The sequence below is a fragment of the Podarcis gaigeae genome (assembly GCF_964106915.1).
Source record: "Podarcis gaigeae genome assembly, chromosome: Z".
In the NCBI taxonomy this organism is placed as follows: Eukaryota; Metazoa; Chordata; class Lepidosauria; order Squamata; family Lacertidae; genus Podarcis; species Podarcis gaigeae.
Window position 1 is genome coordinate 33,147,329 of NC_139691.1, and position 68,682 is coordinate 33,216,010.

The 68,682-nt window shown below is 42.2% G+C and overlaps 4 protein-coding genes across 12 annotated transcripts in view; 3 read left to right on the forward strand and 1 right to left on the reverse strand.

Annotated features, from left to right (window-relative positions):
• The first annotated feature begins 423 nt into the window (after positions 1–423).
• Positions 424–5,094, forward strand: RBMX2 (RNA binding motif protein X-linked 2). Of its 2 annotated transcripts, none has more exons than XM_083721062.1 (6): positions 424–522; positions 1,078–1,193; positions 1,308–1,359; positions 3,294–3,423; positions 3,763–3,957; positions 4,536–5,094. In XM_083721062.1, the coding sequence occupies exons 1-6, from the start codon at positions 518–520 to the stop codon at positions 4,872–4,874; spliced, it is 837 nt and encodes a 278-aa protein (XP_083577188.1). In that variant the 5' UTR covers positions 424–517; the 3' UTR covers positions 4,875–5,094. The 2 variants fall into 2 exon arrangements, with proteins under 2 accessions (XP_083577188.1, XP_083577187.1); XM_083721061.1 differs by having other exon boundaries at positions 425–522; positions 3,763–3,940; positions 4,516–5,094.
• A 15,137-nt stretch (positions 5,095–20,231) lies between these two features.
• On the forward strand, positions 20,232–32,673 carry SLC25A14 (solute carrier family 25 member 14). 2 transcript variants are annotated; one of them, XM_083721070.1, is made up of 9 exons: positions 20,232–20,494; positions 22,815–22,962; positions 23,174–23,268; positions 25,270–25,355; positions 26,735–26,830; positions 28,720–28,844; positions 29,739–29,874; positions 30,656–30,736; positions 32,229–32,673. In XM_083721070.1, the coding sequence occupies exons 1-9, from the start codon at positions 20,431–20,433 to the stop codon at positions 32,268–32,270; spliced, it is 873 nt and encodes a 290-aa protein (XP_083577196.1). In that variant the 5' UTR covers positions 20,232–20,430; the 3' UTR covers positions 32,271–32,673. The 2 variants fall into 2 exon arrangements, with proteins under 2 accessions (XP_083577196.1, XP_083577197.1); XM_083721071.1 differs by lacking the exon at positions 20,232–20,494 and adding an exon at positions 21,055–21,897.
• A 6,470-nt stretch (positions 32,674–39,143) lies between these two features.
• Positions 39,144–44,110, reverse strand: GPR119 (G protein-coupled receptor 119). Of its 2 annotated transcripts, XM_083721051.1 has the most exons (3): positions 44,088–44,110; positions 42,346–43,931; positions 39,144–39,559 (listed from the first exon to the last, which is right to left on the reverse strand). In XM_083721051.1, exon 2 carries the CDS (start codon positions 43,336–43,338, stop codon positions 42,349–42,351), a length of 990 nt encoding a protein of 329 aa, XP_083577177.1. In that variant the 5' UTR covers positions 43,339–43,931; positions 44,088–44,110; the 3' UTR covers positions 39,144–39,559; positions 42,346–42,348. The 2 variants fall into 2 exon arrangements, with proteins under 2 accessions (XP_083577177.1, XP_083577176.1); XM_083721050.1 differs by lacking the exon at positions 39,144–39,559 and having other exon boundaries at positions 42,194–43,931.
• Positions 44,111–46,408: 2,298 nt separating this feature from the next.
• ENOX2 (ecto-NOX disulfide-thiol exchanger 2) overlaps positions 46,409–68,682 on the forward strand; it is a 39,720-nt gene continuing 17,446 nt past the window's right edge. For 2 of the 6 annotated variants that reach the window (XM_083721064.1, XM_083721066.1), the window contains exons 1-7: positions 46,433–46,508; positions 59,192–59,308; positions 62,967–63,098; positions 64,083–64,220; positions 65,519–65,725; positions 67,152–67,385; positions 68,449–68,661. In XM_083721064.1, the coding sequence (XP_083577190.1) occupies positions 46,466–46,508; positions 59,192–59,308; positions 62,967–63,098; positions 64,083–64,220; positions 65,519–65,725; positions 67,152–67,385; positions 68,449–68,661 (1,084 nt within the window). In that variant the 5' untranslated portion in view covers positions 46,433–46,465. Of the gene's footprint in view, positions 46,509–46,591; positions 46,690–51,452; positions 53,615–59,191; positions 59,309–62,966; positions 63,099–64,082; positions 64,221–65,518; positions 65,726–67,151; positions 67,386–68,448; positions 68,662–68,682 lie in introns of those variants that run through there. The other 4 variants (XM_083721063.1, XM_083721068.1, XM_083721065.1 and 1 more) reach the window with 4 other exon arrangements.

The window sequence follows — 68,682 nt, forward strand, 5'->3', positions numbered from 1 at the left end:
AACCTTCTGCATCTTAAAAAGGGTTTATGAAATTTAAAAGCATTAAAACATGTTTATTGCATTGACATTTAGTTTGGATATATGCATATTATTTATTAATCAAAACGCAGACAATTGGAATCGAAGCCCCGCGCTCCAGAGTAATCCGATCCCCCCAGTGGAACCTCCCATTACGAAGGACAGAAGAATTTTCACCACAGGGATGTGAAAGGCTAGAGCGACATCGCTTGGCATCACTAACGCCAATAGGCGGGTTTTCAAATTTCTGAACGGCGATGTCAAGAATGCGTTCTACACTGTTTCTGTCTCTATGGTTCCATTGCGTTATAGAGCCCCTAGAAGGCGGGTTGGGACAGCATGGCCGAGAGAGACGGAGCATTGGGATTGGTCATCTTGTCAGGAGGCGCGACCTATCAGGGACAGCAGGAGGCGGGACTACGCGTGCGCGGCCGGCCGAGCTTGTGCAAGGTGTTTTTTTTTTTTTTCTTGTTGCGCGCAAGAGACGAGAAGAACCCCCATGAAGTAAGTGAGCCGGCAGGGTAGGGAGGTTTTGGTTTGGTATGGCGTGTGGAGGTTTGGGAGAGCGAGGGGGCTTCTCTTGAATCAGCGCTCGGCCTAATAGATCGTCTTTCCGAGAGCCGAGATCCAGCCTGAAACGTGTGACGCCCTGACACGGAAGAATAGCACGTCTGAATTTGCGCAAGATCGCCACGCATTCCTCTCGGGTCCTTAAATAATAGCTGTCAACGTTCCCTTTTTAAAAGGGAAATTCCCTTATTCCGAATAGGATTCCTCGCAAGAAAAGGAAAAAGTTGACAGCTATGCCTTAAATATGCCTCAGTATAGTGTGGGGCTAGGACGAGATCGGCGACATGCAAGTCTCTTTATTCTGCCATGAGCCTCGCCGGGTGATATTTGGCTAATTACCTCTCTCTTCCTCACGGGGACGGTGTTTTTTAAGTTGCGGAAGGACCATGTACGCTGGCGCGAATTGCTGGGACACCCTGCAGGGTGGTGAGAATGCAGGTGAAGTCTGTCCTGAACTCACACGGCTTTTGTTTCTCTCTCTTTCTCTAGTCCACTAACCAAAGTGAAGCTTATCAACGAGCTGAATGAGCGCGAGGCACAGCTTGGTGTACAAGAGAAGGTCTCCTGGCATGCTGAGTACAGCGACAGTGCCTGGGTGTTTGTGGGTGGGTGTCAAGCGCAGAAGCAGCCTCCGAGGCACAATCCCTGAAAGTATAGCAGTTTGTGCGACTTTTGCTGGGAACTGTACTTATTTCCTCCTCCCCTTTTTTTGCTTCTAGGTGGTCTTCCCTATGAGCTAACAGAAGGCGACATTATTTGTGTGTTTTCGCAGTAAGTGAAAAATTGAGATCTAGTTTGTATTTTACATAAAAAACATAAATGAATTAAATACATAAACATATAATCCTTTTTTGTATTTAATTTTTTATTAGTTATCCAAATTTTAACAAATCAATCCAAATTGTTTAAACATTTAAAAAAAAAATTAGGTTTCCTGCTCCTGTGCAAACATATGTCCAATTCCTCCAGTTGTTGCCTTTTTCATTCTTCTTATTTAATCATCTTCTCACCCTTCTATTCATTTTAATTCATTTACATAGCTACCCGCTCTTGTTGCCTTACAGTCAGCTCCTCTGTTATTTCCCAAACACATAAATGTCCGTGAGCAGCCTTTCAGGCACTCTTCTCAGGTCTGGTGTGAAGAGAGATTAACTGCCATCATTTATTGTCCATTCAACATTCCATTTTTTTGAGAACTCCTTTGAAGGCATCCCTTTTGACTTCCCTCCCCCACATTGTGGATCTTAATGACATGATTTTCCCCACTCTGTATCTCTATCACAACTATTTTTATAAATCCTTTGTCAATCCATAGTTCAAATTTTTACTACAGATTTTCTGTCAATCCTACCAATGTATGTAATTGTTCACAATAGCTTTTCAAATAAATTATAAACTTTCCCCATTCTTTATTAAAGACTTCTTCCTGGTTTCTATTTTTTTCTGTAAGTTTTGACATCTCAGCATAGTTCATCAGTTTTGTCTGCCACTCTTCTTTGGTCGGTGTTGTACCATCTTTCCATTTCTGGGCTAAGAGAGTGTGCACAGCCATGGTTGCATACATAGTTTTGTCTGGCCCATTGGGATCTCTGGTCCTATAATACCTAAAAGAAAAGCTTCTGGTTTCTTAGGAAAAGTTATTTTCAACATTTTTTCCAGTTCATTATATATCATTTCCCAGAGGTCTTTTAAAACATTTATGGTGCAGTCTATTCAGAAGTAAACCCCATCAAATTCAATATGACTTATCCACACTTCCTTTTGTTCTGCTGCTTTCCCCTGGGGAAAGCCATTCTTTATAGTGCTTGATGATCACAATTCAGGTTTTCTTCAGATTGATGTTCGCTCCAATTTAGAATTAAAAGAGAGTGTTTACCCTGGGAAAGGAGCAGGGCAAGGGGAAAGCCGCTCGGACCCATCCATAAAAAGCACAGGGCAAGCAGAAAACCCGTGCTTTCTAGATATGGGACATGAAATTAATGGACAAGGCTGAGTTAGGTCCATTAATTAATAGTGTTACAACCCACCCCAGTTTCCATGAGTGGTGTGAGACTCCCAGGTGTGCTTTCCAGGGTCTGTGAGCCTGTTGAAGACAATGAGACACAGCAGAATCTGTGGTGTCATTATGATATGTGTTTTATTTACACATATATAGAACTTGTGTCTAGATGGAGGGACTGCAGAGTGCTTGCATCACAAGATGGTCCTATTCCTCCCATTGCTGCAGCCTCAGATTCCAAGAGACGGCAAACATCATGTCTGACCCTCTCTGCAGCATTGTGCTTTGCCTCCCCACACACCCACACTCCAGCTTGAAAAGGGACACCTTTGTCCTGTTTGCTTATCTCATCCATCACTGCAATTCTGCCCCTCCCTCCTGAAATTCTGGCTTCTTGTCTCTGCTAACTATCTCTCACTTCAGGGAGAGGCTTTCCCCCATTGTAAGTGGGGAAATAGCCTGGCTGGCTATTTATGCATTGCAAACAGAAAGCCATACTATATGGATCTTGATGTGACCCAGTGTGGCAGTTACATTCATGGATACAATTTTTGAAGCAGGGTTATACTCTTCTCACCTCTCTGCCTTGAGAAATTAAACCCTACCTCAGCATTTGTGTTTTCTTAATATTTCTTGGCTTGACTTGTATCCTTCCATGTTTTCAGTGTGAAGCCTAAGTTCTGTTGATCTCTGTTTTTCTTTTCAGGTATGGGGAAATTGTGAACATAAATCTAGTACGTGATAAAAAGACAGGGAAATCCAAAGGTTTCTGTTTCATTTGCTATGAAGATCAGCGAAGCACCATTCTTGCGGTTGATAATTTTAATGGAATAAAGGTTGGTTTGGCAATTGGATACATAAAGTGTCTAGAATTCCTCTCTGTTGTACTTAACTACTAGAGTCAGGCTGTGATAAGTCCTCACTCTGGAATATGCATTGAGTCACCAGACTCTTCTAGGAAAGGTTTGCAGAAATTGAGCATTTTCAATAGCCCTCAAAAGGACTAGTCATAGTATTCTGTCAGGCATCTTAACATTCTATGAGTTTAGTTCTTATTTTGCTCCAGGCTTATGTTTTGTGGTGCCACTTCTAGCTAAATCAAAAGAAGAGGAGAATAACAAGGTTGCCAGTTTAGATGTGTCTGTTCCATAATTGTAATGATTCTCTGTTCACAGATTAAAGGAAGGACAATTCGTGTGGACCATGTGGCTAACTATCGCCCACCGAAAGATTCTGAGGATATTGATGATGTAACAAAAGCTCTCCGAGAAAAAGGATGTGGTGCTAAAACACCTCCAAGTTCACCAGAGTCTTCAAAAGATAGTGAGGTGGTAGTAAAGAAACACAAAAAAGGTAACATCTACATGTGTGTCTGAAAATTGTAAGTCTGTTTGAAACTCCTAAGTCTAGAAATATGAGCCAGCTTTTGATTCCTAGAAATGACTAGTGCGCAAGTGACAAAGCATGGTGGAAAGTCCAAAGTTATGTCATCTTCCCTGCCTTTCTTGAGTTATAGTATGCATTTTACCTGACTAGTTGTGAAATATCTGCTAGGATTGTCTAGCCTTTGTTTAACGGGTGGTTTGAGGAGGTGAGGGTGAAGGAACTGAAACAGATGGCTAGTCTTTATGTGTATTTCTCTTAAACTGTTGCCCTTGATCCTTACAATGTATAATGCAAGGTCAGCAGTAGGGCAGAACTGATACCAAGAATAAAAAGAGCAAACTGAATTTGGGAAAGATGGGTTTAAAAATGTTTCATGTCTGATTGTCTTGGGATTGTTAGGGCATATGACACAGTAGGAAGAAGAGTTTCCTGGAGAGATGAAATATTTGGGAATGGTTAGATGGAAGAGCAGAAATAATGAGGACCTTTAATAGGGATGTGGCAAACCTTTTTGACCTCTGTGTCTTGCTGTTCGTCTAAAGAGAAAAGCAAGAAGAAGAAGAAAGAGAAGAGAGAGCACCGAAAATGCGCGAAAGAGGAACAGCTTGCAGACTCGCCTCCTTCTAAAACCAGGATCAAAGTGGAGAAGGAAGACCCAGGGTATGAATGGCATGCCTGTGCAAGTCAGCAGACCTGGAGTAGCACATCTGGGCACAAACATGCAAGCAGGGCACAACATGAACAGGAGTCTAAGTATGAGCATGTGAGAGTGAGGTCTCGAGACAGAGCCACAGACAGGGACAGGCAAGAACAGAGAACAATCCGCAGTGAGAAGCACAAGAAGGTAGATACTTCCAAAGAAAGGCCCCGAGCAATAGAAAGCAGAAGATCCCGGGAGTGATGGGAGAGAAGAACAGCCCTGCAAGGAGGAGTCTTCAAGCCACCACAGACCCACCTGACCCTGTGACATGCAGGGAGCCCTGAATCCTTGGTGGAGTGAATGTTGTGTGCTGTTGGCCTCTGTTTGTTTTTAAGTAACTTTTTATTGTTTTGGAAATAGAAATAATGAATTTTGCAAATAAATAGACCATGTCTTCACATGTCATTTGTATATATCACAATCTTGTACCTATTATTTCTCCACTAATCCCAATATCACATCACCCAGATTTTTATCAGCAAGGGAGAGTTAAACAATTTGAACACTGGGAATTCACATTGCAAGATTTCTATACCAATAATCAACCTATATTTGGTAACCAAATAAAATTCGTCAAATCTAAAACACAAACTGGATTTATTTTAATCATATTCGTAGTTTTATTGTAAAAGAACATTGTAAAAGAACATGTAAAAACACAAGCTCTGAGACCCTTAACACAATCTGAAAATTTATTAAGCATAAACGATTAGTGTCTAAATTGTACTCTATATAACTTAGTGTAGGATCGACTCGTAGATCACCTGACTGATTTCTGTCGATCGCAGCCCAGCTCCTCTCCAAGGCAGCCTGAGAGAGCACAGCATGCTCATCACTAAAGACGCACCTGCACAACAAAGGCAGAAGGAGAAGGAGAAGCAAGGAGGCAGGAGGAGGCATATGCAAACAGAGAGGCATGCCATGAGAGAGAGAGAGAGAGAGAGAGAGAGAGAGAGAGAGAGAGAGAGAAGCTGGGTGCAGAAAGGATTCCTTTAGGTTCACACTGTGATAGGAATTTTATGGTCTTAGATATACAGTATGGTAATGTTCATAAGTGTACCAACCAAGCACGTACATAGATCAGCACAGGAAGACCAACCTGGAACCATTTTGATTCCTAAACTGATCAAATGTTTTCTCTGCAAGGTCAAAGTGGAAAACCCTCCCCATTCTCTTTTCCTTCACAAATCCTCTCTTAAGGGTATATCTGTGTTTGAATAGGGTGTGAGCCTGTGACCTGGCCCAGGAACTAAGTATTTATCACTACAAAAGAATGGCCAGGCTCCCCAGGCAATCCAATCAAGTAACCTGCCAGACAGGAGATCAACAACAACAGGAGAAAACAATATTCAAATTTATGTTTTATACTGCCTTTTCTGTGATGTAGGTGTGATGTATCTGAGGGATGGTCTTAGGTTACACCCCTTCTGTGATGTATGTATGATGTTTCTGGGGGTGGTCTTGATCTACAAAGTGGCAATTTCAAAAGTCTTTATAAGGCCTTGCACAGCATTTTTCTGGGTCCTCCTCCTTTCCTGCATTTGAGGGGAGCACCCTGTTGCAACAGATCAATATAGATCAAGCTTACTAGCTGCTTTGCTTCTCAATATTCTCTGGTTGGCCTCTGTTATTCTCTCCTACCAATAGGGAACCTATGTAAGGACTCTATATGGGCTCTTGGATACCCCATAAGGGAAAAAGGGCAGAATGTTGTTTACAACAACACACACACACACACAAGCCCAGCACACTCTGACTGGCTTTTCAGAGAACTTTTGCCTCCCTTTCTCCCCCCCCTTAAACTCCCCCTTCTCATGTTAAGTTAGCCACCTCCTTCCACACACGCACCCCATGCACACTCCTTGTCCCTCCAGTTTGAGTGTTTTTCCTCCCCCCACCCCACTTAAACTCCCCCCTCCCATGTCAAGTTAGGCACCTCCTTCCACACACGCATGCACCCCGTGGTTACTTGAAACATGGGCACTTTTCACATTCAGACCACTATTAAGTCATCAGCTGGAAATTAGAAGCTAAGGTTGCGTTTACAAGCTGACTTCCTTGTTCGAAAGCAAAAGCCATCCAAATCCAAAGGGGCAGGCGAAAGCGCCATCCATGCTGCTGTTAAAAGACCTGAAGGGAAGTGTTGATCTCGTTCCAGGGTTCTGAGTGTTAATATGCTCTTGAAAAACTCTTTATTAATTGGTTTCCTTTGAAACACTTGTAAACACCATGTAATGCAAAAAGTCACATTTCACATAACGACATGTGGCTGTGCTTTTGTCGTCTTCGGTGACTGCCTACCTTGATGTAGTCCACTTTTCTTCAGCTGGTGGGTGTTCTGAAACCCAGATTTAGGGCACATTTCAAGCACACCAGCAAGAGCCATGGCAGCGCCAGAGGGAGGAAATTGCTCTCCTCCCCACCCCAGGATACAGCCCTCCCCACTTGCCTCCTCAATTGCTGGACTCCTGTCCTTAATACATACTATTTGTCTCAAATTAGACCTTAATATAAATGAGATTTCCTGATGAAAGCAAGCTCACACTTCTCTTTGAATTTGTATAGATACTTAAGGTGCATATGTAAGACGTTTGTTTATAATTATATTTTGAGAATGATTCATGTTCTTATGTAGCTGCATTGTTTAATATTTTCTGATTCCCCATGATCATATTATGAAGTAGCTGTGTTCTATGTTACAAATCAAGCACTGCTAGGAATTGTCCCCCCCCCCCCCAATGTACGGTATTTCTTATCGCTAAAAAATTCAGTGTGGACTAGATTTTAATTTTTTTTAGAACCACCGTGTTAAAGAGTCAAGCATCGTGTTTAGTTCTGTTAGTGGATTTTCCATTGGAAGCATTAGTTCTTTCCAAGTATTTTACAATAAGCTTTACAGCTACACACACAGACACACACATATACACACAAAATAAATGCATTTGCAAAACTTACAAATTTGGTTGCATATGAACATATAATGATACAAGATTTAAATAAAACAGTCAAAATATTTAACTTGTACACTGAGTTACGAGTACCATATTTTTCACTCCATAAGCCACAATTTTTTACTCCTAAAAAGTAAGGGGAAATGTCTGTGCGTCTTATGGAGCAAATGTGTGGTCCATGGAGCTGAATTGCCCAGGGGCAAAAAGCAGATCATGCTTTTTTTTTAAGAAAGCAGGAAGAGGGTGTTGAAACAGAGCCACTGAGCAGCTAATCAGCAAGCGATCAGGAGGGGAGATAAGGGACTCTAGCGATAAAGGAGGCTGCCTGGGAGGGGGGGTAAAGACAGCAAACTTGCAAGGAGAGGAGACAGGAAGATTAAAGCAATAAGGAGAGTAATTAGAAGAAAAGAAGGAGCAAAATACTGCTCCAGCTAAGTAAAAGACACTAAGAGGGAAGGGGGTGTTGAAACAAAGCCGCTGAGCAGCTGATTGGCAAGGGATCGGGAGGGACATAAGGGACTCTAGAGATAAAGGAGGCTGCCTGGGAGCAGGGAGGTGAAAGCACATGGATCCTCAGGATTTTTGCATTGGGTCACCCCGAATTCACCATCAGATCACATAGCATGTCCATGCTACAGCCTGCACCGAAAAAATCACGCATCCACTGTTTTATGGGGCCACAGTGGCCCAAAAACGTGGTTACAAAGCACGGATTCACATGGATCCTCCAAATTTTTGCACTGGGTCACCCCAAATTCACCATCAGATCACATAGCATGTCCATGGCTACAGCCTGCACAAAAAAACCCATGCATCCACTGTTTCGTGGGGCCACAATGGTGCAAATACGTGGTTACAAAGCACGGATCCACATGGATCGTCACGATTTTTGCATTGGGTCACTCCAAACTCACTGTCAAATCACATATAATGTCTGTGGCCACAGCATGAATCGCAAAAATCATACATCCACTGTTTCGTTCAGAATATTTTTTTTCTTGTTTTCCTCCTCTAAAAACTAGGTGCGTCTTATGGTCAGGTGCGCCTTATGGAGCGAAAAATACGGTAATTCCAATTAAATCAGGTATAATAATGTATGATGTTTAGATTGTGAACATAGGCAAATAATAGTTTATACCTGTAACAATTCAAAATTATATGTTTTAATATCCATTCTTTTTGCCATTGGTTACATATATCATAATTAGAGAAAGACAGTGGTTTCTCGCTTTTCGAACGTCTCCGTTGACAAACATTTCTGTTTTCAAATGCTGTAAACCCGGAAGTAAATGCCTTGGTTTTCGAACATGCCTCGGAAGTCAAACATGTCATGCGGTTTCCATATTGAGGCTTCCGTATTGAGTTTTTGGTTTTTGAATGTTTTGGAACTCGAACTGTCTTCCAGAATGGATTACGTTCGAAAACCGAGGTACCATTGTAATAGGGAGTGAAGGAAGAGGGAAAACATATGTTCACCAGACTGTATTATAGATGTACTTTCCTACCATATGCTTCTTTGTGAAATTGAAATAAAATCATACCAAACTGCATAAAAGTTGCCATGTTTCTTTTGTCCTGTCACTTTTAATTTTTGTATGAGTGTTTCTAGCAGTGCTGTCTGCCAGATGATGGTCTATATTTCATAACTGTAAGGATTTCCATGATCTGGCAGTAGCTGTTCTTGCAGCGGTTAACAAATGTGTTATAAGTTCTTATTTCTAATGCATAACATGTCTTGGTTGTATAATTTGAGCCAGCTCTGGGTCATGGGAATTGTTTGTGCTCTGATCAGAGATCTTTATGAAAAAACAGCTTTCCAAAAATTTTCATATTTGTGGCAGTCCTACCACATATGCTGGCGTGTCCCTATGGTAGCACATCCTCCCCAAGACATGGGAGAGCTGTTTGGTTTTATATATGCATCTGGGAGTTAGGTGCCATCCATGTACTTTCTTGAGAATTCTTTCCCTTGTCATTGCTGATAGGGATTTGGTCCTAAGTTAATTTAACCTTTTCTTCTATGTCTAAATACCAATTTAAAAAAGATAAAGGTAAAGGACCCCTGACAGTTAAGTCCAGTCGCAGACAACTCTGGGGTTGCGGCACTCGTCTCGCTTTACTGGCAGAGGGAGCCGATGTTTGTCCGCAGACAGTTTTTCTGGGTCGTGTTGCCAGCATGACAAGCCTCTTCTGACGAAACCAGAGCAGCGCACGGAAGCGCCGTTTACCTTCCCACCGGAGCGGTACCTATTTATCTACTTGCACTTTTTGGTGTGCTTTCAAACTCCTAGGTTGGCAGGAAAATACAAGCTTAGTTCTCACCAATTTCCTAACTTTGCTGAGGGCAAAATTGTACCTCTATAATAGTTATATACATGGATGAAGTTGGACCTTTCATCACCATGTTTTCTCCAACTATTATTTTCTCATATGCTGTTAATTATCCAGTAGCATCTTTTTTAGCTTGAGTGCATATTAAAAGGATTGTAACTGATAATCCAGTAGCTATAGAATTGGAACATATCCCAATTGATTTTGTTTTTCAGTTGCATACACACAAACCGTGCCCTGCGATAGGACCTTCACCCCTTAAAAGTTGTGAGTGTAAACAGGTTTATGAGCCGGTGTAAGGAACAGAACTTGTTTTTCATAAATGCTATTGCACTTATAGACACATCATCTGCTTTCTGATATTGTCCATTGGACTCCTGTTTGAGTTGACACTAAATCTGTCATATTGCTTAAGTGACTTGCTTCATAATAACTAAGTTTGGGAGTCCCTATCCACCTATGGTGGGATGAAGGGAAAGCATTAAAAAAGTATGATCTATCTGATTGGAATTTGAATTCATTAATCCTCCTTTGCCATTATGCAATATGGGCTGATAGGTCCTAGACTGGCCATATTTCCAATACAAAAAGTAATTCTGGCACCAGCATTACTTTAGATACAGCCTGTAAACCAGTAATAGACAGATTCATTTTGTTCCAGTGCCATGTTTGAATTTATTGTTTTCCAAACTTTGTTATAATTTACCTGGTGTAAAGTTATAGGTGACTGCTATTCCTAAATATCTGAAAGTTTTCCTGGCTATTGGTATCTGTAATGTTTTAGAAAATATTTTTGGAGCCTGTAGTGTATGGAAAAACACTCCTGTTTTTTTGAAATTTTACTTTAAGTCCAGAAACAGTGGAAAAAGCCTCAAATTCCTCACTTAACACCCTATCAACACTAATGGGATCTGATGTACATGATGTACATAAAATAATACCATCTGCATAAAATCCCAGGATGTATTCCTTTCTGTTAATGGTTACCCCCTTTCCAGCTAAAATTGAGTGTAGACTTCTTGCTAAGTGTTCTAAGATTAATGCAAATAACAGAGGTGATGGCCGACAGACTTTTGTTTTGTGGCCAAGAAGACATTTAGGTAAATCTATATTATTTATTCTAATAGTGGCAGACGACATAGCAGAAATTTCCCCTAATGGTAGGGTAAATTTAGGGCCAGGATTGTAAAAAAATTATAATCCAAATTAAGAAAAGAAATTGAATGGTAAGATTCTAACTTTGAGGAGTATGGTTTGGAGATTCCTACGTGAAAACAATTGAGAATAGTAGTAATGGGTCCTTTTTGCAAAGATATTTTGCCAACAACGTCTGTTTAAAGTATGTACAGTGGTACATCGGGTTCTTAACCTGAAACTGTTCTTAACCTGAAGCACCACTTTAGCTAATGGGGCCTCCTGCTGCCGCTGCGCCACCGGAGCACAATTTCTGTTCTCATCCTGAAGCAAAGTTCTTAACCTGAAGCACTATTTCTGGATTAGCGGAGTCTGTAACCTGAAGCGTATGTAACCCGAGGTACCACTGTATTTACATTTATACCTGTAGTCGTTTTTTGTAAGTAATTATTAATTTTCTCTACCAATTCACACCTTCTATGTTTACTGTTCTTGTTCTGTTAATTAATTGGAACTCCAGCAAGTTTACCTAAGTTCCAGCTCTGGAACCTTCTTAAAACTATTAAAATATTAGGGAAATATAGCTTGAAGCATACTCTATTTGTACAGCAGAGAGTAATGCAGCACCTCTGTGGGTACAGAGTACTGTATACCACAAGCATAAAAAGCAAATATATTTCAAACATTTTAAAGAAATAAATGTGGGAGTATATTGAAATCAACCTTGGTTTTCAAACAACATATGCCTGTCCCCAGGTGCCTTCTTTAAGAATGCATGTCCAATGCATAACCCGTTCCAGTCCAGATGCTTTTGTTTTCTGTGGAGAAGTTTTTTTAAAGTGTCAAAAGGTAAATGCTGAAAGATCTTAACTGGGTTGTTGTCTTAGGTTGGATATTCCTCCCAACTTTCTTAAGAGCTTTCCAAATCTCACATTTTTTCTTGAAACAATGAAAACACATAATAATGTCCCTTTAATAAACTGGACCTGGGACCGGAACCTTTTGCACATTTTGTCGAAATCCAGAAAGTTGTAAGTGTGAATGGATTTGTAAGTCAATGTAAAGAGCAGAGATGTATTTAAAAACAAACAAAAACAGAACATTGCTTTTATAAGGACACCATATATTTCCAAGTTCTTTAAGGTGCCCGACTTCCGGAGGCGGCGCGAAACAGCAATGGCGGTCCTCTTTGTGCTGTGAAGAGGGGCTCCGCGAAAAAGGGTCGTCCGCTGCGGCAAAGCGGAGACCCATCAAGAAAAACCGCAGGCAGAGTGAGCCTGCGGCCGTGGGACTCGGCGGGCGCCTGGAGCCCCCCCAGAAGCGAGGAAGGAGCCTCGTAAGAGGCTCCGGAACGTGAAAGGGGGAGCGGCGCTGTGAGTTCATCGCTCTTTTCGTGGAAGCAAAGCCGCGCTGCTGCTGCTGATGAGCGCTGACCTTTCTTCTTGAAATTATCGGAATTGGAGCAACATACCCGTGAGTAAGGGTCCTAAATTTTTCAACTAAACTGAAGAAATTCGGCCGAAAGCGGGAGGCGAGTAACAGGAAGTCCGCCTCCCGACTCTGCTAATTAGATCAAAGCAAGGGCTCGGAAACGAGCTGAAGTATTTAAAAAGGGATTGTAAAAGTGGAAGAAAGGGTGCATTGAGAGACTCTGTATTTTGAAGATAAAAAGGAAAGAACTGCGGGTTGTATAGACCTTTATTCTTTAGAACTATCCTCCAATTTCTGGCTAAACGGGGCTGAAAGAGATAACCCCGTCACCGGGCTGCCAGTGCATAGAAAAAGAACTGTCAAACTGCTGTCAAACTGACGACATTGTTGCAGAGATCGAAATTGTTGCATAGACTGAGATACTAACATTAAACATTGTTGCATGGACTTGTATCGATACTTAATGGCTGGATTTTAAGAGATTAGAAGTTCTGGAAACCTTCCTTTTGTGTTTGGGAATTACAAAACTCAATATGGGGAATTGAGGAACTTCAATGGCGGAAAATAGTTCCTTTCTTTTTTGAAGCTTTGAAATACTCCCCCTATAGGACTGTGGAAATATAGTAGCATGGGAACTGAGCTTTATTGAAACTTTTTGTGGTTCTTTTTATTTATATTTGGGACTTGTTTTTCCCATGGGACAAAAGACCATTTGACCTTGAACAGAGGCAGGTGTGGAATGAGCGGCACAGGGAGAACAAGAGCAGCTAAAGCTAAAGATAAAGAAAAAGAGAAAAAATCTGGGCAACTTTTGCAAACAACTTTAACTCATCACCGCAGATCATCTGTCCCAACTGTGCTGACAGCACAGGAGGTGGAACTAGTGCAGCCTGCTGCAGAAGACATGGCAACTGGAGGATCCGAAACAGTTTTAAAACAAATTTTGGAACAATTGGCAGTCTTAAACCAAAAAGTGGACAATCAAACATCAAAGATTGACCAAGCTACATCCTCTATTGGCAAATTAACTGAACAGGTTTCGCAGCACACTCAGGCAATTGAGAAATTGCAAGGAGCTACGGCAGAAAACTTTAAATTAGCTGTGGAAGCCAACCAAAAAGCAGAACAGGCGAATTTAAAGGTGGATGAAATTAAAGGAGAGGTAAGACCTTTGAGAAGGCAGGTAGGGGAACAACAAGCCTACCTGGCATTGGTTGAATTGAAAAGTAAAGATAGTAATCTCAGGATAAGGGCTATCCCGGAATTGGAACAAAATAATCTAGAGGGATTTTTGACACTTTTGTTCTCCAAATTCTGGGGAATTGAGGAAGAAAAGGACTTTAAAATTGTGACAGCCTTTAGACTGGGAAAATCAGTAAAGAAAGATAAGCCCAGAGACTGTTTGGTTGCTCTGAGATCAAGAGAAGAAAGGGATAAGATACTAGGCCTACATTTTAAGAAATCTTTGGAGGTAGAAGGTAAAAGGGTCGAAATTTACAGAGATATACCCAAATATCTCTTGGAACTTAGGACTACCTATATAGATTTGACCAAATTGTTGAGACACAACGGAATTCCTTACAGGTGGGAGTTTCCACAAGGACTTTCATTTACTTACAAAGGAAGGAAAATAAAGATTAAATCACCTGAAGACCAGCAGAAGTTCCTACACGACCACGAGGAGGACCTGCAAAAAGGAGCTGCAGCTTCTTGGCCTCCACCACCACCGGGACCATCTCCAAGAGTTATACCACCAGGACCAGGACCAGCATTACCTCCCCCGGGATCGGGAGGAAGCTTAGATACCCCATTGTAGAACCCGTCAATTGATTCAGGATGTCTCTACAGCTTCTTAGTTGGAACATAAATGGCGGAAACTCCCCGGAAAAAAGAAGGAAAGTCTTTCACATTTTGAAAAAGGAACAACTGGACGTTATCTGCCTACAGGAAACACATGTGACAAGGCTCCATAGAAAAGTGTTAATTAACAAAAGACTAGGCCAAGAATTTATTTCTTCAGACAAAGTTAAGAAGAGAGGAGTGGTGATTTACGCAAAGGAGAGCCTGTCACCGAAATTTTTATTCAAAGATGAATATGGCCGAATTTTGGCGATTGAAATACAGACGCAAGGAGAAAAAATTTTGATATTAGGAATATATGCTCCAAATGAGGGAAAGTCGGAATTCTTCAGGAAGCTGCATAAGACTATGCTGGATTATTTGGACTATAGTAACATCATTATGCTGGGTGATATGAATGGGGTGGTGTCTGTAAATATGGATAAGTCACAAAGTGCCAACATATCGAAAGACGGCAGACTACCCAAAACTTTTTTTGAAATGACAGACAATATGGACTTAGTAGACATTTGGAGGGTTAAGAACCCTCTAGGGAAAGAAGGGACTTTCTTTTCTGAAGCTCATCTGACATGGACACGAATCGACCAAATCTGGACAACTAGAGGACTGGCACCTAAGACTAGAAAAGTGGAAATCTGCCCAAAAACCTGCTCCGACCATAATGCTTTGAAAGTGGAATTGAGACTAAATACAACCGGATCCTTTAGATGGAAAATGAATGACACTATTCTAAGAGATCAGGAGATTGTTAAGAAGGCCCAAAAAACTCTAAAGGACTATTTTGAGATAAATTTGAATACTACTGTGGAAAAAAGAACAATCTGGGACGCAAGTAAGGCAGTCATGAGAGGGTTTCTAATACAACAAAACACGATTAAGAAAAGGCTCTGGAATGAAAAGAAGGAGAAGATATTGGAGAGAATAAGAGAAGGTGAGAAAAAATTAAGATCTAGGCCTAAGTCGAAGGACGTGTTAAGAGAAGTGAAATTCTTCCAGGCGCAATATTCAAAACTCATAAACCAAGAGGTGGAATGGAAAATTAAACAAATGAGACAAAGATCCTTCGAATCGGCGAATAAGTGTGGGAAACTGCTAGCTTGGCAGTTGAAAAAGAGACAAAAGCTTAATACGGTTACAAATCTAGAGATCGAAGGGAGAATGGTTCAGAAACCCGAGGAAATCAGAAAGTGCTTCCAGAGGTACTTCAAAGAACTTTATACACAAGGGCCGCAAAAAGCCTCAGAGGTGGATCAATTTCTAAAAATTAATGGATTACAAAAAATACCCCTGGAAATGAGAACAAACCTGAACTGTAATATTACACAGCAAGAAATTGAAAGTGCCATTCAAAATCTTCAACTTGGCAAGTCCCCAGGCCCGGACGGCTTAACCTCCAAATATTATAAAGTGTTAAAGGACTATTTGATACAACCTTTGATGGAGGTTTGCAACCAGATAATGGAGGGAGGGAGGGCGCCGGAAACGTGGAAAGAAGCTTTCATCACATTGGTACCTAAATTAGAGACTGAAAAGACCCAACTTAAGAACTACCGCCCCATCTCACTCCTAAATGTGGATTATAAAATTTTTGCAGATATTTTGGCAAATAGACTTAAAAAAGTACTAAATGAAGTGATTCACAAAGACCAGGCTGGCTTTCTCCCAGGTAGGCATTTGTTTGACAACACAAGAAACATTATTGACATTTTGGAACTTCTACAAACAAATCTGAATACCAGAGCGGTTTTGATCTTTGTTGATGCAGAGAAGGCCTTTGATAATATTTCTTGGATGTTTATGAAGAAAAATTTGGAAGGGATGGGAGTGGGGCGGGGGTTCGAAAATGGTATAGAAGCAATCTACACAGAACAAAAAGCTAAATTGATAGTAAATAATGTGGTGACAGAGGAGTTTAAAATTGAAAAAGGGACACGCCAGGGGTGCCCTCTATCCCCCCTATTGTTTATTTCAGTCCTGGAGGTGTTGCTAAATATGATTAGAAAGGACCGGTTGGTCCAGGGAATTGAGGTCGGAGTGAAACAATATAAATTGAAAGCATTTGCAGATGACTTGGTATTAACACTTCAGGAACCAGTCTCCAGCACTAAAAGAGTGTTAGAATTAATTTCTGATTTTGGTCGGGTGGCGGGGTTTAAGTTAAATAAGCAAAAAACCAAGGTTTTAGCAAAAAATTTGACAGCTACAGAAACAGATGAGTTCTCCAAAGAAACGGAGTTGAATGTGGTTAAAAAAGTAAAATACCTAGGGGTGTACTTGACCTCCAAAAATTTGAATTTGTTTAAAGATAATTATGAGAAATGCTGGTTAGAAATCAAAAGAGACTTGGATATATGGTCAAGACTGAAACTTTCCTTGTTAGGTCGAATAGCTGCTGTAAAGATGAATGTATTGCCGAAAATGTTATTTTTGTTCCAGGCCCTACAGATCGTGGACAAGGTGGAATGTTTTGGAAAGTGGCAGAAGGATATTTCTAAGTTTGTTTGGCAGGGCAAAAAGCCCCGAATAAAGTTTAAAATATTAACTGATGCGAAAGAAAGAGGGGGATTTGCCCTGCCAGACTTGAGGCTATATTATGAATCTGCAGCCTTCTGCTGGTTGAAAGATTGGATTTTATTGGAGAACACTGATGTCCTGGATCTGGAAGGGTTTGACAATGCGTTTGGGTGGCATGCATATTTGTGGTATGACAAGGCCAAAGTGCACAAATTGTTTAAAAACCATATTGTCAGAAGAGCAATTTGGAGGGTCTGGATAAAATACAAAGACTTATTGGAGAGTAAAACTCCGAGGTGGCTCTCACCGGTGGAGGCCAAGGCACGTAAGAGACCCAACATGGAGGCCCACTGGCCTAAATATTGGGAAATAATTGAAAAAACTGGAGACAATTGGAGGTTGCTAAGTTTGGAGAAATTGAAAACTAAGGTACGAGATTGGTTGCACTATGCGCAAATTCAAGAGGTATTTAAAATAGATAAAAAAGTTGGATTCCAGGTGGAAAAATCGAAACTAGAGACTGAATTGTTAGAGCCAAAAAGTAAACTACTTTCGAGAATGTATAACTTGCTGCTTAAGTGGAATACACAGGATGAGACAGTCAAATCCGCTATGATAAAATGGGCTCAGGATGTGGGGCATAACATTATGTTTGCAGACTGGGAAAGGTTATGGAACACCGGTTTGAAATTCACGGCATGTACTGCCTTGAAGGAAAATATTATGAAAATGGTATACCGGTGGTACATGACCCCAGTCAAGTTAGCCAAGATATATCATCTGTCTGACAACAAATGTTGGAAATGTGGAGAGGCGGAAGGGACATTCTTTCATCTCTGGTGGACCTGCCCGAAAGTGAAGGCCTTCTGGGAAATGATCCATAATGAACTAAAAAAGGTATTGAGATTTACCTTACCTAAAAAACCAGAGGCCTTCCTTCTGGGCATGGTGGACCAGAGAGTGCTTAAGAAGGACAGAACCTTTTTTATGTATGCTACCACAGCAGCAAGGATCCTGATTGCAAAATACTGGAAGACACAAGATTTACCCACGCTGGAGGAATGGCAATCGCAGTTGATGGACTATATGGAACTGGCTGAAATGACTGGCAGAATCCGAGACGCGGGAGAAGAAACAACTGAGGAGGATTGGGAAAAGTTTAAGGACTATTTGAAAAAACACTATAAGTTGTATGAATGTTAAAAAAAATGCACCTTTCAGGAAATTCTAGCTTCAGCAAATGTAAGTTATTGGAATGAAAATTAAGACACAAGAATTCAGAGGTAAAATAATGAAATAACTTTATTGTGTTTAATATAAAACATATAAGAATTGAGCGACAGTAAAATTGAAAATAGGGAACATGATAAAATGGAAGTTACAATAAGTTTTGAAATAAGTTAACAAATTGCTGATGCTTTATAAGACAGAGAACGCAGGGTTCGGAGGATGTGGGGAAGTCCTATAGGTTAGATGGAAAAAGAATATGGAAATTTGTTATTCATATCTCTCTTTCTTATAACCACTCTTTATTCTTTTTTCTGTATTTTTGTACTCTTAAAAAAGCAATAAAAAAATATTAAAAAAAAAAAAACAAGTTCTTTAAGGTGCCCCGCTAAGCTCGCTTATTGCCAGACACTAGATCTGTCATGTTGCTGAATTAGCATGCGTTGTCATAGCTGTTTAGATTTGGGAGTCCCCATCCTCCAACAGTTGGTTTTTTTAATGTGTGGTCTGCCTGTTTGCAATATGAATTTGTTAAGTTTCCTTTGTCATTTGGACGTATGGATTGGTGTGATACAAACTGGATAACATTTGAAATAATAATAATAATAATAATAATAATAATAATAATAATAATAATTTTGGAACAAATAAAAATTTAGTTGCTATCAGCTGGTCCATAAAATTTTATAATATGCCCCATCATTTATTTGTGTAAAATATGCTGGAGCACGGATAAATCAGTTGGTTAGAGCATGGTGCAGATAACACAAAGGTTGCAGGTTGAATTCCTGTATAAGACAGTTGCTTATTCATGCAGTTCAGGGGGTTGGGCTAGATGATCCTCAGGGTTGCTTCCAAGTCTTCAATTCTCTGATTCTCTTGTTACTCTTATAGTTTACCTTTTACATTTAGTGGTACTGGAGTGCCCTCTACTGTTGAAAGAGGACATAAACCATATCTTTTAAAGGTTTAAGTTAATTCAACTGCTTTTTCAAACTTGTGACATATGTAGCTAGCTTTATTATAGAACTAACTGAACTGCAGAATTATAGCAAAACTGTGCAAAGCTTAGACTGGTGAAGGACACTATTGATTATTTGCCAAAATAAGTACAGGTATTAATTACTTTAAATGTGAAGGGGTTAGGAGAGCCAATAAAATGTTCAGAATGGCAACTTATTTGTGTTCAAAATGGAGTCTTTTTGCAAAAAACACATAAAACAGATTTTTTTAAAAAAACCACAATGATTCATTTATGTTCCGATTAAAATCACCATCAGTTATTAACTCATTTGAGCTTTTTTTCCCCTTTTCATTTTGGCCACAGGGTTGCCCCCAACCCCAGGAAGGGTAATTGGCATCAACAGATGCCAGTGTGATACTGTGTTCCATTAACACTGCCTTTATTGAGACCAAATTGATGTGTTTATTGTCAGATACAGTTGATTGTCTGGAAACGAAGACCAAGAGTGCTAAACCTGATACAGTACCAGTTTCTGAGAAAGGTTGTTCTTAAAACAGATTTAGTCAAGGAAAGGCATTAAAGATCTGACATTAAGTGTTTGCAGATCACAGTGATCTCCACAGATGTCTGCCATGCAGGTCTTGCTCTGTTTTGTTCATGCTCTACAAAAATCTTAAGATTTTAAATGTGAAAATGAAAGGAGTCGCTTTGATAAAAATACTGCAAGGCCTAGAAAGACCTTTCTTCTGTTGTGTAGATAGGTGGTTTGTTCCTTCCCAAATATCTGTAGTGATGATGTCCTCCTATACAGTATTTAATATGACCATCATCCTCTCATGCTGGCCAACAGGCAAGAATGAAATCGCAAGAACCTAGTCCTAATCGCTACGCCACACACGGGTGTAACCTTTTCCCACGTGCCAGGAACTCAACCCGCCGTGGCAGCCTCAACCTCTCCTTTGTCTCTCCCGCTCATCCCTCAGGAATCCTGGCCAAGGAAAAGGGGCGGGGCGGGAGGGCGTGACGTCGCGCGCGCTGCATGGGCGGGGCTGGGCCCCCTGGTTGCTGCTTTGCCATTGGCCGGATTTTACCCCGCCCCTTGGAAAACGCCCGCTTCACTTGTCCAGTCATAAGCTATGGGACGGTCTTGCGCATTTTATATCACGCGGGTAGCGAAAGCCTTACTCCTCCCCCTCCCTCCCGCTTTTTGGCCTTTGCCGGTTGCCGTCGCCGCTCTTTCTCTCTCCTCAGCAGGAGCGCCGCCGTGCGAAAGAAAGAGCCAGGCTGCTCTGGGGAAAAGGAGCGGGGGTGGGGGCGTCCCTGCCGGCTCCCGTCCTCAGCCGCAATGTCGGTGCTGAGCTGGAAGCCGTTCGTCTACGGCGGCCTGGCCTCGCTCGTCGCCGAGTTCGGTGGGTGAGAGGGGAAAGAGGGACCCGGGAGGTGGGTGGGGGGCCCCGGCCTGGGCGCACGCTCTCGCTTAACCCCGCCCCTTCCCCGTTACCGGGCAACAGGCCACGCCCTTTCTAGGGCCTAGTGCCTTCGGACTGCTGTCTGGTGCCCGTTAGGAGGCTTTGTCCGGCCCTTGAGGGCTTTTCCTTATCTCCATCCCTTCACTGCTAATGGCGCATCCCGTTTTCAGTTCGGTCCATACCACTCTGCCAGAGAAGAGGGGGTGAGGAAGCCTCGGCGGGGTGAAGGGGTTTTAGGACAGGGGAGATCACCTGCTTCGCATCTCCACCTGCCGGCGAAGCTCGCAGGGTGACCTTGGGCCACTGGCGCGCTGTCAGACCAGCCTACCTCGCAGAGTCGTTGTGAGGCAAAAGTATATCTGTTGATGGAGGGAGAAAACGAGGATCCGAATGTTAACAACGGGTGGTCATTGCAAGGGTGGCTTATTGGAAATGGAAAGGGGAAGATGGGGAACGTGGGGGGTGGGGACGGACAGTATGATGTATGGGTTAAAAGTTCTGAATTAGAACTCAAGGAATCGAGGTGCCGGTGAAGCTAAGTGGATGACCTTGGGCCTAGCACTGTCACTTCGCCTAGCCTACCTTGCAGGGCTGTAGTGGGGGTGACAGAACCACATACATGGGTCTTGTGACCCTCAGAAGGAAGGTGGGATATAGAGAGAAGCCCCTATGTTGCAGGGCCTCATTTTTCATACTAGTTCAGGAGAGAAGTTGGTTTGACTCCTCAGCACAAAAGCTCTTGGGGTGACTTTGTTCGCTATACATTCACTCTACCTATGTGTTGTGAGGGTGAAAATGGAAAAGCAGGATATTTTATGCCAATCTGCACTCCTCAGATGAAGAGTGGCAAAAATACACATAAATATATATAACAGTGGATGACTTGGGTCCATGGGTTGTTCCTGACTTCTTAAATATTTTAATTGTAAAAGCAATTAAATGTCCTTGTGGCACCTTAAGGAGTAAGTAGATTTATTTGTGACACATGCTTTTGTCAATTGGAGACCGCTTTAGCTGCATGAAATGTTATCACATCTATGTGTGTATGCATACATCATGCATGTACACATTGCTTTGTGTTTCTGTATGATAATTTATAAATTGCCTAGCGTTTTCTAGGTGCTATGCAAAGATTTAAAAGCAAAACACAGATCCCGTATGTACACTTAAAGGCTAGCAGACATGTTTCAAAGGGGAAATGATAGGGAAGGAATAGAGAAAAAGCAAATTCAGGTATTAGTTCTTCATAGTTGCATAACTGTTCCATAAACAAATGAAACAGCCACTGAAAGAGAGTTATCAGAGAGGAGGAGCCAAAAGACAGTCACAGCAGAGCTGATGAGGTGGGCCTTCCTGTCTTCTCCCTTACAAATCAAGTGTATACTGTATCTTACTGACATCCATAAATCACATGTGTGTATATAGACAGAGTTTTTAAGGTATCAAACAGCACTTCAGCTCTGGTTCTTGATAGGATGCAATTAAACACTAAATTCATTAATTTATTTACAGTGAATAACAAAACAGATTAATTCCTTATGGCAAAATGTACAGTGGTACCTCGGGTTAAGAACTTAATTCGTTCCGGAGGTCCATTCTTAACCTGAAACTGTTCTTAACCTGAAGACCACTTTAGCTAATAGGGCTTCCCGCTGCCGCCGGGCCGCCGGAGCACAAGTTCTGTTCTCATCCTGAAGCAGAGTTCTTAACCCGAGGTACTATTTCTGGGTTAGCGGAGTCTATAACAGGAAGCGTCTGTAACCTGAAGTGTATGTAACCCGAGGTACCACTGTATTGGTTTCTGCCTTCTTGAGCTGTTCAGGTATGACTCAACAGCATGCTGTAGCTCAGTTGGCAGTTATTGAACCCTGGTGAATTGTACCAATCACTGTAGACAATGCTGAGCTAGATGAACGAATGTTTTGACTATGTATAAGGCAGCTTCCTATGTTGCTTCTAATGCCTTAATAAATTGGTTGGTCTTTAAGGGTGCCACAAGACCCTTAGTTGGTTTTGGTGAAGTGTGGGAAGCAGATGGGAGAAATACTTATCTGTTTGGATGGCTTAGTTCAGTACAGGCGATACTTGCGCTTTGTAGGAAGAAATAAGTCAATGAACTTGATTGCATCCTAGTCAAATATGTAAATTATTACAGAGCGGCTAGTGTTGGCATGGATTTGGGGCAGGGTTGACCAATCAGCATCCTTCTCAGCCCTCACTTTGGTGTCTGAAATGAAGTCTCTCTCTCTTTTTCTTATAGGGACGTTTCCTGTGGATCTCACCAAAACACGGCTTCAAGTCCAAGGCCAAAGCATTGATGCCCGTTTCCGAGAGATCAAGTATCGGGGCATGTTCCATGCCTTGTTTCGTATCTCCAGGGAAGAAGGCATTCTTGCACTCTACTCTGGGTAAAGCGCTGTCCTTTATGTACAGTAACCACACAATGCTTGAGGCATCTTCCCCATCCTTTAAATTGAGGTTTCAGAACCTGTAGATAGCAAGAGTCAAAACTGTATACTGTAATTGGAATGCTAAGGGAACTCAGCCAAAAACCCCCAAGGAGGAGTGATGCTCCTGCTTTGCTGAGTGGAACTTAACTGTCTTCTTCCCCCACCACAGGATCGCTCCAGCCTTGTTAAGACAAGCATCTTATGGCACAATAAAGATTGGTATATATCAGACTTTGAAGCGACTTTTTGTGGATCGATTAGAAGGTTAGTTTGCCAAGAAAACAGTGTGTGCCTTTTTTTCTTAATCTATAGGGCCATGTATATTGATGATGCCATACTATAAATAATTTATCTGGTTTGGGCTTCCTCTTTTATGTCTCTGGCCTCAAATCCCTAAGGTGGACAAAAGGGCTGCATCAATCCACTGCAAATAGATGATGGAACTGCACCCAAAGGTGTTCTAGAAAGACTCAACATATTTCAAGTTATAAAGTTTACTCCTCAGGAGTAGCTTTATTTTTTACTTCTCTTCTTTCAAGAGAGAGTGAGCCACATTTCTCTCCGCTTCATTTGCTGTCTTTAACATTTTCTACGGCATCTTTGGATTTAATTGCTCTTGTCGGTGATAATTCATGTTTTTTAAAAAAGTTCTCACTTAATGTTTGTTTATCAGTGGCTACTGTATGAGATTGGGCCCTTTGGTGTAGGTATACTAAGCTAAGCATGCAGGGATGGTTGTATTACATACATACATAATTTCATTTGTATGTTGTCTTTCCACTGTTCAGGCCATGCTCAAGATGGCTTACAATATGAAAAAATACAAAACTGCAACATTACAAAAGTAGTAATAAACAAAAAAAATAAAACCAAACTGAACACTTTCCACATAAATCACAAGATGTAAGATAAAGATTACCCCCCCCCAAAAAAAACCCCACCCCAAGCAACACCCCAGCCTGAGATCTGTTCAGCAGCTTCAGCTTTTGTGGTTGGAGTCAGTTAGGACCTGGGAGTCCCAGACCAGGTGGAAAAAGCTTGCAAGGCAGGGAGCAGGTCTTTCAGGTCTCACAACAATATAAGCATGTGAAAGGGCTCATGCATACATGGACTAATCCCACCCTCTGGATACGGGCATGCATGGTTGACATGCACTACTACCACAGCCAATGCACAACTGACATCAGTCTGAAAGGACTTCTGTGCATGCATTTATGCACACACATAGATGCACTACAAATAGCACCTGCTATTCCTGGAGTCTGGCAAAACTGGAGTGATACTTGAGTGTTGGGGGAAGAGATGCTTTTTACTGGAGGTAGGTGAGGTATTGTAGCCAGTCATGCTGTGATTTTCATTCAAACAACTGGCTGTTACTTAGCTTCATCTTGGTCCATTTCCTGGCAGCTTCTCTAGTACTTCCTGCAATTCAGAATCAAGTTCCTGGGCAGCACTGTCCTCTTGCTTTCCTTTTGGAAGCTTGGAGCTTGGTACTGTTGTTGTTGTGGACTCTGATTAAGCTGGTAGCCCTGCCACTCCTGGACTCCTGATGGAGAAACCATAGCATAGCTTGAGTTCCTCTAGTACTTGCAACTGTAGAATGTAACATAACTTACTAGAATCCAGCAACATGCCTCCTTGTCTCTTGGCTGCCCAACACAGTTGCCTCTGTCTATGCCTGCCACATGTGGTGTGTCATGGTCTCTCTGCTTCTGGGTACTATATCCTAAATATTTGTTTCCCTTCAGGCCCCACGCAGCTGTTGACCCGGTCTCCTTTGGAGAGCGCTGCGGTCAGTACCACTGCCCTTCCCAGCATTAACTCTGCTCTAACTCTTGGCTTTTACTTTCTGAACTAATGATCTAATCTCCTTGGCTGGGTTTTTTTTGGTCTTGGGGATGGCTCTTCTAGGTTTTGGTAGAATCCTCCCCACCCCCACCATCAAAATTCTTTGAACATTGCCCCTATGGGATTGGATGACATTTCTTTAGACAGATAACTGTCCCAAAGAGCAAGTTAAATGGTAGTGTGCTCCTGTGCTCTCATTGGTCAAGCTGCAGAAGTACTTTCATTAAAAACCAGAAGTGTCACAAGGCTGTTCTTGGTGCCATGAGCCAAAAGAAAAAAAGCTGGAACACTTGGTCTTTATGTAGCATTACATCTTTGTTGTCTTTGTTTTTCTTCCTAAAATACTCTCTTGCTCTCCCTCCTTTGGGGTCCATTCTATGGTTATAACTTCCTCTCCAAACTCCTTCCTGTTTGCAGATGAAACATTACTACTAAATGTTATATGTGGAGTTGTGTCAGGGGTGATCTCCTCTGCGCTGGCAAATCCAACAGATGTACTGAAGGTAAGAGGGACCTGCCTTTGTGTATATACTTGCTGCTTCCATATGTTATCTCCTTTGGTCCTTAGCCTGTGGAGATGCTGCTATTTTGCTTCTACAATCCATAGCACTGCCATAGCTGCTACTCCATGTTTGCCATACTTTTTGACCATACACGCAGCAACGAAGGGAAGAGACCGAATACAGTTTCACATTAGTGTAACACTTTTAAGTTAGGCACGTGAAGACTAGTAGTCCTCAGCCTCTTCTGATGAGCCTTTAACTACAGCCTGTTATCATGTTCCAAAAATATTAATGAACTTTTGTATTTGTTTAAAATGACGATGGATCCATTCATATTTGGTTTTAATTTGTTTGGGGATTTTTCAATATGTTTTATCATTTTTATTTGTATACCGCTTGGAGTAATTCTGATCAAGCAGTTTACAGCCATACCTCGGGTTACGGACGCTTTGGGTTGTGCGATTTTGGGTTGTACACCACACCAAACCCAGAAGTACCAGAACAGATTACTTCCAGGTTTTGGTGCATGCGCAGAAGCGCTAAATCACACATTCACATGCACAGAAGTGCCGAATCGCAACCAACGCAGTGCTGCGGGTTGCAAACGTGCTTCCCGCATGGCTCACGTTCACAACCCAAGCATCCACTGTATATACTTTAAATACAGTAAGCCCACAATTTACACGGTGGCTACATTCCAGGGATCACCCCTAAAGCCAAAATCACTTATAGTCAAAAGTCATTTGGTTCAGTGGATGGCCAGGATTGCCAAAGTTAATTTCCCCAGAACATCCCCCTTTTCACCCCTTTTTAATTCTTAAAATATTACTTTGCACATAAAGCTGAATGTGGACAAATTAAGTGTGCATAAGTTGCAGGCTTATTGTAAGACTCATTTTAACCCCCTGCAAGCTATATTTGGCTGTCTTCCTGCTTCTTTCTCTCTTGGGTGACCAGAAGCAAAGGAGGACAGCAGTGGTACTTGTGCAGAAGAGGTAATTTAAGTAGGTGCTGCTGATATTTGAAGGATGAGAAAACCCACAGAATGGTTTAACAGTAGAGGAGGATTGCCTTCCTTGCATTTGATCACATTTTCTCTCTCAAACCTCTTTTCCAGCCTTAAGCACACATACACAAAATGTTTGTGGTGATAATACCATATTAGTTTACAGCATGACCCACCCATAGGCCCTGGCTCACTAGTTCAAGACCAGCCATATACAACAAATGGTTTTGATACCATGCTAGACAGCTGCTTCATGCTTAGATTCTTGGGTTTACAAGCAGTTTACTTTGGATAGCAGCTCATTCATTACTTTATCAGGAGTGTTGATTCATTTCTCTAACTAGGAACTCTCTTGCTAATCCATCTCTTTTAGATCCGAATGCAGGCTCAGGGCAGTCTGTTCCAAGGAGGAATGATTGGAAGCTTCATAGACATCTACCAGCAGGAAGGCACACGGGGGCTATGGAGAGTAAGTGCTTCTTTTGTGCATATTCTTTCTTTCTTTCTTTCTTTCTTTCTTTCTTTCTTTCTTTCTTTCTTTCCCTCCTTCCCCACCGACTACTTCTCCTTGTAGTGCTAGCACCCCATCCATCTATCATTTGCTCTTAAAAAAATTCTTCAGAGAACAAACTTTTTTGTAGTAAGACTTATCAAGTCTTATCAAGTCTTATTTTGTAGTGAGACTTATCAAGGATAATATGAATTTCTGCATTTTGGTTTCCTAACTTATGTAAAATCCACATTGTTTTGGTATAGTGAGTGTGCTGCAGATTGAATTGGCTAATATTCCTAGTTTGCCTTAGTACCAGCATGTATTCCTTGAGTACAGTACTCAAATTACTGGGGTGTGTGTTCAGAGGTGAATGTCCCCATTGATGTCCCCATTGTCCACTAATTAGAGAGATTATTGAGGGAAGCCTGATTTTGCTACAGTTAAAGAGGGGTCAGGGGGTAAGTTGCTCCCCAACTTTTCTGCCATAGTTTGAGAAGTGACCAGGGTTCTTCCTGTGGTTGTCTTAAGGCATGGGTTGGGAAACTAAGGCCCGGGGGCCGAATCCGGCCCGCAGATGCTCTGGGAATCACCGTGGGGTTCTGATCATTTGGGCTGTGCCATTCTCCCCCCAACCCACACACACTGTGGCAGCGGCACCTCTTCCCTCCCTCCTCCTGGCTTCTCCTTGCCCTGCCTAGAGAAGGAAGGGGGCTGGGCTTTGTTGAGCCACAGTTGGCTGAGCGCCATTTTAAGCAGGCCCTCCCCCCCCCCCCGAGCCAGCCCTTCTATGCCGCTCATTGTCCCTCCGCCGCCAGCCCCTGCCGCTCGCAAGGCACAGATAAACAGCACCAAGGCTCGTCCAGTGCTGTGGAGAAGGGAGGGGAAAGTCACTGAGGGGGGATCCCCCCCCCCAAATATAGACCAGGCCCCCACAAGGTCTGAGGGATGGTGGACCAGCCCCCTGTGAAAAAAGTTTGCTGACCCCTGTCTTAAGGCTATCTTTGTTCTGGATGCCACCTTAGTGTGAGAGAACATGGAATGTGATAACATGTTTTTGTGCTGGATAAATGCTTTCTGCTCCATAACAAATAGTATTTATATCCCCATACCTCCAAGTTCTCAAGGTGGTCCACATCAAGGTTAAGAATAAATTAAAAATACATACAACAAAGCGATGCAACAACAAAACCACCCAGATTATTATAAAATTATTATAAACTGTATTTATGTCTAGCAAAGTGCTGGAATGAAAGGATAATGAACTTGACCTATTCCTTACTTTTGCCTTCCCCTTCTTTAGCTATTGAACCTGCTTGGGGGGAAATTCTCTGCAGAATTTTAATTTGTCCAGTTCATGAGGTGGATTCAATAGGCTTGCTTGTCTTTTCTGAGTGGGGGGGAGGCAGCAACTGGGATCAGGGTTACAAACCCCTTGGGTTTGTAGAGTTAAACCAGTTTAATATAATATAGCCACAAAGTGGGATCCAATACTGCATTCTTCCCTAATTCAGTTCCCCAGCTCTGACCTAAGCAAGCAAATACCAAGATGCAGCTTCTTGGAAGGAGGAGGACTAAAAGGAAAGAACATTAAGTAATATAAAGAAATCAGTGTGCTGTATTCTAGTCAAATTTTGTTTTCTATTGCAGAGTTAAGGATAGTACAGGAAGCTATCTTTTCTAAGGATAGCAAATGTTATTATGCCCAGGATACTGTGGCAGGCCTTGATAGCCAATGAGCCTTCCTTTTCCAAAAGATTATGCAGGCTGCAAACGTCAAGGTATTTGGGAGTGGAGATGCATGGGAGTTACTAGAGTGAGGGTCTCTGGTGGCAGCACTATTAACTTTCAGTCTTTTTATTTGGCAGGGTGTTGTCCCGACTGCTCAGAGGGCTGCCATAGTGGTGGGAGTCGAATTGCCAGTCTATGACATCACCAAGAAGCACTTGATCCTTTCAGGACTTGTGGGGGACACAATCCTTGCCCACTTCATGTAATTATTGACCAGTTTTGCATGCATAAAATGAATGTAAACATAGTGCTGTGGTGGGCAGATCACCTCTACCCACCGTCAGATCAATTTTCTGATGAGCAGAGGTGATGATAACTCCTTCTCCGAGGCTGGTCTGCATGAATCAGCTGAGGATGTGAGCTCTGGTGTGAGAGGATGAGCGGGGAGCAGTATTGTGTGGGTACGTCTATTTTTGGTCACACCTGTTGATGGCATGCAGCTCCTGGAAGATTTGTCAAAGGTGAATGTGGCCCAAGGACTTTACACTTCTGTGCTGAAGTTTCTCATTTCCACTGCCTGAGGAGTAGGTGGTTTTTTTAATGTTTGTGTCATGGAAGTACCAATCTAACATAAACACAAATAAATTAAGAACAGTTACTAAATCATCTGTAGGCACCTAAAACTCAATTCTGGCAGGCACCTCCTTTCCCCTTTCTTATTCTCAGCACTGAGACTTGCCACTTTTCAGAAGAGGAACGGGAAGTAAAAAGAGAAAATACCCCTTCGCTCACTTCATGCTGGAAATGAGAGGCAAGCCCTGTTGAGTCATCAGGCTCATACAGAGATCTGTGGAACAGAAAGGGCTTCATTTTTAACTTCTTTCCAGATTCTGGTCAGGACAGATCTGCAGTGCTTCAAACTTTTACCAAAGCCAGTGCCAACTAATCCTGGCCCTACTTTGAGTTGTCTGTGTATACCGGAAGATTTAGGGTAGAGGGGCTGGTGGTAACCAGAAAAAATGGTTCCTGTGCACATCATCTCCATTATGTCAGTCTTGTTTCTAGAACCAGTATATTAAGAATGGGAGGAATCCGCAACCCCCAATTGTTTCCCCTGGAGTGCAAAAAGTAACCTCGTGTATTCTTCTCTATTTAGTTCCAGTTTTACATGTGGGCTGGCTGGTGCCGTTGCTTCAAATCCAGTGGATGTGGTGCGGACACGTATGATGAATCAAAGGGCCATTGTGGGGACCGTTGACCTCTACAGGGGTACACTGGATGGTCTGGTAAAGGTAAGGTTTGTAACGAAGTCACTTTTGGGTCTTGAAATGTCAGGGACAAAATGGAAGATGGGTTAAAATCCTAAAAGTCCTTTGAAGTTGCTCATACAACATTAAAATAATTCAGTGATGTGTATATGGCACGTGAGGTTTCTCCAAAAGCTAATTAAGATCCTAGTGTTATGCCATTTGTTCACAGTTTGTAGAAGCAAACAGTATAAAGCAGCCTCTTTCAATTAGCCCCTTTCTTCTTTACTACTTTTTAAAAATTAAATAAATACAAACTGATCAGTGATTTGGTGTGTATATAGGGATTGCACTTTTTCCAAGACAAGGATAAATGACAAATCTACTGGGAACTTCTTGTGCCTTCTAAATGAAAGCAACTTGCACACAAACACATGTCTGTGTATTCCTGGTAATTATTGTGCCTGCCTCCAAAGCCAGCCATTGGGACTTTGCCTGCAGTTAAAACACTAGAAAGAGCAAAGGCATGTAATGAGCAGCTGGAGGAGATGGCGGGTACCTGTGGCCCTCCAGATGTTGCTGGGCTACAAAGTCCCATTATCCCTGACCCATTGGACATTCTGCCTGGGAATGATGAGAGCTGGACTTCAACAACACTTGGAGAGCTACAGGTTCCCCTCCTCTGAACTAGAGGTTTTCTAGAGACTGAATATCACCCTGTAACAGAAAGTTAATTGCTTTCTGTTCTGCCATATAGCTGCAGGCCTTTGAGAGAACTGGTAGGTTGATAACAGTGGGTCCTGAAAATTTTCTGTCTCCTTCCCAGACATGGAAAAGTGAGGGCTTCTTCGCGCTTTACAAAGGATTCTGGCCAAATTGGTTGCGGCTTGGCCCCTGGAACATCATTGTATCCTTTAATGTGTGTGACCTTGGTGGGAAAGGAAAGTAGGAGAGAGTTCTCAAAGCAATTATTCCATAGTATTCTTTCTGGAGTTAGATATTAGATCATAGCTAGACAGATCTTACAACAATCTAGCAATGATGTATTCTCATTTCACTTTCAACTGCAACTAAATTAAACTGTTGTTTAAAGGTGAATGCCCAGTGTGCTGATGCAGGCTGCTAAAATTGCAAGGGCTTCACTTTGCTCCTTGTTTGTTGCTGCTAGGGACCAAGCCATGGTCTGGTTTAGTTTTGGTTCTGAATCTGGGCTTGTGGGTTTACTGCTCTCTAAACAAACCATAAGTGGTAAGCCAATAACAGACTTTGGTTACAGTTTGTAGTATACTTGTGGAGAGAATTAAACCACTAACCTACGTTAAGATGTAATCCTAAGCCACACTACAGCTTAATTTCCAGCAGGAACAAGGGAAGAGACAAGCTCCTGTGATTTCATCACTGTGTGCTTGCTTTTAAACTGTACTTTAGTTTAAAGTGGTATGCGAACCAGGCCACTGTACATTATGGGAACTGTGAGACTCTTAGAGCTGAAAGGACCTTGTTTTTCATTTTAAAACAAACAAACTGGTCCTCTGTGTAGTCTTTGTGTGCTGTGCATTTTTAGCCAAATTGATATTTTCTCAGGGGTGGGGAGTTGGGGCCCCTTTCAGTTTTATTTTATTTATCTAGGGTGTACTAAACAGTGGTGATAAAATTACAAGGTAAGGTAAAGGCTGCAGAACAGTGGTCAAAGGGGCCATAGGTATCACATAGCACAGCTTAGTAGTGGCACAGCTCATACTTTGCATGCAGAGGATTCCAGTTCAATCTGGGCAGCTCCCATTTAAAAAAGGACCTCTAGTAGTCAGATACGGGAAAGATCTCTGCTTTCAGAATAGTGGTATTTCTTGGTATAAGGGAGCTTCATATGTTAACTGTGTATTTGGACTATATGTATAGCCCAGATTTCTCACTAGCCTGAAATGGGGGGGGGGGGGATGATGATGAAGCAGTACTCTAGCTGTCTAGCATGACCAACACAGGTGGAAAACAGGCTTTGTAGTTCTCAAGTTGCAGAAACAATGAGGGAAGTCCTAGGAATATTTGTTAGCTGGGTGATTATTTTTCTTTCTCCTGCTTTTTGACCAAATAGTAACAGTCTCTAGGCTTCTGCAGTTCTGACTGTGGAGCTGTCTCATTACTTGGGTGAGAAAGTGGCTTCTCTGATATTTCACGAGCGAATAGTTGCAGATGGTTATCCAAAGCAGGTGTTGGTTGAGAGTCTTCTTGTCCCAGCAGCTCCAGGTCGAAAGCACTTATGACTGGATTGCCCTTCTGTTTCATGGTTTGAAATAGAAACCTATAAAGTGGATGCTTAGCTGCGATGAGACTTGGGACAGGGAGCAGGGTATGGAATGAAAAGCCAATTCCTTGAGGGCATTTCTTTAACTTGTTGACAGTTTTTTATCACCTACGAGCAGCTGAAGAGGCTCCCTTTCTAGGCGCCAGATCGGATTGGTGATTCAGCTGCCCTTCTTGCTCACCTGTTCCTGCATCTTCATGTCTTTTTGCCTATGCGGACTGAGGCCTACCATCCCCACTCCTGAATGCTCAGGCCTTGGGAGCATAGCTTGGATGAGAAGGGGGATGTTGGGGCCAGTGATATTCAGTGCTTTCCCATAAAGGGAAAGTTGGAGAGCAAGGGGGAGAGAGAGCATAGGGCTGAGTCTGTATCTTCTGTGAAGAGCTGTGTGAGTTTGAGGTCTTTCAGAGCGCAGCTTATTGCAATGTGGATTTTGCAGTAAGCTGTGCCTTCCCCTTAACTTGTGCAAGGGGGAAATTCAAAGGAGCTGCTGCATTCCCTTCCATTGTCATGTTACCTTAATAAACTATTTATTGGAGCTATGTATGTGTTTTGTGTTTTTCAGTATTGTAAGTTTGGTGCTGGAGGAGGCAGCCTGTGAACGAGAACAGCTGCTCTCTCAGTAGACAAAAAACTAAAAAGTTGTACATCCAACTGCCCTGTTCACCAGCCTCCAAGGTAGCATTGTCACAGAATGTCTGAATTCACCAACTCCTAATGCTGCACTGCTGTGATGACACAGAATGTTGGTGAACGTTCTAACTATTGTGAAGAAAGTTTCAGTTTTTGATTCTATAAATTGCTTAATGTTCAGATTTAATGCTGCTGCCCTCAGAAAATTTTAAAGTCACTTTGACTTGGATGATGATTCATGCTTGCCTATTGATGGAGGAAGCCTAAAGAACTGAGGAGAACAGAGTAAAGATGATCAGAATGTCCTGATGCATGGATGTATATTGCTATTAAATATGTTTTCTTTCACTAGCGTCCTTGAGTTTGTTAAAAGAGGCAAACCTCTTGATCTGTACTTTGTTAACCCTCTTAAGAGGGCAAATTGACCTCCCAGGAATGATTCATCAAGGCAGTTGCTATGCGTAGAGTTATTGAAGATGAAAAAATGATTAAAGATTCTATTGCATACAGATGGGGGAACAAATGATAGTACCAGGCAAATAAATTGCTTTTCAAGGATGTGGACATCTGAGCCCCATCTGAGATGGGGAAATTCAATTAGATTTTTAAAAACAGGTACATTGCAGGGAAGGGAGGGAATAAAAATAGCCTTGTAATGCAGGTTTCTTCTATACATTTTGATTTTATAGCTTGTTAGCCTGGGCCATGAATAAAGTTAGAAATTGGGGACATGGAGTTAACCCCCCCCCATGTGCATTATCCAGTTCTCTTGTCTCTGGAGAGTGTGCTATATTGATGTTACTGTCTGTATAATATCCCCTGTAAAGTGGCTGCACGAAGGTAGCAGGTAGTTGTGCTCTGTCTTGATCCATATTAGCTCTTTTTCTAGTATTAGCACTGGAAAGTCAACCAGCTTTAGGTTCCTTCCCCTTCATTAGTCAGATGGAGTTACATCCTGACTTCTGTGCACCAGTTTTTTCTGGGCAGTATTCAGTATGACACCTGTGAACTGTGTGTCACAGATGGCACCGTTGCTACATTTGCTGTGCTCCATCATAATAGCAAATATTTATTTTTTCAGGGTTTCTTCAGTGTCATTCACTTAATTCGTGTGCTTGGGGGGTTTTTGTGTTTGTTTTTTAAGTGCAAACACAAGACATGATAAAACAGAGCATAAAGGAAATGCCTTGCAGCTTCTATATTTGCTTACGTTACTCTAATTTTTAATATTTATTAAGCACCAACAAGGTTTTGATAAGGATGGGCCAGCTTGCTCACTAAAGTGGTTTGAGCATATAACACCACTCCTGGCTTGACTGCACTGGCTGCCCATTAGTGTCCAGGCCCAATTCAAAGTGCTGGTAAATAAGGCAGAAAAACAAACTTATCAAACAAAAGAATGCAAACTCAGTGATTCAAAATATCGTAAATGGCTGCTAAGCACCAACCTTGTGCCAGCTGCCATACTCTCTCTGGGATGTGGCTTCTTCACCCAGCACAGCAGTGCACACAGGAAGCAAGATCTATAGTTCTCAGCTTATACTTCTTCACCCTCAAATAAATAAGTCAATCACTTCAATGTTTTGTTTTGTTTTTTAAGGAGCTGAGGATGATGTCCTATAGCAACCCTGGGAGGTATGTTGGACTGGGAGACTAGGGCCAAAATCATCCAAGGAGCTGTAAGCCAGAGTAGAAATCGACCAGGATCTCCCCCAGCCTCCTATAATACACTGCAAAATTGACCAAGGCCTATGCCTATACGGCTTGTATGCAGATATGTTCTGTTCAGATTTTAGTATTGACATGCAGAGGAAGATGTATGGGATTAGTGTGTAAGATCCTTGTTCTACATGCTTCCCTCATGTGTTTTGTATTTTGTATGAACGGGCTTAACCTGCATCTCTGTTTCCCTTGATAGGAAAGGCAAGGGACTTCTTGGTTCCTTTTTTTTAGTAGCCTACACTCACCTGTTTTTCACAAGGTTCCAGCTATGGCAATGGCAACCCAAGCAATCAACAGATTATCAGTGTAAAAGTACGTTCCACATCATCAAATGTGATTCTTCATTTAATACAAAACATCTGAAATGGTATTTTTCGTAATTACGAATTAATAGACCGATACCTAATCCAAACTGAATACACCTTTTTTCTCCTCCATCACAACTTTGATGACATAAAGTTGCGGAAATAAAATTCATATCTATATCAAGGGTTCAGTTCCTTCAGCCACCTCTGTTTCCCAACTCTGTTATTGTTCCCTAATGTACAAAAATGACCTTGTGTCTCCAAAAAACATCAGTACGTGGTCCCACTTTTCCTGAGATGAAGTCAGGGTGCAACTGTAGCATTCACTGATAGTGGTTGGTGTATGGTGTCACAGCTAACCATTTGCCTTTTAAGTTCTTGTGAAAACCTGTAGGACATTGTATCCTGCATATAAAATCAGCTGCACTTGCAATAATACATTTTTGTGCCATTTGCATACTATGTTTCACATAAAACTTTTCTTGGATTTGCTCAGCATAGAAGTGAGTTTTCTGGTCACTCGGGTTGTGATTATTTCATTCCTCTTAATACTGACACAATGACTTTCTAGAATCCAAAGGTTTCTTAAAAGTCAGTACTGACTGGAGACATTCAATACCTCTAGGTGTCTTTTCAAATAAAACACTGATAAGCCCAAAATGCTTGTGATCCATGTCCTTCATCTATCTTCTGAGGGTGATACTCTTCCCCAGTGGCAGTACAAAGTGGGCAGCTGCAAATTCACCAAATAGTAATTGTTGGGAGTAGCTCAAATTGTCCCCACTCTGAATTAGAGAGACAGTTGAGCAGGAGTCATGAGGATGACTCCTAGTTCTTTCCTGGTGCATCTCTTCCTACCCGTGCAAGACATCCACTCAGTACTGCAATAAGAAAGCAAGAAAGTATAGTTAGCTCTCATACATTGCAGTGTACGTGTGGTGAACCTCCAGATGTTGTTGGCCTCCCAACTGGCTGTGCTGGCTGGGACTGATGAGAGTTGGTGTCTGACAACATCTTGGAGGGCCCTAGCTTCTCCATCCCTGTTTTACTGCAAATGCGGGCTATGTTGGACATTTGGTTTTTGTAAAGTAAAAAGAATCTGAACAGATTGGGGGGGTGGGTAATAGTAGCTCCGTATTAGGTAATATAATCTGTGCCTTTTATCAAGTTCCAGCTTCAGCAGCTGGCATCTGCATTTAAAAAGGTCTCAGGTAGCAGAGCTCTTCCTAAGACCTTGGAGAGTAACTTCATAGACTACTAGTGGACCAACAGTCTTAGGACAAGGGAAGAAAAATGATCATCCCAAGGGCCATATTCCCTTCTGGCAACCTTCTGGGGGGGCACATGGCAGTGGTGAGTGGGGCCAGAGGCAAAAGTGAACAAAGTAACGTGTAAAATTTACCTTTGTACAAATGCAGTAGGATAGTTTATATACAGACACCTGTATTCTCCATTCAGAAAAGCAATAGGTCTTACCTGAGTTCCAACTAGGCAAAAACACTCTGGATGTGAAGCAGAGACAGTGGGCAGGTAACTTGAGATGGGGTGATGTTGCTTGGGGAGATAGTCCTGGAGCATGATATTCAGCCCCCAGGTCTTTTTTACACAACCCCTGACTTAGGGTGAAGGGCTATACTTCAGCATTGGAGCATCTGCTTTGCATGAAAGTCTTGGGTTCAATCTCTGGCATATCTAAATAAGGCTGATGTTCTGCATCTAATTTTTATACAGCACAGTTCCTTCTTTCCAAATGTACATTGCAATCCATTTTCACCTTTGAGCTGAATAAGAAAGCGGAGTTCCTTTCTGCTCTGACATCAAGAGCTGCTGTTTACACCAGCTTGGAAGCTTTTAAGCACTCCTTCAGTTCTCCTCTTGGCTATTAAAAGAATCGAGGGATGCAGTTCCAAGTCAAAATCATTTAACTCTATAGAGCAAACTGCACAATGTCCTGGAGATCAATAACATAGCCACTCTGAATAAGCCAGTGCCATGGAACTGGAAGAGGAACAGTGATACAGCTGTTCAGTTGACCTTTCTTTACATAGTCTGTGGTGTTTTATTTTATTTGTTGGGTTGGATCTAGACTTATTCATACCTGGGGCGGATTCAAATCAGTGGAAATAGGGTTACTTCCATCCATGTTGTTGTTGTTGTTATAGGCTGACAGTGTTTTTGCATGAATGCTCTCAAAAACAGGTCTTGCTTACTACATTTCTAAGACACCTAAAGGCAAGTCTTAGATCACCACACTGTGCCTTCATCATGTGTTTGTGCCTCAGAAAAGCACTTTAGTTGCCCTTCTTTAATGCTGACACAGAGGGTTGTGGCTCTTGCCTCAGCTGCAGCAGGGATGGCTATCCTGAGATTTGGAGGGAATGCTGAAATCTTGCCTAAAAGTCTGCAAAGTAGCTTGTGCCTTCTGGCAATCTGCCCCAAGAGCAGCTGATGGGGTCATCATGATTCGTTTATGATTGCAGAGGAAGCGATACACAAGACCCAGAAACTTGATCCTTTGTCCTGGGTATTGAGGCCGGACTGTTCCCTCCTCAGTCCCATAGTCTCACGGCATCTGGCAGATATGATAAGGCCTGTAAATAGCTTTATCCCCCCGTACGAAACATGCTACCAATGGTTACTAACCAAGAAGGCTATGTTCTACCTCCATTGCCAGAGGCAGTGTTCCTCTGAATACCAGCTGCGTTGCTGGGACTTACAAGTGGGGTGAGTGCTGTTGTGGCTCAGGTCTTGCCTGTGAGCATCTCATAGGCATCTGGTTGGCCACTGCAAAAACAGGTCTTGGACGGGATGGTACTCTGACCTGATCCAGTACAGTTGTTCTTCTCTTCTTCTGGTAATGGAGAATCATAGAATTTTGGAGTTGGAAGGGATCCCGAGAGTCATCTAATCTAACCCCCCCCTGCAATGCAAGAATCTCAAATGAAACATCCACAACAGATGGCCATCCAACCTCTGCTTAAAAACCTCCAAGAAAGGAGGGACCACCGCCTCCCAAGGGAGACATTTCCACTGTCTAAACAGCTCTTACTGTCAGAAAGTTCTTCCTGGTGTTGAGTCAGAATCTCCTTTCTTCTAACTTGAAGCCATTGATTCGACTACTACCCTCCAGAGCAGGAGAAAACAAGCTTGCTCCATCTTCCATGTGACAGCCTTTGGGATGTTTGATACAGATATATTCCAATGGCATATGTTCACAGTCTCATAGGAATCTTCCTTAAACACAGTCAGACCACTGTCCATCTAGGTCAGTATTGGCTACACTGACTGGCAGCAGCTCTCCAGAGTTTCAGTCAGAGAACATTTCCAACCCAACCTGGAAGTGTCAGAAATTGAACCTTGGAACTTTCTGCATGTAAAGTAGATGCTATCCTACTCAACAATGGCCCTTAGGGTGTTTTGTCACCTGCATCCCAAGATGCCTGGAACACCCAACTCCCAGTACTGTCTGTTATCCCCTATCTATAAGCACATTTTCCCAGACACTGCCCCTGCAAGCAACAGCAGACTGGAAATACAGTGTTGTTTGGAAGCATTGAAGCATAAGGCTTTCTATTTCATACCCAGCCTGCTTATAACAGAGGGAGGAAGTCTGAAATAAATCAACCACTTTGCTTTGACGCAAGTGGCAATTGGGGGAGATAAGATACATTAGTGAAGGCTGTCCACCCCTCCTAACATGAACACACATCCTGAATGGCACGTAGGACAAAGTGCAGGATAGCTGAGAAAGGTGCTAAAGATGCACATCCTGGGCAAGAGGAGGTCTCTTGTTTTCTTTCTTTGTTTGCTTCTTTGTTTGCCTTTGTACCCTGCCTTTGGCTGCTGGCAGAAGGTCACCAAAAATTGACACGACCACATAATACATTTAAAGCACATGGCTCCCCGCCCCTCCAAATATTGGGAGCTATTTTGTTAAGGGTGCTGAGGATTGTAGTTCTGTGGGGAGCAAACTACAGTTCTCAGGTTTCTTAAGGGGAAGCCACGATTGTGAAAGTACTGTGCTATAAATGTGTGGGTGTGACCTTAGATCAGTGTTTCCCACACTTGGGTCTCCAGCGGTTTTGGGGTGACAAATCCCATCATCCCTAGCTAGCAGGACCAATGGTCAGGAATGATGGGAATTGAAGTCCAAAAACAGCTAGAGACCCAAGTATCTATGGGCTGAGGACAGGTGATTTGAAATTAAAGGCTAGTACTGTACTGGCATCACTTTTTTTTGTAAATATTTTTAAATTAATTTTCACAGATAGTAAACAATAAAATAAGGATACAAAAATCAAACCACAATCTTAATATCTGAACTTCTAATAAGGAATCGGGCTATTTTACAAGTCGTCTTTTGAGGTTATTTAAACCTCAAGGCTTCCTTCCACCCCCTTCTACTGGTTCTTTGCATCTTACATCATTCTCTGCATTTTGTTATCATTTTTATCCAATTGTTATTCCTTATCATTTTCTAGTTCCTTACTGCTTTCAAGTACTTAATCGAACCCTGTCAATGTACCAACTTGTTTACAATATTTCTGCAAATACACAATACTTTCCCCCCATTCTTTTTTAAACTTCTAATTGTCAGAGTCTCTGAGTTTTGCTGTCAGCTTTGTCATTTCTGCACATTCCATAAGTTTTATTTGTCATTCTTCTACTGTGGGCAACTGTTCCTCTTTCCATCTTTGGGCTAACAGGATCCGGGCTGCTGTTGTGGCGTACGTAAATACTTTCTTCTGTTCTTTGGGAATTTCTGTTCCTGTTACACCTAATAAAAAAGCTTCTGTTTTTCTTTTTTAAGTTAGCTTAAATATACTATTCAATTCATTATATATCATTTCCCAGCGGCTTTTAATAACCTTACATTCCCATCACATACAACAGGATGTACCCTCTTTTTTTCTGCATTTCCAACACTTATTAGAACTTGTTTTATACAGCTTAGCAAGTTTTACCGGTGTTATATACCACCGATACATCCTTTTCATATAGTTCTCTTTAACTCTGCTACATCCAGTAAATTTGAGATCCTTCCAAAGTTTTCCCCAGTCATTCATTTGTACATTATGTCCCAGATCCTTTGTCTACTTTATCATTACACACTTAACCTCTTTATCTTTAGCTTCCCATTCCAACAACAAATTAAACATTTTTGACAGTAATTTTATATTATCCTCTACTGTTTCTCTTTGAAATCTTGATATGGTGCAACTAAATCATTTCTTTTTATCATTTTTAAAAGTTTCATTTAGTTGAAAGTATTGTAACCAATTTGTTACTTTTTCCCAGATTTCCTCAAAATCTTTCAACTTTAATTGATTATCCACTTCTATCAACAGCTCTCTGTACATTGGCCATTTAGTCCTCATGTTAACCTTTTCTACTGATATTACTTCTATGGGTGAGATCCACCATGGTGTCTTTTGTTCTAATAAATCCTTATATCTCTGCACTTTGGCTTTATTATACCATAAATACACATGCCAACCAAATCTATTGTCATGTCCTTCCAAATCTAAAAGATCTGTGTTTTCTAATTTAATCCAGTCCCGAATCCAACAGATATAGGATGATTCATAATATATATTTAAATCTGGTAGGGAGAAATCTCCGCTGTTTTTAAGATCTGTAAGAAGTTTATATTTTATTCTCAGTCTCTTCCCTTTCCAGATAAATCTCATAATATCTTTCTGCCATTTTTTGAAGCATCTCATATTGCTTATCACCGGGACCGACTGAAACAGAAATAACATTTTTGGCAATAAGTTCATTTTAATCACCGATATTCTTCCCAAAAGTGACAAATTCATCCGTCCCCAAATCTCTAAATTATTTTTTATTTCTTTCCATACCTTTTCATAGTTGTCTTTAAATACATTAATATTGTTAGCTGTTGACCATATTCCCAGATATTTAACCTTTTTGTAAATTTCTATTTCTAAGTCCTGTTGAATCTCTTTTTTATCTTTTCCTGATACATTTTTTCACTATCAACTTTGTTTTATTTTTGTTCAACTTAAAGCCAGCCACCTGTCCAAATTCATGAATTTTCTTTAGGACTTTCAGAAGAGAATTTTTTGGATCCTCCACTGTTATTACAATATCCTCAGCATACGCCTTCAGTTTATATGCTTTATTTCCAACTGTTATACCTCTGATAGTTTCATCTGCCCTAATATTTCTCACAAGGACGTCTAATGTCAAACAAACAAACAAACAAACAAACAAACAAACAAACAAACAAATATGACAAGGGACAGCCCCTTTCTGTATCTTACATTTCTCTGTTATCACGTTGTTTACAATTAATCTGGCATTTTGTTCTAATATATTGCTTCTATTCCTTTCCTAAATTTCTCTCCAAAATTCATTTTCTCAAGTTCTTCTTCCTCATCAATAAACATCAATGCTGCTTGCTTTTCATTTCTTACTTCCAGGTATTCTAAGACATCAATAATATTCCTAATATTGTCCTTCATCTGTCGACCTGGAAGGAATCCTGCCTGGTCCTGGTGTACTATTTCTAATAGTATTGCTTTAATTCTGTTTACCGTTATATTTGCAAACAGTTTATAACCATTGTTCAATAATGAAATTGGTCTATAATGTGTAACCAGTGTCAAGTCTGTCTCTTGTTTAGGCACTAAAGTTATGTAGGCCTCTTTCCACATTTCTGGTCCCTTCCTCTTTTCCAGAATTCCATTCATTACATTCAGTAATGGGTTAATTACCAGCTTCTGTAACTTCTTATAATATTTGGCCTAAGGATGTCCAGTCCTGGTGATTTCCCTATTTTAGCATTATTAATTGCTTCAGAGACCTCAGAGAAATTTACTGGTGTATTTAATGTACGTAATTAATTTTCCTGTTTGAATTTTTGGTAATTTACTTTGTCTTATATAACTTTCAATTTCTTCTCTTTTCTCTTGTCCGATCCAATATAGGTCTGTAATCAATTGTCTTTTCTTTAATCTTTAGTTTATTAACAGTGTTTTTAATGCCATCTTTGCTTAATTGCCATGCCAATAGCTTTCCTGGCTTATTGGCATATTCAAAAAATATCAGTGTGTACTTGCTTCTGCACTTTGCACTGCCTGCTCAATCTGTACATCTTCCAAAGCAACAGATTCCGCAGAGACACTATAAATTGATTCTTACGCTCTTATCTCCAAAGGTAACTTGCCCAGTAAAAGTTGTCCTGGAGGCGGGGAGTGTGAAATTACATTTTTGCTAGCAGTCTCACACAATGCAAGAGTTTCTCCCAGAGAGAGCTGTAGCTACATGGGAGCTAGCTGGGAGTTTTGCCCTGGGTGAAGCCTCCAGAGGGGCGCCATTGAGACTGCCAGCCTCTCTCTCTGTGTGTGTGAGAGTGTGTGTGTGTGTGTGTGTGTGTGTGTGTAAATATGCATGGGTGTGTGTCCCAAACTGGGTCTTTGACCCAAGTGAAGAAAGCCTAGTTTTGCCCCTGCTTCTCCAGGTGAAAGGCACCATGTGTGTCAAAAAGCACACCCAAGAAACAACACTCCCCACAGGACCTTTTCTTACCGATCACTCCTCAAGCTGAGCTAGCGAGATGGCAGGCACTGAAGCCACAACCCTGCTGTGAATAGGAGGACGGCTGTCAGCACGGAACAAAGGAAAGACCCTGCTTCGCATGCACAAGCACATTTGGTAGATTTGAAGGCGCACTTCCTTCTGCCAATAGGCATAGACCAAGGGGTTGGCCAAAGAGTTGCACAAGCCCATCACCCAGAGGTACTTCTCTAGGAGGCGCTGCAGGGAACAGTGCTGACATGCAACCTGCACGATGCTCCCGACAAAGAAGGGTGACCAGGAGAGCACGAAACACCCCACCAGGATGGTGATGGTGCGCAAAGCCTTTGTGTCGCTGGAGGGCTGAGGGACTCGGCAGGCTGCCTCCAGTCCAATGTGTTCCCGTTCTCGAATTTGCTGGGCGTGGAGGGAGGCGATCTTCAGCAGGTGGCAGTGGAAGTAGATGAAAACAAAGAAAGCTGGGAAGAAAGCCACGCAGAAGAAAGTGAGCATGTAGGTGGGCTGGAAGACTCTGAAGAAGGTGCAGAGCCCTGTGTAGCCGTCCGCTTGGAAGCTGTGAGCCATCACAGGGAGGAAGCCAACCAAGGAGGCTAAGAGCCAGAGCCCTGTGATGCAAGCCCCAACAACTGGGCTCCGCATGATTTTAAAGTATTGGAAAGGGTGCTTAACAGCCAAGTACCTGTCAAAGGTGACCAGAATAACAGTGAAGATGGAGGCAGCTGAGGGGCAGGTGATGCAGGCCATTCTCAGGAGGCAGTGCTTTCGGGGTGTCTGGTACTCAGAGCTGGACAGCTCCTCTGTGATCAGACTTGTGATGGTAAATCCAACCAAGAAGTCAGCAACAGCCAGATTTAAAACAAAGCACAGCCCAAGGCAGCCCCCTTTCGAGATCAGCCGTACCAGTGCGACAACCACCAGAGCATTCATCACTAGGATGAGGGAGGCCAGGATCGCAAGTAATACCCCAAACCCAACATTTCCCATGGCAGTTTTTTTCTTTACCAGAAGAAAGGAGCTCTGCTGTCAGTACAAGCAACCCGAGCTGCTTCTTAGGGAAACCACCTTGCTTGCGGAACTTATTTGGAAAAAAAATTCAAAACCAGGATATGATGCGTTGAATGAGTGTCTTGCCGTTTCCTGAGAGCCTAGCGCCTTCTGCCACCTTCAGCTCACTAGCCTTGCAAAGTTCATACTGGCAATACCTGTCCAGGTGCTAGGTTTAGTCCCTCCCCCAGTTTCCAGACAACCTGAGAGAGGAGAGGGGAAATGCTTCCTGCAACTTTGCTGAACAAGCAAAGGCCACATTCTCTATTTACCTCTGATAGTGTGTCTCTAGGTTCCACAGTACTCTCAAAATGGCATGCCTTTATGATGAAGCCATCAGTTTGTGTTTGTATTGTATTGTATTCCTTACATTCCTAAGTTTTCTTGACAGAAAACTCTTTTTCTACTTGTACATTTCCTTGAGTAGCCATGCATGGTAAGCTAATCATGGCAATATCATACCACTTTAAACAGTTGTGACTTTTATTTTTTCCATTTCTGAAAATACTTATAACAACCACTTTGTTGTTATTCTTGTTGTTTAGTCGTTTAGTCGTGTCCGACTCTTCGTGACCCCATGGACCAGAGCACGCCAGGCACTTCTGTCTTCCACTGCCTCCCGCAGTTTGGTCAGACTCATGTTGGTAGCTTCGAGAACACTGTCCAAACCAAACCACTTTGTACCCCACACTAATAAACATTTCATGTACAGTGGTGCCCCGCAAGACGAATGCCTCACAAAACGAAAAATGCGCAAGACGAAAGGGTTTTTCAGTTTTTGCGTTGCTTCGCTAGACGATTTTCCCTATGGGCTTGCTTCGTAAGACGAAACGTCTTGCGAGTTCTTGCGAGTTTGTTTCCTTTTTCTTAAAGCCGCTAAGCCGTTAATAGCCGCTAAGCCGTTAATAGCCGCTAAGCCGCTAATAGCCGTGCTTCGCAAGACGAAAAAACCGCAAGACGAAGAGACTCGCGGAACGGATTAATTTCGTCTTGCGAGGCACCACTGTACAGACAACGTAAATGATACAGTCAAACATTAAGCAGGTTTGTATAATGCTTGAAGCTGATTTGTATCAGTTAAGAGTCTTCTCATTTTTATTTGTCCCGGAGTGAGCTGTGGTTTGCTGGTGGTGAGACAACCAAAATATTGCAAAATATCAGAAGGAAGCCATTAACCTTAGAGTAAAAGTCCCCTGTGAATTTTGATGAGGACATTAGAATTTTACCACAACTGTCGGGTGGGGGGACATGAAGATATTCCCCATTCACTTTCTTTAATAATATTCCACTTGGGACATCTTATAGGACCCACTAACCCCTCGCAGAAACAAAAGAATTCTAAAAGGAATTCTGCTTCAAAGAAAGCAGAAATGAAGTTCTTTTGAGTCTGAAATCAAATAAGATTCTTGGAACTGACCCTATAAAGGAAGCCAGAGATGGGTATGGGGTTAAGTTTAAAAGAATAGGGAGAAAAACCGTGAGCATGTATTCTTATTTAACTGTTTCTGACCACTTAGTTCAATAACATGATGAACTAGGCCTACTCCTGTCTGTATGGTACTCTCCAGATCATCTCTGAGAATGTTGCAGGATGGAGATGTAAACTGATGGACCTTAAATTTTTTGCAGTATCTTTAGTTCTTTGTTGTTATTGGAACAACCTTCAGTGTGCTGTCTGTGAGGAAGAAAGAGCGGCAAGTTTTATATACTGTACTTTCTGAGGATCCTACTATTTAAGCAGGCTTTCCTTTGCTCTTAAGATTCATGATGCTGCTGTTTTATTATTTATATTTAATTGAATGTTTTATCGATGGATTGTGTTTTTACTGATGTATTTATCTGCATTTTTTGTTACAAAGTTTGGTTCTCAATAATTAAATTGTTTCTATGCAGAGCACTTAGGGATTTTGTATATTAAGTGCTAACATAAATATTTGTTAGGATAATAATAAATAAGTAAATAAATATTGCACAAGCTTTTGAGTTCTCCAGAACTCTTCTGTGCTCCCTTAAGCAGCATTGAAATCATTTATTGTGCTTCCTCCATTGTTAAGTACTGAGTTGAATAGCATCCAAAATGCACCAGCCTGATTGGTTCTAGAACAATAGGATCCAAAATGCAGCAGTCTGATTGGTCCTAGAACAATAGGATTCAGAATGCAGCAGTCTGATTGCTCCTAGAACAATGCAGCAGTATGATTGGTCCGCAGGAGCCACCCAATCCAGCTCCAGGTGGAAGTGAATCCACAACCTGATTGGCCTACAGGAGAATCCCGGAATTAGCCAATCACGTGCAGCCCATTGTGTAAATAATGTATATAAAGCAGATATTGTGGGGGAAATTCCATTCCTTCTCACCACTATGAGCTGAATAAAGAGCAGGAAATCCACTCTTGACTCCCAGTATATTTCATCCATACTTTGGATGTCAGTATGAGAATAGCATTCCCATGAATGAAAATCAAAGATGCATTGCACACACTCCAAGCTCCCTTTACAGTGTTAACCGCATTATTTATTTATTTCACAAACTGTTTGTTTGTTTTAAAAAAAACAAACCTCAAAGCGGTTTACAAAACGATAAAACAATAAAACCGATTTTTTAAAAAATTGCAGCCGTACTTGAATTGAGTGCTGGGGATAAGGAGGAGTATATAAAGCTGAAGCAAAGACAGGCACAAACCTCGTCTGATCTATGCCACTTTCTTCTGCCCCATACTCACTCATGCACACATGTTGCCAGAGCAGCCTTATCTCTTCTGAACCCTGCGGAGTCCCTGGGACTACATTACCCAGAAGCCTTCACAGCACGGTGGACTCGAGCAGCCAATCAGAGCAGGCGGAAGCGATTTCCCTCCTTAACCCTCACACTTCCCCTTTTTTAAAATTCGGCAAATCCCGCCCCCCGGTCCCGTCCCCCCCCCCCCACTCCAGCCTTCTGCGCGGCGCACACGAATCTACGGTTGCTCATCATGCTCTCGGGTATTCAAGCCACGCCCCTAGAGACCGCCAATCAACAAGGCAGCTCGCGAAGCGATCGCAACGGCGGGGCCCTCCTGATGAAAGGATGTTTCGGGACTATCGGCGTCGGAGGACTGCGGGACCAGCAGGTGGGCGTTGCTGGGCAACGGGGCGGGGCGGGGCAGGGCGCTGCTTCCTGTCCTGCCGGGATCGGGTGGGAGGGTGGATGGAGCGGGGTTGCCTCACCACCGTTGTCATGGGAACCGTCAGCGGCCTGCGCTCTCAAAGAGGGCAGCTCCCCGGTTTTTGCTCATTGGCCCTATTTACCAGGTGCAGCAGCCACGATCTGCTCCTCTCAATCGCTGCCCCCTGTTTGGACCCGAGATTTGCTTTTTTAATCACCTGGGTGCGGTGGTGTAGTGGTTAGAGTTCTGAATCTAGAACCTCATCTCAGATCCCCGGACCCTCTCATGAAGAGCCAGCCGTGCTTTCTTAGCCTAGCCTACCTCACAGGGTTGTTGTGAGTATGAATGATTTGGTTGGTTGGATCGATCCAGTTAAGCCCGCCTCTGAATAGACTAACGGAACTATGTTAGCCCATGCCTATTCATCTCAATGGGTCTTCTCTGTGTAGGGCTAAGGTTGGCTGTGACCTGCCATTTGCATCCTGCACCTTCAACATAAATAGTATTTTTCTCAGGGTGGCTAGTAGAGAAGTGAGAAACAAAAAAAAAGTGAAATGTAATGATAATAATAAATATTTATAATAATTAGAATTTATTATTTAAGTGAATTGTAATAACAATACAGTGATTTAAAGCAGCAGCTAAAGCAGCAACTGCTTATTCAGGCAGAGGGTGAAATCAAACTGCTCTAAGTAGAAAATGCTAGCCTCAGCAGCTCTGTGAATATAGAAATAGAAATGGGTTTTTTGCCTGTAATGCTGGCATTAGCAGTTTTGTGAACCTACCGGTAATTATTTTTGCCTGCCCTCAAATAATAGAAAAGTACAGTAATGAGATTTCCAGGTCATCTGTCTTTGGGAGGGCATTCAAAAGGCAAGACAGAAAGGACTTTCTTATAGAGCCATCTTTGCTGCCGTTTGTTCTTGTTGTTTAGTCGTTTAGTTGTGTCCGACTCTTTGTGACCCCATGGACCAGAGCACACCAGGCACTTCTGTCTTCCACTGCCTCCCGCAGTTTGGTCAAACTCATGCTGGTAGCTTTGAGAACACTATCCAACCATCTCGTCCTCTGTCGTCCCCTTCTCCTTGTGCCCTCCATCTTTCCCAACATCAGAGTCTTTTCCAGGGAGTCTTCTCTTCTCATGAGGTGGCCAAAGTATTGGAGTCTCAGCTTCAGGACCTGTCCTTCCAGTAAGCACTCAGGGCTGATTTCCTTCAGAATGGAGAGGTTGGATCTTCTTGCAGTCCATGGGACTCTCAAGAGTCTCCTCCAGCACCATAATTCAAAAGCATCAATTCTTCGGCGATCAGCCTTCTTTATGGTCCAGCTTTCACTTCCATACATCACTACTGGGAAAACCATAGCTTTTACTATATGGACCTTTGTTGGCAAGATGATGTTTGCTGCCTTAAGCTTCTTGAATAAGCAGTATATAAATATTTATAATAATTCCCAATGATTTGCCCAGAATTGTATTTGTATTGTATAAGTAAATTTTTTTGCAATCATTAACAAACAAACAAAAAGTATAACGCTGTTGTAAGTTGGGGGTTAGTCTTCATGAAGCCTGAGTCCGTTCTGATTCCTGGGGTCCTGGATCCAGCAGGGGTTAAAATCTAATGGAGGATTCCATTGCTCAACTAACCAGGCAAGCTTATTGGTGAATTAATGGCCCTTTGTACTGTCCTTAGTATAACAAAGGAAATACCTGGCTAGTAGTCAGAAAGCCCCAAACCACAGAGTTGTGTGAGCTGAGAGCTGCACTAGATGCAGGCAGAAGCTTGATTTCTGTTTGAATCCAAGGTTGTGACTATGGGAGAAGAAAGACTGGGGTGTTAATGCTGTGAGCCCCTCCATCTTAGGCTCAGGTTGTGTATACAGGTAATTCTCATCCCACACTGCTTTATTTTCTGTGACTATAATGGTTTTCCCCTCAGATTTATATATACCTGTGCCACTTATCAATAAAACATTTTTAGGATGATCTGAAACGGAATAATCAGACAGTCTATGATTTGATTGTGGATGAGGGTGCTGATCTGGTTTGTATTACTGAGACCTGGGTGGGCAGGCTGGGAGGAGTTGATTTGGCACAGCTGTTCCCACCTGGATACTTGGTGCAGCATAAGTACAAGCTGCAGGAATGGGGGAATTGCTGTGGTCCACATGACTTCCATTTCCAGGAAACCACTCTAGCTTAGACTTGGCTATGAGGGTGTGTGCACTTGGTATCAGGCCAAGGAGACAGTAAACTATGATTGCTACTACAATGGTACCTCGAGTTACATACGCTTCAGGGTTACATACGCTTCAGGTTACAGACTCCGCTAACCCAGAAATAGTACCTCGGGTTAAGAACTTTGCTTCAGGATGAGAAGAGAAATTGCGCCGCGGTGGCGCAGCAGCAGCAGGAGGCCCCTTTAGCTAAATTGGTGCTTCAGGTTAAGAACAGTTTAAGGTTAAGAACGGACCTCCGGAATGAATTAAGTACGTAACCAGAGGTACCAGTGTACTACAAAATGCACCCTACTGCCCAGTTGCTTCTCTGACCAAACTGGCAGGAGTCATCTTGGGTGTGGTGTTGTGGGATCCCGGAATGTTAGTTCTGGGTGATTTCATCACTCGTGCTGAGACTGCCTTTAGATTCAGGCTCAGGACTTCATGGTCTCCTTGGTAACTGTAGGGCAGTCTTTAGTGGTCATCTGTCTGACACACAGGGCAGGATGTACCCAGCGGGGTATATATTGGTGTACTGCAGGGTCTCCAAAGTTGTTTAACATCTGCATTAAGTTATTGGCATTATTAGGAGATTTGGGCCAAGGTGTCATCAGTATGCTGATTATGCCCTGCTCTGTTTCTCTATAATACATGAATCAGGAGAGGGTGTGAAAGCTCTATATTGGTGGCAAGCTGAATGAGGGCTAACCAGCTGTGCCTGAATCCTGGCAAAGACAGAGGTCCTGTGGATGTATGGTTCCTGAGTCCAGATAATTGGACAATTGCCTGCTTTGGATGGGGTTATACTACTTCTGAAAGAGCAGGCTTGTAGTTTAGATCAATCTCCATTGCTAGAGACCCAGGTGACCTCAGTGGCCAGAGTGCCTTTTACTAGCTTCAGCTGGCAAGACAGCTAGGGTAGTTTCTGGACTGGGATAGGTTAATCACTGTTGGCCATGCACTGGTCACCTCTAGATTGGATTATGGCATTGTACTCTATGTGGGGACTGCTCCTGACTAGTGCAAAATGATGTGACTCAACTGCTCACTGGGGCAAAATATTGTCATTGTGCTTAGGCCATTGGTGAAAGAATTGCACTGGCTGCCAGTTAGCTACTGGGCCATGTTCAAAATCCTGGGACTGGGATAGAAAGCATAAGGATTGTGTGACTCCTTATATACCCAACTTCTCACGGAATATGCCATCTTACCAGGAGGCCCATTTCGTACTTTGTAGGATTGGGCCTTTGGGGTCTATATGTCCATTGGACTTGATTTTATATATATATATATATATATATATATATATATATATATATATATATGAATGAATGAAATAAATGCTACTTGACACACATACAATAAACCTGTTTGGTTTTTTTATCTTGCATGTCAAAAGAACAGGTAATGCCTGAATATCTTTTGTAGGGAGGACCCCTTGTAGCAGTTACCACAGAATTTCCTACCACCCAGAGTGTAGCTTTGCAGCAATATTTATTCTCTGGAATATTCACCATACTGTATTGATGTTTAGCCTTGTAAATAAGCCTACAAAAATTAACAGCTGCTAAGAGAATAGTACTAGGACGCGGGTGGCACTGTGGGTTAAACCACAGAGCCTAGGGCTTGCCGATCAGCAGGTCGGCGGTTCGAAGCCCCACGAGGGGGTGAGCTCCCGTTGCTCAGTCCCTGCTCCTGCCAACCTAGCAGTTCAAAAGCACGTCAAAGTGCAAGTAGATAAATAGGTACTGCTCTGGCGGGAGGGTAAACGGTGTTTCTGTGTGCTGCTCTGGTTCACCAGAAGCGGCTTAGTCATGCTGGCCATGTGACCCAGAAGCTGTACGCCGGCTCACTTGGCCAGTAATGCGAGATGAGCACAGCAACCCCAGAGTCATCCGCGACTGGACCTAATGGTCAAGGTCCCTTTCTGTTTACCTAAGAGAATAGTAGCCTGTGTCTCTATGCTGGTTGAAAATGAAGGGAAGGCTCCTCCTTCACAGCCAGGTAGAAATGCAGGCTATTAGCTTCTTTGTAGGATAGTAAAAAAAGTGCCTTCTATCAACAGCATTGTGGGAGAAGGGGCAGAGTAACACTTCCTTCCTCTGCCATCCTATTCACTCACCTTCATGGAACTGATTACCTAGGGCTACTAGGTGAGCTTTTAAAATACAAGGCTGTATGAATATCTGCTGATCTTGGTTTCCCTCTCACCTCTTTTCTGTTTCAATGTTATGGTTACAAAATAAGCATGTTGGGAAGTTAAAAAGATTGTTTTTAGTGTGAATTCTTAAGAAGAAGTACTAGTTTCTCTTGAGGGTTAAGGTATGGCAAAGATAACCACTCACAGGGCAGGCAGCCAGCAAGATTGGGGCTTGCCAATTGCATGCCGCTTCTCAGTGATCCTAGTACTGAAATCCTTTGCAGATTCACAGATGAGCATGTTGTTAATTACTTCGCCACCTGCTCTCTGGCCATCTCCCCATAATGTTCAGGATTTAGTCTCTTACAGAGTCACTGATTGGTAACTGATGGGGACAGATGCAGCAGTGGGCAGCAATTCATTTTAAAAAAAGAGTTCCATGCCTTTCCTCTTTAGCATCCCAGCGTTTCCAATTGCCTGCTGTGTAGCTTTATTGACGTTAAGCTCTCCTCTTGTTACGCTGGCTGCTGGCACTTGGTTTGTTTGCAGGGTCCAGCACAGCACATGCGTCACACACAGGCTGAACTGTGTTACTAGTTTGTGTTTATATGATGGTGCGGTAGTGTGGGTAGCAAGATAAAACACGCTGAGACTGAAGAGCACTCTTTGCGAAGCACCATCATGTTTTTTGTGCATTTCACAGGTACGGTTTGCATTCTGGTGTAATGAGATTCAATATTTTCGACTCCAATATGTTTGCCATGAGCAGTCTTAGTTTGCGATGGGGAGGTGGAGAGTAAAGTCTACAGACACCAACAGTCAAGTGAGACCGGTGCTCTAAGCCAGAGTGCCTGCAGCCAAGTATAACACTGAATCTGAGCTCCCGGATCTCTTGGATTATATGGATTCAGCAAGAGCACTGTTTAAATATGGAATAGCTGGAGTTAAATCCACAGTGTATCTGGTCAAACTGGTGCTCTTGATAGCCTTTTAATGCGGTTTTCCCGGCTTTTAGCCTTCCCAATCTGCCTTGGAGTCATGAAAGGCTCTCTGTTTGGAAGGGGAGGTTCAGAAGAGCTTTCAGGATTTTAATTTTTTTATCTCAATTTTTTTCCCTAGACTTTCATTTTCTAAATCTGTTTCTGTGCGGCTTGAAATGTGTTATGGGAGGATTTGGAATAATGTCTTTGAATGTGTTTTTTATAATAAATGTTGAAACAGACAGTATTTAACCAGATGGGCAGCAGCTTCTTGATGTCTAGCTGTGGCTTGAAACAGAAGCAAGCCACTCCTAGGTGCAAGGGGACTGTAGGAAAATAGGTCATCTCTGAATCTCAAGTTTCAGTGTAATGGAAAAAATTAATAACATTTGTATCCAAAACGTAATTGAGATTACCTCAAACTGGAAATCAAGCTCTGTTCTTTATGCAGATTGCCGCCACTGTTGATAGGTAAGCACTTTGTGACTGGTGAATATTAAAGATTAAAATTAGCTTACCTTACTTATCTTGGCCAAAAGTATGAAAGCTGGTGTGCTGACTCCATTCTTTGCCCCTTTTTTTAGCTGCTTATACTTCCAAAGCATGCTTTATGAGTTTCATTGTGTAGTTATCATAGTCAGTCTCTTCTGTATGTGCAGCATGCATCTGACAAAGGAAGCCTGTGGCACAGCATTCCTGCAGTGTTTTTAGATTTTATAGGTCAAGGTGTCTCCCTGCTACATGAACGTTTTGGAAGACAAAGTTGACTTAGCTGTTAGCCTTTACAATAGTCATCTTCATCGTACAGTGGTAGAGGTCAGTGAAGCAGGTCATTAGTAGCAGTAGCAGGTTCAGATAGAAGCAGTAGCATAATACGTTTATTTAGACCACTTGAAAGTCACAGAAAGTGAGCTATCTGTCAGGTTTCACAGCTCTTCATCAGGCAAGATGTGTATTTTTTTTTAAAAAAAGAGAAAAGTGTTGCTGATAGGCATGGTAAGAGCCAAATTATACATGACTGTAATTGTAGAGTTTGCCATTGAGTGCAGTTCCACCCCACCACCCACATAAATTGGAGTTGCAGAATCCCCCACCCCCAATTCAGATCCGAATTGCAATGGGGAACTTGGGTTAAAACCTACAACTATACTAGGCTTAAAGGCTACATTACACTAGTTCCAATATGGTTCAGGTCTTTGGTGTTCACAGTTGGGGGGGGGGGCTGCACCAGCATTTAAGGGCAGAACTATGCAGCTGAGGTCACAAATAGTTGGGTCCTTAAGATACTGTACTAATTAAGGAAGCTCTTAAGATTGTGCCAAGAGCAAAATATATTAAATTGCATCAAAGTATACTGGGATGGAGAAACAACAATTGCTTCCCACTGAAAATGTTAAAGAACAACAGATATTTGAAACTGATTCTATTGCTGCTCAGGGCACCTTTGTATTCTTTGAGTATACCTAATTTATTGTCAAGCAGTTATAGAAAAGGAGGAAGTCTACCTTTTACCACCTAATGCTGTCACTTTTTCTATGTGTGAAACAAAATGTCTCAAATAGAAGCCAGAGTGGAAAGTAATACAGTGTGGTTGTACATACTGCTTTCCACTTCGGTCTCTGTTGACTTTGCTTTTAGTAGATACACAAGTTATAATCTCCAATTTCATTAATATCCCTCCCCCTTTTTTATTTTACACCCTGCTTGATGGAGAATTCCATGAAACTCACAAGGTATCGATTTATTTTTCCTTTCATCTGGTCCTAAAAAGATCATATGCTGCTGTTTTAATTAATTTCTAAATCAAATGTGGCCAACTGCATTTTTGGGGTCTGTTTTAGCTTCCCCAAACAGGTTATCTATAAGTACGTAAATATGGAATAATGTTTTTAGGCAATGTATGTGTTTTGTTTCCTTTGGTTCCCCCCCCACATTTTTCCTTTGAAATATGTGGGACTACAGATGGCACAGTGTGTAATTGTATTGCTGTTGTAAGCCTTTAGATTTAATCTTTAGGTTTAGCTGAATTTGCAACTAAGAAGTTGGCAATTGTTTTTGCAGACTTTGCTTTAAAGTAGTCTGTTTCAGTTTCTATGAAAGCCCATTCTTCATAAACAGGAGAGGTGTACTTCTTGGCTCTGTAGTTTTAAAAATTGTAGTTTTTAAAACATGGGTAGGCAAACTAAGGGCTGCAAGCCAATCAGGCCCAATTGCCTCTGGATCCAGCCCACGGATGGTCCGGGAATCACCACGTGGATTGCAGGTGCGCACGTTCTTTCCCTCTCTCACACACAGTGGCGCCTCCTCCTCCCCCCTCCTCCTAGCTTCTTCCCGCCCTGTCTAGAGGAGGAAAAAGGCTGGGTTTTGTTGGTGCCAATAGCAGCAGCAGCAGCGCTCAAGCGGCCACCATTTTAAGCAGCCCCTCTCCAGAGCCCTTTTGCGCGCTGCTCATCGTCCCCCCGCCACCACCGCCAGCCCCTGTCGCTCGCAAGACACAGGTAAGGGGGCTCGTGGTGCTCTTGCATCGTTCCTCCACCCCCAAAAAATATAGTCTGGCCCCCCACTAGGTCTGAGGGACAGTGGAAAAAGTTGGCTGACCCCTGTTTTAAAACAATGGGAGTGAGGAAGCTAGAGTAGCAGCATAGATATTTCCTGCCCTATTCATGGTGTGGGCCATACAGTGGTACCTCAGGTTAAGTACTTAATTCGTTCTGGAGGTCCGTTCTTAACCTGAAACTGTTCTTAACCTGAAGCCCCACTTTAGCTAATGGGGCCTCCTGCTCGCCACCGGAGCACGATTTCTGTTCTCATCCTGAAGCAAAGTGGTTAACCTGAAGCACTATTTCTAGAGTCTGTAACCTGAAGTGTATGTAACATAAAGCGTATGTAATCTGAGGTACCACTGTATTTAATAATAATAATAATAATATTTTTTTAATTTATACCCCGCCCTCCCCAGCCAAGGCCGGGCTCAGAGCGGCTTACAAGCAATAATAAAAACAAGATGAATGATTACAACTTAAAAACAAAAATAAAATACAACATTAAAATAATGGAACATTAAAATATTAAAATGTAGCCTCATCATTTAGCAGTTTGGCAAGTTATTCCTTATGAATTTGAGCTGTCACCATCCTAACAGCACAATTGAAATTCAATGTCTCCTGGGCTGAGTGTGTTTGCAGTAGGTAGGTCTTGGGTTGTGCCAGTGCAACCCCCTCATCTCTGGTGAGCAGTTTAGATGCAGTTTATTTTATTTTAATTTGCTTTCCAAATAACCAGTCACACTTTTTTGTCAATATATTTTAAATAAACAGTGGCTGCAGATCCTATGCATGCTTATTCGGGAGCAGGTTGGAACATCAGAGAATTTTAGTGGGAGTGGAAATTGCCACTATTTCTATCCAAGGTCCAGAAGAGAAATCAATCCAGCAAGTACAATCTTTATTCTCCTGCAAATTGGTTGTTTCAACCAATACATAGTATTTTTTTTACATTGTTTTTACACTTCTTTTATATTGAATTGATTGGTGTGGAAATAATTTTGTCATTGATTATGTAAGCTACGTGAAATAGCAGACCGTGAGTCAAACAGCGCAGTATTTCGTGGAAACTGAGCTGCGGCAGAATGGAAACTGCATTGATTGTGTTGAAAACAGGGTGGAATAGAAATTGTAGCTTTAACACCTAGAGGAGCAAGCCCCATTAAACTCAGTGAGACTTAATACCAAGTAAACATCCAGGGGAATACCGGTAAGTGATGCAGCCCTGTTTTGAATTGAAACTTGCAAGACTGTTTTGCAGACTATGTACATCTTTATACCATAGAATTAAAGTGGTTTAATAGGCATTCTATGTAACTAAGAAACGCTGGGAGTTGTACTTCCTTAGGTGTTCGAGATCTCTGAGAGAGAGTACTTAGCACCCTTATAAACTACAGTTCCAGGAATTCTTTTGAGAAAAACCAGGACACTTGAGGTGGTATAAAATCAATGTAAGTTTGTGGTGTATCTATGTACAGTGGTACCTCTGGTTAATACTTAATTCGTTTCGGAGGTCCGTTCTTAATCTGAAACTGTTCTTAACCTGAAGCACCACTTTAGCTAATGGGGCCTTCCGCTGCTGCTGCACCACCACAACGCGATTTCTGTTCTCATCCTGAAGCAAAGTTCTTAACCCAAGGTACTATTTCTGGGTTAGCGGAGTCTGTAACCTGAAGCGTATGTAACCCCAGGTACCACTGTATAGGGTAAACTTTGTACTGATCAGCTGCATAAGCCCCTTGGTGCTATTTTCTTTGTGCATTTCTGCAGACCACACCCTTGGGCACATGGCAATAACAACATTGTAACCAAGCAGCTTGCGGATGGTATTCTCAATTGCTGGTGCCTTCACAATTCCTTTAAAATTAGCTGCAGTGTTTCAAGAATGCACTTGTGTCTTGGATTAGGGGTTCCAAGTCCTTCAGTCATATTCCAGGCGCTTTGCATTCTTTTCATTTGCTTCTTGGAAAGTGTGGACTACTAAATAACTTGGAACAGATGGTTCCCAAAGCTTCGGCTTCGCTGTGAACTCCTCCAACTACAAACGTATCCTAATGAGCCATGTCAGAGTTCCCAAAATCAGGTTATGGTGATTAAGGCAAATTGTACTGAATCTGCTCATTCTTTCATTTCACTTGCTATTTTGTCCTACGACAGTCACAGGCAAGTGCTTCAATGTTTGGTTTTGGTTTGTTGATGTTGTAATAGCAGCACAAAGATTCTCTGTTACCACATCAACTTGCAAGGGATTTCCTATTGCTGTTTTTGGATGCTTAATTAACTCTTTAATCCCTACCCCTACTGAAGTTAAACTTTTGTGTGTGTAACTCAGATGAGCACACACTTATCCCCTCTTTTTTTAATAATATTTTTTATTAATTTTTAGCATACAATTTTTTTTAAGACATACCACACAAATACATATGTCCTTGTTTGAACTTCCTTCAGCATCTCTGATAGCCTTCCGTCTTAATTATTTCTCCTGCAATTCTTAACTTAATATTGCCTTTACCTTTTCTAACAAATCATTTCTCCCTTTCAATTTTTACAATATTTCTTAAATTACTCCTCACAGAACTTCTTGTAGTCCTACAAACGTAATCTGATCATCACAAATACTTTTCAAATACTCAGTAAATTTAGTCCAGTCCTCGGTAAACCTCTGGTCCCACCGGTCTTGGATCCTTCCTGTTAGCTTGTCTAATTCTGCATAGTCCACTTATCCCCTCTTTAACCCCACCTTCCTTACTTTATTTCCCGTGTTACGTTATAGATCGTAAACTCCGCTGGGCCTGTCATTATCCTCTGCAAAGTGGCAGGCAGGTAGATGGTGCTATATAAATAATTAATTTACAAAAGGACCATATTGGGACCATCTCTGTAAGGGAGCTATAGGATTGGGCAGATTTGACTGTTTTGGTTCCCTGTCACTTTTGTATGTGTTCATTCATATGTCTGGTCTGCCCCATTTAAAATCAGTGCTGGGGGAGGGAGGATCACATTTCTGAATATATGTATCTCAAAACAATGCAATTTAAAACATGTTTTGATAAAAATTTTGCTTTAAAAATACCTTGCAAAATGTAAATATGTACAAATCCCAAAGGATAGTTATATTCTGATTTGCAGCTTTGAGAAGTATAGATCAAGTTAGTTCATAGCAAAGAAATAATAATTTTCTCAAACATCTCTAGAAAGGTGGCTGAAAAAGAGGATCTTTGTTTAGCTCCTCTTGCTCCTCATGGAGCTAGGCTGGGGAGTATTCTCAAGCTCTTAGAAGATTACTTTGGCTTAGATATGTCTGTTTCAGCAGAGATATCATAAAAGCTAGTTTTTGTAAGGTCGCGAATTTAAGCCTCGCTTTAACTTTTCACGGTCAGAATTTGGGGGGAAAATCAGGCTTATATTCAGGCCAGTAGAGTAAATGAAATAAATGAAATAAAATAAAATTGAGAGGTGTTGTAACAGCATGTCTGTGTGCAATGAGTCTGTGTTTGGTAGGTTGCAAATTGTGTGGCCCTGGTGTATGCAGAACTGAAGTCTATACATTTACTTTAAACATCTCCGTTCAGAGTTTTCCGACATGTCTGTCCCAGCATTCTGGCAAGAGAGAAGACTGTCACTATTGCAGCCTTGGTTCCAGGTGCAGGAAATGTAAACCTGACTATGTAGGGAATGCTCTAGCAGTAAATGTTTATCGTTCTGAAGTGCCCCAAGACTCTCCAACCATCCCAGTGATGGCTGAGACTTGTTGCCGCTACTCTCACCAGGGCTTTGGGATTAGCATAGGGTTTAACACCTAGCATCATCAAATAAAATTCTGTCCTCAAGAGGCAAGTCTGCTTGATACACAACATGCCAGGATAATTCCTTCACAACAGCTCATTCCCTCTTTGCTACAAAAGGATCCTTTCACTTCTCCAGGTTCTTCTTATGTGATAAGCCATATTGGTGAGAACTTAGTCAAGATGTTCTGTTCAGTTAAGCTTTCCTCTTGCTTTTGAGGTGTTGCAATGCTAGACAGTCTTACCACTTGTATCCTGTATTTGTTATCATAACCAATTGTACTAGCTGCCAAGGTTAATTGCAAACAAATTTCTGAAGCTTGTCTCTCTCTCGTCCCCCCCCCCCCATTTCCTAGTACCACAACACAAAGCTAGACTTCAGATTTCTATGGAAGGTATTCAGCACCAGCAGCATCAGTGGCCGTCAATTATTAAGTTCCTGTTTGTTTGTTTGTTTGTTCGTTTGTTTGTTTTTCAAAATTTATTCATTTTTTAAACTACTAGTCCCTGTACAGCAGAGAATAATCTAAGTACTGTATACATAGTCATCCTTTTATCAAATGCCTTTCAAATTATAAAAAATACCGGCAGCTCTTGCCCTCAGTGGTATATAGAAATACTTGACTAAAAAGAAGGTAGAATAGCTTTTACAGTTATGGGACTAATTTAGATCCATAAAGAAATATGAAAATTGTCTGCTTCCCCTAAGCAGTTAGAAGAGGGTTGGCAGCTGTGTGGGGAGGGCCTGCATCCCCTTTGGTCCGTGTTTGTTCTGTGGGCTGCCAATTGCCAACCTCTTTTACTAGCAGTGCATCAGTAGGTGAATAGTGCAGTATTTTCTTGTATTACTTCAGGCTTTTCACTCTCTGAGGCTGTGTTGTGAAAACATTTGGCTTGCACTTGAGTATTGAGGATTTGTTTGAAAATTAGAAGGGATCAAATGCTATTCTTAACAAATTCTTCCCTTTTCCGTCTCTCTCAGGACTAAACCACCTGCCCTTTGACCCTGGCAATAGCAAACCTCTGCCGTTCAACAGCAGCCCTGCTGAAAATGGAGGCGAGGCAAGCCAGAAACGGAAGAGGATAAATTTGCCTACAGGTAGGCCATGAATTGTGCATGTGGTGTTGCAGGCTGTGTTTGTGCCTGGGGGATATCTTAACTATGAATGGGGATACAAGAACACAACAGGACAGACCCAGAAGATGGTACTGGGAAAGTTCTTTCCTCTCCATGACCACTTCTGTCTCTCCTGTCTTGCCTTATTGTTAACATGTACATGAAGCTGCTGGGAGAAATAGTTTGGAAGTCTGGGCTAAAGCGTCATCAGTTTGTGGATGATGTACAACTCTGTTCATCGTTTCCACCTTCTAGTTTTAGGGGTTTTAGGATGGATGTGGGCAAACAAGCTGAAGCTTAATCTGGATAAGACAGAGGCACTGTGGGTAGGAAACATGGTGCCCTAGACCATAGTGTGTGCCCAGAGTTTGATGAGGTTGCACTCCACCTGAAGGACCAGGCACACAGTCTGAGGGATTCTCCTGGACTTGCTGTTTTCTAGGAAGTTGCTGATGGAATCTGTTCCCATAAATAACTGATACATAAGATGTTACTCTATCTGGAGAAAGTGGAGCTGACCACAGTAGTCCATGCCCTGATTGCATCCCAATTATGCTGCTTTAACATGCTGTATGTGGGGCTGTCCTCAAACACTGTTCAAAAGTTTCAGCTGGTACAGAATGCATTCCCCAGTTCCTTTGGGGGGCCAGGTGACTAGAGCATATAACACCAATTCTACACTTGCCACTTTCATTACCAGTGAGTTTTCAGGCCCAGATATAGTGTTGGCGGTTACTTTTTAAAACCTAAATTGTTTGGGACCAAGATATCTGAAGGGCTACCTATATTTTACATGAACCTGCCCAACCCTGATATTGGCCATAGAAGTCCTGTTTGTAGGTCTGCCTTTAAGATTCATCAGGTTGGAAGTGGGGGGAAACGGGGCCTTTTTACTGGTGGCCCCATCACTGTGGAACTTACTCCCCCAGGATGTTTGTCTTATACTCAGTCTGTTTGTATATAAGCAGGCCTTAAAACGCACAATTGTTTTTTGCAGCTTTTAACTGAATAAGATTGTTGGTCTGTAATTTTAATGGTTGCTGTTTTTATCTACCGCATTGTGTTGGATGATTTAATTGGCTTTTAAAATCTAATGTTTTAAATTGTGTTTATAATTTTAGTTGTGGGGCTGCGTGAGAGAACCTAAGCGAACGGAGGCTCACTTTTAGAATGGAAAAATGTCCTGTTATTCTAGCTCATTCCATGCCAGGGATCCTGAGTTCTGGGATTTCTGTTACTTGTCACTTGATAGCCAGAAGTCAGCGAGTCACAGCTGTGTACGTGCTTGAGTCAGGATGAATCTGAATTGGGGGTTTATGTTTGTTGGTCTGGTTGATATGCAGTAGCAAAAACAAAGTACTTCTTATCCTTCCTTAGAAGACACCCTCACTGCCATAAAAAATTGGAATGAAACATTGACATTGCCATGATGATCCCAAAGTATGTGAAACACAAGCTAAGGAAAAGCATGTATTTAATTGAGCCAATGTAGGTTGATATAGAAATATGACTTGAATTTCACAAAATTTCACAAGCTAGGTAACTCCTTGTGTTGGATGAACAGCTCTGTGAAACTCAATAGCTTATATGTTCCTTTACCAATTTTCATTAGCCCAATATAGATACAGTTGCACACACCCCCAACTTCCAAGTGGTGTGAGATTCCAGGGGTTCCAGGCACTTACCCAGGGTTCATGTTTCCTTTCGGGAATGAGGCACAGCTGAGTCTTTAGGATATATGGTTTATTTAAACATATATACAACCCGAGCCTGCTATGCAGGGGTTCACACTATTAACACCCTGAATGGGCATTGTTTCTTTCATAGCTGCAGCAGTGGATTCAAGCAGAGATCCATCATGGCTCTCGGTCACTCTGCTTGCTATTTTGCTTCTCAGACACATCACACTGTTCACTCTCAACTCTAGCTTTTGTCCTTCTCACTATCTGTGAGTGGAGGGAGAGGCCCATTTGCCATCTCCCACAGAGCCCCTTAATCCCTCTTAATGGCTCATCACCCAGGCTATCAACTCACAGAAAGCTAGCTTGGATTGATTAGCTTTTAACACTTGCTGAATCCAGGGATTAGAGAGGCCTGGCACCCACAAACTCATAGCAATACCATTTAACCTGCATCAGTTGCATGCAAAAATGTGGGATTGTTCTTATTTTGGGGATTTGTGATGTGGAACCTGCTGAAAATAGCAAAGCCATCCAAAAGGAAATTAGAGTTTGAGCCCCAGACTACACATCAGGGTTGATGATTGTGCTAAAATGATACTGCATGAAGCAGAAAACTTCCTTACTCTTCATGAGCGCCCACCCCAACAGAGCATTGGATGGGGAACCAGTGGCCCTCCAGATATTGTTGGATTCTAACTTTCATCTGCCACAGCCAGTATGGCCAGTGGCCAGGAAAGATAGGAGTTAATTGAATTACAAGTTCTTCAGGCAATTAAAGGAATGGGTCAGAGGATGTAAAGTACACCTGTTGCAGTAGAAACTGATCTGATGAGATGTGCAAGGGCCTGTTGGCTCATTCTAAGCATTCAATCCCCAGTGCTTTCCCTTCACTGTTAGAGTAATTGCAGGTACAAGGGGAGGAGCCGAATAATTATTTCAGACAGAGAAGAACAGATGAACTGTCATTAGTATGCGAGGTGAGATTCCCTAGAAGCAGTTTTTGCCAGTCAGTGTTTTTCCTATTGTCCTGCTCAAACTTCAGGATGGGCTGGGGAGGTCCTCCTGGTAATTCCATTACTTGTGCGTTGCCCTGTTGTTTAGGGTTGCCATAAGACCGTAATTTTCCAGACATTCCCAGGATTCAGCCATTGGAAACAGTATCCAGGTAGAAATTGCTGAAATGTACGGGCATCAACAACTTTGGCCAAAACAACAACTTTTGTGTCTGGATTTTCAGTTTTTGAAATATGGCAACCCTGCCGCTGTTACTTGCCTTGAGATGAAGGGCTTCGTGATGAAGGGTGGAATATAAGTAAAAGAATAAACAAATGTAAACTACTAGTACTCGGCATGAGATCTAAGATGGCATTTTGATGTACTAAGTTTTGTGTGTGACTTTGCTACTTGAAGCTGCTCTTATGCCAAATCTCTCCACTGTTTTTTAAGCTTGGGGCAGATGGGAGAGAATTTGAAAATGTATTCAGGAGTTTGACAGTGGGATTTGGCCTTTGGACATGCAGATAACACATGGACTTTGCCCTGGATTATGGCCTAGTGTGTTTTTTTTAGGGGTTATACTCTGCCATCAGAGGATCATTCTGGGGCCCATGATAAGTGCTGGCTCAGATCTATTTTAAGACTTGTGCCTTTACAACTAGAGCTCTTATTTTGGAAAGAACAAGACGTTGGTACATGGGGGATGGGATGATACTCGGGAGGGGAGCACAGGCAAATGTGGTTTGCATCAAATAGTTTGTGCCTAAAGCAAGTATTTGTTGCATCCTACTCTCCCCTTAGAATTTATCCCATAATTTGCCAAGATATGCAGGGTGTCATTTTATAGGGGAGATTTATTTGGTTTCTATCACTTTCTCTTCCAGTTTGGGGTAAGTAATGCTGATAATTTTTTTTAAAAGTACATTTGTTAATATGTTTGTCAATCATAATCCTTTCTGCAGACAGCATCCCAAATCTGAGTCTAGAGTCTCCTCCAATGGATTTGGGCATGTCAGATCCAACAGCCTGGACCACTGCAATGAATAACTTGGGGATGGCACCAATGGGAATAACAGGAGATCCTCTTTTGCCTGGTAGGTTGTGCTCTTGGTTTGGTATCACCGCTGCAAGCACGCAATGCTTAATTTTTCCAGTGGAGTGTTAAGGGGAGTAAATGTTCAGAGAACACACAAGATCCACAGCCTAAAATGGGTGGGAAGCCTCTGGCCTGTGTCTGATTAGGCCTGTTAGGCCTCCTTATTTAGCCAACAAGGCCATTTTCAGGGAAGCCATGCCCATCTGTCCTACATCTATTGGAAGTCATAAAAGATGTCAGTTATGGGGTAGGTCAAAACTTGGATTATCTGAAAGGGTGTTTGCAGGTTTCACTAATCAGGTGATTGGCAGCACCTGCAAAACACCCTGCAAAATAGCACTTTGAAAGGGTCTTTGCAAGACTAGACAATCAGCTGAGCGCTCTGTCTACTTGGCCCTTAGGAGTGGCTGCGATAATAAACAAAAAACAGCTCTGCAAATTTAAAGCAGAATCTGGCTGTGATTGGCCTGATTGGCCGACCCTCTTGTATGTTACCAAAAAACACCATCTATGGAGCCGTTAAGCACTTTTTAAAAAGTTTCCTTTAAAAAAAAAGTAATTGACTGAATGAATGGATTTATGCATAAGCACTCATTCAGCACTTCTAAAATTAAAAGAAGGCAAGGCAGCCTGGAGTGGAAGAGGCAAAACAGATGTGTGAGCCAGCTTTCAGTGTGGTGGTATGCATGGCTGTCATTTCAGTTACAAAACCAGGAGGAAGTGAGGCTAATCTCCCAGTGTTGGGATATACTGTGGCCTCTCTTTTTCTTCAATCCTGCCTGCCCGCATCTTTGTCCTCCCATGCATGAGAACTGGCTTTTGTGAGCTGCCAAATGGCTCTGGTTCTCCAGACTCATTGCTTTATGTATCTCTCACGTCCTTTAAGTTTTAATTTTATTGATGGAAAAAATCTGCTTTCCTAGTTAGAATTATTGTGCAGTTGCAGCCGAAACACTCTAGCTTGATATCCTCTCTATTTCAGATTTCGACCCTGCCCTTGGAATGATGACTGGGATCCCACCAATCAGTCACTTGATGTCTGGCTTGGAAATAGTGCCACCACCAGTGATTAAGGAGATCATTCATTGCAAAAGTTGCACACTCTTCCCACCTAACTCAAGTAATCCTTGCCATAATTCTTGCAGTTGCACTGGGATCAATTGGGAAATATTGAAAGTAAAGAGGGACATCTAATGGTGTCCCTCTTTACATCTGGTGGATGTACAGATCATGGAGGGAAGAAGAAGCTCTTTTCCCAACAGGATACTTTTTATAGTTTGGCCAAGTCAGAATAGCTTTTAGATTGTAGAGATGGCCAGGACCACCTCAAAGGGAGCGCTGGGAGCCTCAAGGCCATCTCTGTACTACCCTGCTGTGCTGCTTGCTGATTCTGTCCACTTAATGAGAGGCAAAATGGAGAAGCAAACATTACTGATTAAAACAGCAGTCTAGAGGTGGTTGTGGGGGAATCAGTGGCCGGGAGAACCAGTGGCAGTCAAAGATCACAAGGGTTGGTGTCCAGCGACTTCTGGAGAGTTGCATGATACCCATCCCTGGTCTAGAATGCCACTTGATGAAGGGAAGGGAGGTAAGTGCGTAACTTCCCAGAACTCAGCTCTAGTCTGCTTGGCAGTACATCTCTAACACTTTCTAGTTGAACCCTCTCTGTTTTAGAATATTTTCAAGGTCAGGGAGTAATTGGAAGAGGAAGCTATAGACATGAGGTTGCAAATCTTTTTTTAAAAAAATAAGATTTTCGACATCATGAAGGGCTGATTGTGCAGTATGCTGGGCTATAGATTGGAACATGAAAATGCATAGGACATTTTCCAAATGGAAGCCTAGTTTTGCACAGCTGTTGCTGCAGGCTGCTAAACAGCAAGCAGTAATAAAAAGAAAACCCAAGTAAATTTTATAGACCCTCATTTCCCCCTTTTTATAAAGCTGGTGGTATTGTGTCCAATAGTATAAGGGTGTTTGTATTTGGCTGTGCACTGTTCTTGCAGTTTATTTTTAGTATGAATCTAGCAGTGAGCTAGCTGTCGCCAAAAAGAGAGGATATTTTCTTCTTTGGGAAGCATGCTGTCCTGGAATGATATTGATTTTTGATATTTTAAGGCTGGCAGGATATAACTTTGCCTGGCAAGGTTGGAGGCTCATCCACACTTCCATTTGCCCTGCCACATTCCCCTGGGAAAACCTGCAGGGCAAAGGCAAAACCGCATGGGGCAAGTGGAACACCACTTAGATCTGTGCTTTCTAGGCACAGGACAAGTGCAAGTGTGGAAGAGGCCAGGGGTGGCCAAGCCTTCTGACACTTAAACACAAATGCGCAGCAGTTGTTGTTGGATTGTAGTTGAATACCAGATGTCTTTTTCTTGTGGCAAGATTATGTATCATATTTCTTGTTGTCCTTAGATCTCCCTCCTCCCACCACAAGGGAAAGACCTCCTGGATGCAAGACGGTATTTGTTGGAGGGCTGCCGGAAAATGCAACAGAAGAGACTGTTGTGGAGATTTTTGAGCAGTGTGGAGAGATCTTAGCGCTTCGGAAGAGCAAAAAGCACTTCTGCCACATCCGTTTTTCTGAGGAATACATGGTGGACAAGGCTATTTATTTGTCTGGTAGATATTGTTTGTCTTTGCTTTTGACTCAGAGATAATTTCTTCTGTAGAGTTGCAAAAGCCACATGCAGTCATGTCTGTTGTGTCCCCTTCCATTTTCCCAGTTGTACAGTCATCTTTCACCAGTTTCAGTTACTTGGCTAAGGAGTCTTTTAACTTCACTATAACATGCAACGGTGACGCAGACCATTGTGAATAGCTTTCATAAATTTGTCTAATAAAAACAGAAAAATGCCCAATTCCAAAATTCCAACAAGCTAAAAAATGTCAGCATGAAACAACAGTAAGGAACTCTTGTGAGCTGCACAGCTCATGAAGAGAGGGAATAATTCTAGTGCAACAAGCAGTGAGTCTCTATGATTAATGATGATGATGATAGTTGTTGTTGTTGTTGTTGTTGTTGTTGTTTGTACCCTGCCCATCTGACTGGGTTTCCCCAGCCACTTTTGGCAGCTTCCAGCATATACAGAAACATAACAAAACATTAAACATTAAAAACTTCCCTATACATAGCTGCCTTCAGATGTCTCCTAAAGGTAAACGTTATATACAGTAGTTACTTATCTCCTTGACATCTGATGGGGGGGCATTCCACAGGGTGGGCACCGCTACCAAAAAAGGTCCTCTGCTTGGGCTCTGAGCTAGATCTCAGTGGCTGGGCTTAATGACAAGCGTGGAGGCACTCCTTCAGGACCTGAAATCTTTATAATACCTGCTGATTATTGAAAACTACCACCTTTTCAAACTATCCAGAACCAACATGGCTTCTTTGGAGAACTTTGGAGGTTAGCCTCCCTTCTGGAATAACATGTGTTGTCCAGTCAGTGTCACTGTACCCTATGAGAACCACCCTCCAGAGTTGTAAGAGGGATCTGGCAAGGCTTCAGCAACTAAACCGAAACAGCAGCAACCTTTCACCTGATGCTCACCCTTCCCATGTAGCTTACTTTGTGATGTTTACAACTTAGCAAATATTGCAGTTACAATTTCAAACACAATTTACCTGAAGTGTTTTTGAGCTGTGTAGCTGGTCTGCATCATAGATGTGATACACATATTGATATGTGTGGATGAGCATGCGTAGCAGTTGATGTTCATTTCTTTATCCAGTTTGAACATGGATGTTATTAAGCCTGAGTTGTAGCTGTTCACATTTCCTCTGATAGGTGTCTCTGGCAGTCTCTGGAGACAAAGCAGGCAGACCCCCATGTTGCAGATGGGGGAAACAGAGGAACAGTCTAATAATAATAATAATAATTATTATTATTATTATTATTACTTATACCCTATCCATCTGGCCAGGTCTCCCCAGGCACTCTGGGTGGCTCCCAACAGGATATTAAAAACACAATAAAAGATCAAACATTAAAAACTTCCCTATCACAGGGAAACTGCTGATGGTTGTTTCTGTAACTATCATTGCCAGGTTATCGCATCAGGCTGGGCTCCAGCACTGATAAAAAGGACACAGGGCGCCTTCATGTGGATTTTGCTCAAGCCCGGGATGATTTCTACGAGTGGGAATGCAAGCAGCGGATGCTTGCCCGGGAAGAGCGTCATCGCAGAAGGATGGCAGAAAAACAGTTCCACCCTCCCTCCCCACCTCCTGTTGTCCACTATTCGTATTATGAGTGCAGTATTGTTGCTGAGAAGTTAAAAGGTACATAGGGCTGTAGTATAATGTCCCAAACTGGCAGGCTGTTGCATGAGGATTCTGGCAGGTGGTTAGAAACATAGGAAGCTGTCCTGTACCCTATCAGATGAGTTATCTGTTTCTTACCCAGTACTGTATACTCTGACTGGCTGTGGTTCTCCAGGGTCTTGGAAGAAGAAGTATCTTTCTTATCACTTCCTACCTGATCCTTTTAACTGGGGACTCTAAGGATTGCATCCAAGACATTTTGCATTCAAAGCAGATGCTCTTCCACTGAGATGTGATCCATCCCATGTAGACGTACAACAGATGAGTACATTGCAACTGTCTGTGGAGTTAATCTCATCCACCACAGCCTTTCAGAGTTTTGCCTTGCTTGGGTGGATCATTTCATGCAAATCTATGCAAAACAGTAGTATTAATTAGACTGTTGCTTGTTACCTGAACATCTCCAAGTGACTTAAAAGGTAAAGGGACCCCTGACCATTATGTCCAGTTATGACCGACTCGGGGATTGTGGCTCTCATCTCGCTTTATTGGCCGAGGGAGCCGGCGTACAACTTCTGGGTCATGTGGCCAGCATGACTAAGCCACTTCTGGCGAACCAGAGCAGCACATGGAAACGCCATTTACCTTCCCGCCAGAGTGGTACCTATTTATCTACTTGCATTTTGACGTGCTTTCAAACTGCTAGGTTGGCAGGAGCAGGGACCGAGCAACAGGAGCTCACCCCCTCACGGGGATTCAAACTGCCGACCTTCTGATTGGCAAGTCCTAGGCTCTGTGGTTTAACCCACAAAGCCACCCGCGTCCCCCAAGTGACTTAATTAATGTTTAATATATAAATGTAAATACATTATACCATAAAAACATAACAAAATAACCCCTATAGCAGCCACAGGAAGCTTTGGCAGAGCACTAGTAACAAAACAATATCATTTTAGCCTATCAAACATCTTACTATGTTTTTGTGTTTTAAACTCTCACACAGGGAGCGATGATTTAAATAGTATTACTTGCAAAATTCACCAGTGCATTGTACCTGAGCAGTGTTTCTCTCTTGGGTCAGATGATTCCAAGTTTTTGGAAGCGGTGCAGACACTGCTGGCCTGGATAGAGCGTGGGGAAGTGAACAGACGGACTGCAAACAACTTCTACTCAATGATCCAGTCGGTCAACAGCCACATCCGCCGGCTTACAAATGAGAAAGCAGTCCATGAAAAGGAAATGGAAGAAGCAAAGGAGAAGTTCAAGCTTGCACTCTCAGGAATTCTTGCTCAGTGTAAGTGTTTGGGGCTTGCAA

What these genes read in the sequence shown, in the direction of transcription:
- SLC25A14 (XM_083721070.1), top strand. Translation starts at nt 20,431, where the DNA reads ATGTCGGTGCTGAGCTGGAAGCCGTTCGTCTACGGCGGCCTGGCCTCG. An exon ending in ATCCAACAGATGTACTGAAG is followed by an intron (nt 25,356 to 26,734) that starts GTAAGAGGGACC and finishes CATCTCTTTTAG; the next exon opens with ATCCGAATGCAGGCTCAGGG. An exon ending in ACAATCCTTGCCCACTTCAT is followed by an intron (nt 28,845 to 29,738) that starts GTAATTATTGAC and finishes TTCTCTATTTAG; the next exon opens with TTCCAGTTTTACATGTGGGC.
- GPR119 (XM_083721051.1), bottom strand. Translation starts at nt 43,338, where the DNA reads ATGGGAAATGTTGGGTTTGGGGTATTACTTGCGATCCTGGCCTCCCTC.
- RBMX2 (XM_083721061.1), top strand. An exon ending in ATTATTTGTGTGTTTTCGCA is followed by an intron (nt 1,360 to 3,293) that starts GTAAGTGAAAAA and finishes TTTTCTTTTCAG; the next exon opens with GTATGGGGAAATTGTGAACA. An exon ending in AGTAAAGAAACACAAAAAAG is followed by an intron (nt 3,941 to 4,515) that starts GTAACATCTACA and finishes GTTCGTCTAAAG; the next exon opens with AGAAAAGCAAGAAGAAGAAG.